The 68386-nt window shown below is 40.9% G+C and overlaps 1 protein-coding gene and 1 long non-coding RNA gene across 2 annotated transcripts; one reads left to right on the top strand and one right to left on the bottom strand.

The window, feature by feature from the left end:
• Positions 1 to 33131: 33131 nt before the first annotated feature.
• Positions 33132 to 33570, bottom strand: LOC127330410 (uncharacterized). The gene is made up of 3 exons (XR_007869271.2): positions 33482 to 33570; positions 33298 to 33363; positions 33132 to 33194 (listed from the first exon to the last, which is right to left on the bottom strand). It is a non-coding gene; the product is annotated as an uncharacterized lncRNA (long non-coding RNA).
• Positions 33571 to 37244: 3674 nt separating this feature from the next.
• LOC127334676 (E3 ubiquitin-protein ligase Os03g0188200) lies at positions 37245 to 43722 on the top strand. Its single transcript, XM_051361200.2, has 4 exons — positions 37245 to 37492; positions 37604 to 37802; positions 37891 to 37994; positions 43031 to 43722. The coding sequence occupies exons 2-4, from the start codon at positions 37623 to 37625 to the stop codon at positions 43509 to 43511; spliced, it is 765 nt and encodes a 254-aa protein (XP_051217160.1). The 5' UTR covers positions 37245 to 37492; positions 37604 to 37622; the 3' UTR covers positions 43512 to 43722.
• Positions 43723 to 68386: the final 24664 nt, after the last annotated feature.

Genomic DNA, 68386 nt, shown 5'->3' on the forward strand with positions numbered 1-68386 from the left:
ATTAACAAGATGCCGAAGTGCCAGTTCCTGTTTTCTGCTGTTTTTGGTTTCAGAAATCCTAGTAACGAAATATTCTCGGAATCGGACGAAATCAACGCCAAAGATCTTAGAATCCCCGGAAGCATCCAGAACACACCAGAGAGGTCAGAGGGGGGCCACAGGCCCACCAAACTACAGGCTGGCGCGGCCAGAGGGGGGGCCGCGCCGCCCTATAGTTTGGCCCCCCTGTCAGCCCTCCTGCGCCGCCTCTTCGCCTATATAAAGCCCCTGGATCAGAAACCCTGATACGTTCGACGAAAACCACAGAAACCTTCCAGAGCCGCCGCCATCGCGAGGCCAAGATCTGGGGGACAGGAATCTCTGTTCCGGCACCCTGCCGGAGCGGGGAAGTGCCCCCGGAAGGCTTCTCCATCGACACCGCTGCCATCTCCACCGCCATCTTCATCACCGCTGCTGCTCCCATGAGGAGGGAGTAGTTCTCCATCGAGGCTCGGGGCTGTACCGGTAGCTATGTGGTTCATCTCTCCCATGTACCTCAATACAATAATCTCATGAGCTGCTTTACATGATTGAGATTCATATGAGTTTGTATCACAATTTATCTATGTGCTACTCTAGCAATGTTATTAAAGTAGTTCTATTCCTCCTGCACGTGTGTAAAGGTGACAGTGTGTGCACCGTGTTAGTACTTGGTTTATGCTATGATCATGATCTCTTGTAGATTGCGAAGTTAACTATTGCTATGATAATATTGATGTGATCTATTCCTCCTACATATGCATGAAGGTGACAGTGTGCATGCTATGTTAGTACTTGGTTTAGTCTATTGATCTATCTTACACTATAAGGTTACTTAAACATGAGCATTATTGTGGAGCTTGTTAACTCCGGCATTGAGGGTTCGTGTAATCCTACGCAATGTCTTCATCATCCAACAAAAGTGTAGAGTATGCATTTATCTATTCTGTTATGTGATCAATGTTGAGAGTGTCCACTAGTGAAAGTCTAATCCCTAGGCCTTGTTCCTAAATACTGTTGCGTTACTACTGCTTGTTTACTGTTTTACTGTGTTACTACTGCTGCAATACTACCACCATCAACTACACGCCAGCAAGCTATTTTCTGGCACCGTTGCTACTGCTCATACTTATTCATACCACCTGTATTTCACTATCTCTTCGCCGAACTAGTGCACCTATTAGGTGTGTTGGGGACACAAGAGACTTCTTGCTTTGTGGTTGCAGGGTTGCATGAGAGGGATATCTTTGACCTCTTCCTCCCTGAGTTCGATAAACCTTGGGTGATCCACTTAAGGGAAAACTTGCTGCTGTTCTACAAACCTCTGCTCTTGGAGGCCCAACACTGTCTACAGGAAAGGAGGGGGAACGTAGACATCAAGCACTTTTCTGGCGCCGTTGCCGGGGAGGAAAGGTAAAAGGCACTCATACTCCGGTTCCAGGTAAAGTACTTTTCTGGCGCCATTGTGTTTGTGCTCGAAGCTATTTCCTTTAGATCCTGCAATTGCATCTTTTTGTTTCTTGTTTACACTAGTAAGACATAATGGACAACATCTGTGAGCTTTTTATTCTATTTCCTGAGTCAAGACATGAATGGTTTAATGCGAAAATTAAAAAACCCATGGAATCTTATTTGCATGCTAGTAGCAATGATATTAGTATGAACGCTTTGAACACCATTGTTGCTAATGATATGGAAAATTCTAAGCTTGGGGAAGCTGGTTTTGATGAGCATGATCTTTTTAGTCCCCCAAGCATTGAGGAGAAAATTTTCTTTGATGATACTTTACCTCCTATTTATGATGATTATAATGATAGTGGTCTTTTGGTTCCACCTGTTATGGAGGATAAATTTGATTATGATTACAATATGCCTCCTATATTTGATGATGAGAAAAATAATGATAGCTACTTTGTTGAATTTGCTCCCACTACAACTAATAAAATTGACTATGCTTATGTGGAGAGTAATAATTTTATGCATGAGACTCATGATAAGAATGCTTTATGTGATAGTTACATTGTTGAGTTTGCTCATGATGCTACTGAAAGTTATTATGAGAGAGGAAAATATGGTTGTAGAAATTTTCATGTTACTAAAATACCTCTCTATGTGCTAAAATTTTTCAAGCTATACTTGTTTTATCTTCCTATGCTTGTTACTTTGCTCTTCATGAACTTGTTTATTTACAAGATTCCTATGCATAGGAAGCATGTTAGACTTAAATGTGTTTTGAATTTGCCTCTGGATGCTCTCTTTCGCTTCAATTACTATTTCTTGCGAGTGCATCATTAAAACTGCTGAGCCCATCTTAATGGCTATAAAGAAAAGAACTTCTTGGGAGATAACCCATGTGTTATTTTGCTACAGTACTTTGTTTTATATTTGTGTCTTGGAAGTTGTTTACTACTGTAGCAACCTCTCCTTATCTTAGTTTTGTGTTTTGTTGTGCCAAGTAAAGTCTTTGATAGTAAAGTAAGTACTAGATTTGGATTACTGCGCAGTTCCAGATTTCTTTGCTGTCACGAATCTGGGTCCACCTCCCTGTAGGTAGCTCAGAAAATTAAGCCAATTTACGTGCGTGATCCTCAGATATGTACGCAACTTTCATTCAATTTGAGCATTTTCATTTGAGCAAGGCTGTTGCCATTTTAAAATTCGTCAATACGAACTGTTCTGTTTTGACAGATTCTGCCTTTTATTTCGCATTGCCTCTTTTGCTATGTTGGATGAATTTCTTTGATCCACTAATGTCCAGTAGCATTATGCAATGTCCAGAAGTGTTAAGAATGATTGTGTCACCTCTGAATATGTTAATTTTTATTGTGCACTAACCCTCTAATGAGTTTGTTTCGAGTTTGGTGTGAAGGAAGTTTTCAAGGGTCAAGAGAGGAGGATGATATACCATGATCAAGGAGAGTGAAAGCTCTAAGCTTGGGGATGCCCCGGTGGTTCACCCCTGCATATATCAAGAAGACTCAAGCGTCTAAGCTTGGGGATGCCCAAGGCATCCCCTTCTTCATCGAAAACATTATCAGGTTCCTCCCCTGAAACTATATTTTTATTCCGTCACATCTTATGTACTTTACTTGGAGCGTCTGTTTGTTTTTGTTTTTATTTGTGTTTGAATAAATTGGATTACATCATGCTTGTGTGGGAGAGAGACACGCTCCGCTGTAGCATATGGACAAGTATGTCCTTGGTTTCTACTCATAGTATTCATGGCGAAGTTTCTCCTTCGTTAAATTGTTATATGGTTGGAATTGGAAAATGATACATGTAGTAATTGCTATAAATGTTTTGGGTAATGTGATACTTGGCAATTGTTGTGCTCATGATTAATCTCTTGCATCATATGCTTTGCACCCATTAATGAAGAAATACATAGAGCATGCTAAAATTTGGTTTGCATATTTGGTTTCTCTAAGGTCTAGATAATTTCTAGTATTGAGTTTGAACAACAAGGAAGACGGTGTAGAGTCTTATAATGTTTTCAATATGTCTTTTATGTGAGTTTTGCTGCACCGGTTCATCCTTGTGTTTGTTTCAAATAAGCCTTGCTAGCCTAAACCTTGTATCGAGAGGGAATACTTCTCATGCATCCAAAATACTTGAGCCAACCACTATGCCATTTGTGTCCACCATACCTACCTACTACATGGTATTTTCCGCCATTCCAAAGTATATTGCTTGAGTGCTACCTTTAAAATTCCATCATTCACCTTTGCAATATATAGCTCATGGGACAAATAGCTTAAAAACTATTGTGGTATTGAATATGTAATTATGCACTTTATCTCTTATTAAGTTGCTTGTTGTGCGATAACCATGTTCACTGGGGACGCCATCAACTATTCATTGTTGAATTTTATGTGAGTTGCTATGCATGTCCGTCTTGTCTGAAGTAAGAGAGATCTACCACCCTATGGTTAAGCATGCATATTGTTAGAGAAGAACATTGGGCCACTAACTAAAGCCATGATCCATGGTGGAAGTTTCAGTTTTGGACATATATCCTCAATCTCATATGAGAAAATTATTAATTGTTGTTACATGCTTATGCATAAAAGAGGAGTCCATTATCTGTTGTCTATGTTGTCCCGGTATGGATGTCTAAGTTGAGAATAATCAATAGCGAGAAATCCAATGCGAGCTTTCTCCTTAGACCTTTGTACAGGCGGCATAGAGGTACCCCTTTGTGACACTTGGTTAAAACATGTGCATTGTGATGATCCGGTAGTCCAAGCTAATTAGGACAAGGTGCGGGCACTATTAGTATACTATGCATGAGGCTTGCAACTTATAAGATATAATTTACATGATGCATATGCTTTATTACTACCGTTGACAAAATTGTTTCATGTTTTCAAAATCAAAGCTCTAGCACAAATATAGCAATCGATGCTTTTCCTCTATGGAGGACCATTCTTCTACTTTTCAATGTTGAGTCAGTTCACCTATTTCTCTCCACCTCAAGAAGCAAACACTTGTGTGAACTGTGCATTGATTCCTACATACTTGCTTATTGCACTTATTATGTTACTCTATGTTGACAATATCCATGAGATATACATGTTACAAGTTGAAAGCAACCGCTGAAACTTAATCTTCTTTTGTGTTGCTTCAATACCTTTACTTTGAATTATTGCTTTATGAGTTAACTCTTATGCAAGACTTATTGATGCTTGTCTTGAAGTGCTATTCATGAAAAGTCTTTGCTTTATGATTCACTTGTTTACTCATGTCATATACATTGTTTTGATCGCTGCATTCACTACATATGCTTTACAAATAGTATGATCAAGGTTATGATGGCATGTCACTCCAGAAATTATCTGTGTTATCGTTTTACCAGCTCGGGACGAGCAGAACTAAGCTTGGGGATGCTGATACGTCTCCGACGTATCGATAATTTCTTATGTTCCATGCCACATTATTGATGTTATCTACATGTTTTATGCACACTTTATGTCATATTCGTGCATTTTCTGGAACTAACCTATTAACAAGATGCCGAAGTGCCAGTTCCTGTTTTCTGCTGTTTTTGGTTTCAGAAATCCTAGTAACGAAATATTCTCGGAATCGGACGAAATCAACGCCAAAGATCTTAGAATCCCCGGAAGCATCCAGAACACACCAGAGAGGTCAGAGGGGGGCCACAGGCCCACCAAACTACAGGCTGGCGCGGCCAGAGGGGGGGCCGCGCCGCCCTATAGTTTGGCCCCCCTGTCAGCCCTCCTGCGCCGCCTCTTCGCCTATATAAAGCCCCTGGATCAGAAACCCTGATACGTTCGACGAAAACCACAGAAACCTTCCAGAGCCGCCGCCATCGCGAGGCCAAGATCTGGGGGACAGGAATCTCTGTTCCGGCACCCTGCCGGAGCGGGGAAGTGCCCCCGGAAGGCTTCTCCATCGACACCGCTGCCATCTCCACCGCCATCTTCATCACCGCTGCTGCTCCCATGAGGAGGGAGTAGTTCTCCATCGAGGCTCGGGGCTGTACCGGTAGCTATGTGGTTCATCTCTCCCATGTACCTCAATACAATAATCTCATGAGCTGCTTTACATGATTGAGATTCATATGAGTTTGTATCACAATTTATCTATGTGCTACTCTAGCAATGTTATTAAAGTAGTTCATCGGAACAATAGGGCCGTTATGCTTATTACTAAACTTGTTGAAGAGATGAAATAGAACCAAGGTCTATCTTTTTGATCAGAGGTTGAATCGATCATCAGAAGAAGAATTAGGCCAAAAATTAGGATACATTCTGGGAAAATGAAACTCCTCCTGCACGTGTGTAAAGGTGACAGTGTGTGCACCGTGTTAGTACTTGGTTTATGCTATGATCATGATCTCTTGTAGATTGCGAAGTTAACTATTGCTATGATAATATTGATGTGATCTATTCCTCCTACATATGCATGAAGGTGACAGTGTGCATGCTATGTTAGTACTTGGTTTAGTCTATTGATCTATCTTACACTATAAGGTTACTTAAACATGAGCATTATTGTGGAGCTTGTTAACTCCGGCATTGAGGGTTCGTGTAATCCTACGCAATGTCTTCATCATCCAACAAAAGTGTAGAGTATGCATTTATCTATTCTGTTATGTGATCAATGTTGAGAGTGTCCACTAGTGAAAGTCTAATCCCTAGGCCTTGTTCCTAAATACTGCTGCGTTACTACTGCTTGTTTACTGTTTTACTGTGTTACTACTGCTGCAATACTACCACCATCAACTACACGCCAGCAAGCTATTTTCTGGCACCGTTGCTACTGCTCATACTTATTCATACCACCTGTATTTCACTATCTCTTCGCCGAACTAGTGCACCTATTAGGTGTGTTGGGGACACAAGAGACTTCTTGCTTTGTGGTTGCAGGGTTGCATGAGAGGGATATCTTTGACCTCTTCCTCCCTGAGTTCGATAAACCTTGGGTGATCCACTTAAGGGAAAACTTGCTGCTGTTCTACAAACCTCTGCTCTTGGAGGCCCAACACTGTCTACAGGAAAGGAGGGGGAACGTAGACATCAGTGAACCACCGGGGCATCCCCAAGCTTAGAGCTTTCACTCTCCTTGATCATGTTGCATCATACTCCTCTCTTGATCCTTGAAAACTCCCTCCACACCAAACTTAGAACAACTCATTAGAGGGTTAGTGCACAATAAAAATTAACATATTCAGAGGTGACACAATCATTCTTAACACTTCTGGACATTGCATAAAGCTACTGGACATTAATGGATCAAAGAAATTCATCCAACATAGCAAAAGAGGCAATGCGAAATAAAAGGCAGAATCTGTCAAAACAGAACAGTTCGTATTGACGAATTTTAAAATGGCACCAGACTTGCTCAAATGAAAATGCTCAAATTGAATGAAAGTTGCGTACATATCTGAGGATCACTCACGTAAATTGGAATAATTTTCTGAGTTACCTACAGGGGAAAACAGCCAGATTCGTGACAGCAAAGAAATCTGTTTCTGCGCAGCAATCCAAATCTAGTATGAACTTTTCTATCAACGGCTTTACTTGGCACAATAAAACACAAAACTAAGATAAGGAGATGTTGCTACAGTAGTAAACAACTTCCAAGACACAAAATAAAAACAAAGTACTGTAGGTAAAAACCATGGGTTGTCTCCCATAAGCGCTTTTCTTTAACGCCTTTCAGCTAGGCGCAGAAAGTGTGTATCAAGTATTATCAAGAGACGAAGTGTCAACATCATAATTTGTTCTCATAATAGAATCAAAAGGTAACTTCATTCTCTTTCTAGGGAAGTGTTCCATACCTTTCTTGAGAGGAAATTGATATTTTATATTACCTTCCTTCATATCAATGATAGCACCAACAGTTCGAAGAAAAGGTCTTCCCAATATAATGGGACAAGATGCATTGCATTCAATATCCAAGACAACAAAATCAACTGGGACAAGGTTATTGTTAACAGTAATGCAAACATTATCAACTTTCCCCAAAGGTTTCTTTGTAGAATGATCAGCAAGATTAACATCCAAATAACAATTTTGCAGCGGTGGCAAGTCAAGCATATTATAAATTTTCTTAGGCATAACAGAAATACTTGCACCAAGATCACATAAAGCATTACAATCAAAATCTTTAACCTTCATCTTAATGATGGGCTCCCAACCATCCTCTAGCTTTTTAGGAATAGAGGCTTCACGCTCTAGTTTCTCTTCTCTAGCTTTTATGAGAGCATTTGTAATATGTTGCGTGAAAGCCAAATTTATAGCACTAGCATTAGGACTTTTAGCAAGTTTTTGCAAGAACTTTATAACTTCAGAGATGTGGCAATCATCAAAATTCAAACCATTATAATCTAAAGCAATGGGATCATCATCCCCAATGTTGGAAAAAATTTCAGCAGTTTTATCACAGGCAGTTTCAGCAGTTTTAGCGATTTGGGCAGTTTCTCGCGCTTTGCATTAGAAGTGGAAACATTGCTAACACCAATTCTTTTATTATTATTAGTAGAAGGTGCAGCAACATGTGTAGCATCAGCATTACTAGTGGTGGTAATAGTCCAAACTTTAGCTACATTCTTCTCTTTAGCTAGTTTTTCATTTTCTTCTCTATCCCACCTAGCACGCAGTTCAGCCATTAATCTTATGTTCTCATTAATTCTAACTTGGATGGCATTTGCTGTAGTAGTAATTTTATTATGATGATTCTCATTAGGCATAACTTTCGATTTCAAAAGATCAACATCAGCAGCAAGACTATCGACTTTAGAAGCAAGTATATCAATTTTCCCAAGCTTTTCTTCAACAGATTTGTTAAAAGCAGTTTGTGTACTAATAAATTCTTTAAGCATGGCTTCAAGTCCAGGGGATGAATTCCTATTATTGTTGTAAGAATTCCCATAAGAATTACCATAGCCGTTGCCATTATTATAAGGATATGGCCTATAGTTGTTACTAGAATTGTTCCGGTAAGCATTGTTGTTGAAATTATTATTTTTAATGAAGTTTACATCAACATGTTCTTCTTGTGCAACCAATGAAGCTAATGGAACATTATTAGGATCAATATTAGTCCTATCATTCACAAGCATAGACATAATAGCATCAATCTTATCACTCAAGGAAGAGGTTTCTTCGACAGAATTTACCTTCTTACCTTGTGGAGCTCTTTCCGTGTGCCATTCAGAGTAGTTGATCATCATATTATCAAGAAGCTTTGTTGCTTCACCAAGAGTGATGGACATAAAGGTACCTCCAGCAGCTGAATCCAATAAATTCCGCGAAGAAAAATTTAGTCCTGCATAGAAGGTTTGGATGATCATCCAAGTAGTCAGTCCATGAGTTGGGCAATTTTTAACCAGAGATTTCATTCTTTCCCAAGCTTGAGCAACATGTTCAGTATCTAATTGTTTAAAATTCATTATGCTACTCCTCAAAGATATAATTTTAGCAGGGGGATAATATCTACCAATAAAAGCATCCTTGCATTTAGTCCATGAATCAATACTATTCTTAGGCAGAGATAGCAACCAATCTTTAGCTCTTCCTCTTAATGAGAAAGGGAACAATTTTAGTTTAATAATATCACCATCTACATCTTTATATTTTTGCATTTCACATAGTTCAACAAAATTATTAAGATGGGCAGCAGCATCATCAGAACTAACACAAGAAAATTGCTCTCGCATAACAAGATTCAGTAAAGCAGGTTTAATTTCAAAGAATTCTGCTGTAGTAGCAGGTGGAGCAATAGGTGTGCATAAGAAATCATTATTATTTGTGGTTGTGAAGTCACACAACTTAGTATTTTCAGCGGTAGCCATTTTAGCAACAGTAAATAAAGCAAACTAGATAAAGTAAATGCAAGTAACTAATTTTTTTGTGTTTTTGATATAGCAAACAAGATAGCAAATAAAGTAAAACTAGCAACTAATTTTTTTGTATTTTGATTTAGTGCAGCAAACAAAATAGTAAATAAAACTAAGCAAGACAAAAACAAAGTAAAGAGATTGAGAAGTGGAGACTCCCCTTGCAGCGTGTCTTGATCTCTCCGGCAACGGCGCCAGAAATTTGCTTGATGCGTGTGGTTGGCACGTCCGTTGGGAACCCCAAGAGGAAGGTGTGATGCGCACAGCGGCAAGTTTCCCTCGGTAAGAAACCAAGGTTTAATTGGACCAGTAGGAGTCAAGAAGCACGTTGAAGGTTGATGGCGGCGGGATGTAGTGCGACGCAACACCAGAGATTTCGGCGCCAACGTGGAACCTGCACAACACAACCAAAGTACTTTGCCCCAACGAAACAGTGAGGTTGTCAATCTCACCGGCTTGCTGTAACAAAGGATTAACCGTATTGTGTGGAAGATGATTGTTTGCAGAACACAGTAGAACAAGTATTGCAGTAGATTGTATTTCAGTAAAGAGAATTGGACCGGGGTCCACAGTTCACTAGAGGTGTCTCTCCCATAAGAAAACAGCATGTTGGGTGAACAAATTACAGTTGGGCAATTGACAAATAAAGAGGGCATGACCATGCACATACATATCATGATGAGTATAGTGAGATTTAATTGGGCATTACGACAAAGTACATAGACCGCCATCCAACTGCATCTATGCCTAAAAAGTCCACCTTCAGGTTATCATCCGAACCCCCTCCAGTATTAAGTTGCAAAGCAACAGACAATTGCATTAAGTATGGTGCGTAATGTAATCAACAACTACATCCTTAGACATAGCATCAATGTTTTATCCCTAGTGGCAACAGCACAACACAACCTTAGAACTTTCTCACTTGTCCTGTGTGTCAATGCAGGCATGAACCCACTATCGAGCATAAATACTCCCTCTTGGAGTTACAAGCATCTACTTGGCCAGAGCATCTACTAGTAACGGAGAGCATGCAAGATCATAAACAACACATAGATATAACTTTGATAATCAACATAACAAGTATTCTCTATTCATCGGATCCCAACAAACGCAACATATAGAATTACAGATAGATGATCTTGATCATGTTAGGCAGCTCACAAGATCCGACAATGATAGCACAATGGGGAGAAGACAACCATCTAGCTACTGCTATGGACCCATAGTCCAGGGGTAGACTACTCACACATCACTCCGGAGGCGACCATGGCGGCGTAGAGTCCTCTGGGAGATGATTCCCCTCTCCGGCAGGGTGCCGGAGGCGATCTCCTGGATCCCTCGAGATGGGATCGGCGGCGGCGGCGTCTCTGGAAGGTTTTCCGTATCGTGGCTCTCGGTACTGGGGGTTTCGTCACGGAGGCTTTAAGTAGGCGGAAGGGCAGGTCAAGAGGTAGCACGAGGGCCCCACACCACAGGGCCGCGCGGCCAAGGGGGGGACCGCGCCGCCCTAGGGTGTGGCCCCCTCGTGGCCCCTCTTCGTCTCTTCTTCGGACTTCTGGAAGCTTCGTGGCAAAATAGGACCCTGGGCGTTGATTTCGTCCAATTCCGAGAATATTTCGTTACTAGGATTTCTGAAACCAAAAACAGCAAAACAAAGAATCGGCACTTCGGCATCTTGTTAATAGGTTAGTTCCAGAAAATGCACGAATATGACATAAAGTGTGCATAAAACATGTAGATAACATCAATAATGTGGCATGGAACATAAGAAATTATCGATACGTCGGAGACGTATCAACTCTCAACATTGATCACATAATAAAACCACTCTACACTCTCTTGTTGGATGATGAACACCACTAATTGTGTAGGGCTACAAGAGCACCTCAATGCCGGAGTTAACAAGCTCCACAACATTCGATATTCATGTTTAAATATCCTTAGAATGCATGATAGACTAACGCAATTATACCAAGTACTAACATAGCATGCACACTGTCACCATCATACTATGAAAGGAGGAATAGATCACATCAATACCATCATAGTAATAGTTAACTTCATAATCTACAAGAGATCACAATCATAAACTACGCCAAGTACTACATGATGCACACACTGTCACCATTACATCATGGAGGAGGAATAGAGTACTTTAATAACATCACTAGAGTAGCACATAGATTAATAGTGATACAAAGCTCATATGAATCTCAATCATGTAAGGCAACTCATGAGATCATTGTATTGAAGTACATAGGAGAGAGATTAACCACATAGCTACCGGTACAACCCTTAGCCTCGATGGAGAACTACTCCCTCCTCATGGGAGACAGCAGCGGTGATGAAAATGGCGGTGGTGTCGATGGAGATGCCTTCCGGGGGCACTTCCCCGTCCCGGCGGCGTGCCGGAACAGAGACTCCTGTCCCCCAGATCTTGGCTTCGCGATGGCGGCGGCTCTGGAAGGTTTCTCGTACCGTGGCTTATTCTTCTCGAAGATTTAGGTCAGGGACCTTTAAATAGGCGAAGAGGCGGAGTCGGAGGGGTTACGGAGCCGCCACACAATAGGGCGGCGCGCCCCCCTCCTGGGCCGCGCCAGCCACATGTGTGGGCCCCCTGTGGCCCTCCTCTGGCCCCTCTCGGGTGTTCTGGAAGCTTCGTGGAATTATAAGATGCTGGGCGTTGATTTCGTCCAATTCTGAGAATATTTCCTTACTAGGATTTCTGAAACCAAAAACAGCAGAAAACAGGAACTGGCACTTCGGCATCTCGTCAATAGGTTAGTTCCGGAAAATGCATAAAAATGATGTAAAGTGTGAACAAAACATGTAGGTATTGTCATAAAACAAGCATGGAACATCAGAAATTATAGATACGTTGGAGACGTATCAGCGGATGAAGCCACTAGTCCATTGGTGAAAGTTGCCCAACAAGATTGAAAGATAAACACCACATACTTCCTCATGAGCTATAAAACATTGACACAAATAAGAGGTAATAACTTTTGAAGTGTTTAAACATAGCACTCAAGCAATTTACTTTGGAATGGCAGAGAAATACCATGTAGTAGGTAGGTATGGTGGACACAAATGGCATAGTATTTGGCTCAAGGATTTGGATGCACGAGAAGTAATCCCTCTCAATACAAGGCTTAGGCTAGCAAGGTTATTTGAAGCAAACACAAGTATGAACCGGTACAGCAAAACTCACATAAAAACATATTGCAAGCATTATAAGACTCTACACTGTCATCCTTGTTGCTCAAACCCTTACTAGAAAATATCTAGACTTTAGAGAGACCAATCATGCAAACCAAATTTTAGCAAGCTCTATGTATTTCTTCACTAATAGGTGCAAAGTATATGATGCAAGAGCTTAAACATGAGCTATAACAATTGCCAAGTATCAAATTATTCAAGACATTCTACCAATTACCACATGTAGCATTTCCCGTTTCCAACCACATAACAATTAACGAAGCAGTTTCAACCTTCGCCATGAACATTATGAGTAAAGCCAAGGACATATTTGTCCATATGCAACAGAGGAGCGTGTCTCTCTCCCACACAATGAATGCTAAGATCCAACTTTATTCAAACAAAACAAAAACAAAAGCAAACAGACGCTCCAATTAAAGCACATAAGATGTGATGGAATAAAAATATAGTTTCACTAGAGGAACCTGATAATGTTGTCGATGAAGAAGGGGATGCCTTGGGCATCCCCAAGCTTAGATGCTTGAGTCTTCTTGAAATATGCAGGTATGAACCACCGGGGCATCCCCAAGCTTAGAGCTTTCACTCTCCTTGATCATATTGTATCATCCTCCTCTCTTGATCCTTGAAAACTTCCTCCACACCAAACTCAAAACAAACTCATTAGAGGGTTAGTGCATAATCAAAATTCACATGTTCAGAGGTTACATAATCATTCTTTAACACTTCTGAAGTTTGCACAAAGCTACTGAAAGTTAATGGAACAAAGAAATCCATCAAACATAGCAAAACAGGCAATGCGAAATAAAAGGCAGAATCTGTCAAAACAGCACAGTCCGTAAAGACGAATTTTTAAGGTGCACCAGACTTGCTCAGATGAAAATGCTCAAATTGAATGAAAGTTGCGTACATATTTGAGGATAACTCACGTAAATTGGCAGATTTTTCTGAGTTACCTACAGAGAATTCAACCCAAATTCGTGACAGCAAGAAATCTGTTTCTGCGCAGTAATCCAAATCTAGTATGAACCTTACTATCAAAGACTTTACTTGGCACAACAATGCAACAAAATAAAGATAAGGAGAGGTTGCTACAGTAGTAACAACTTCCAAGACTCAAATATAAAACAAAAGTGCAGAAGTAAAATCATGGGTTGTCTCCCATAAGCGCTTTTCTTTAACGTCTTTCAGCTAGGCGCAGAAAGTGTGAATCAAGTGTTATCAAGAGATAAAGCATCAACATCATAATTCGTTCTAATGATAGAATCAAAAGGTAACTTCATTCTCTTTCTAGGGAAGTGTTCCATACCTTTCTTGAGAGGAAATTGATATTTAATATTACCTTCCTTCATATCAATAATAGCACCAATAGTTCGAAGAAAAGGTCTTCCCAATATAATGGGACAAGATGCATTGCATTCAATATCCAAGACAACAAAATCAACGGGGACAAGGTTATTGTTAACCGTAATGCGAACATTATCAACCCTCCCCAAAGGTTTCTTTGTAGAATTATCAGCAAGATTAACATCCAAATAACAATTTTTCAATGGTGGCAAGTCAAGCATATTATAGATTTTCTTAGACATAACAGAAATACTTGCACCAAGATAACATAAAGCATTACAATAAAAGTCATTGACCTTCATCTTAATGATGGGCTCCCAACCATCCTCTAACTTCCTAGGAATAGAAGTTTCACGATTTAGTTTCTCTTCTCTAGCTTTTATGAGAGCATTCGTAATATGTTTCGTAAAGGCCAAATTTATAGCACTAGCATTAGGACTTTTAGCAAGTTTTTGTAAGAACTTTATTACTTCAGATATATGACAATCATCAAAATCTAAACCATTATGATCTAAAGCAATGGGATCATTATCCCCAATATTGGAAAAAATTTCAGCAGTTCTATCACAAGCAATTTCAGCAGTTTCAGGCAGTTTTGCAAGCTTTGCATTAGGAGTGGAAACATTGCCAACACAAATTATTTTACCATTGATAGTAGGAGGTGTAGCAACATGTGAATCATTAGCATTACTAGTGGTGGTAATAGTCCAAACTTTAGCTACATTGTTATCTTTAGCATTTTCTTCTTTTTCCCACCTAGCACGCAATTCGGCCATCAATCTTATATTCTCATTAATTCGAACTTGGATGGCATTTGCTGTAGCAAATGACTTAATATCTTTGTTTTCATTAGGCATAACTTTCTATTTCAAAAGATCAACATCAGCAGCAAGACTATCAACTTTAGAAGCAAGAATATCAATTTTGCCAAGCTTTTCTTCAACGGATTTGTTAAAAGCAGTTTGTGTACTAATAAATTCTTTAAGCATGGCTTCAAGACCAGAGGGTGTATTCCTATTATTGTTGTAAGAATTCCCATAAGAATTACCATACCCATTACCATTATTATAAGGATATGGCCTATAGTTGTTACTAGAATTGTTCCGATAAGCATTGTTGTTGAAATTATTATTTTTAATGAAGTTCACATCAACATGTTCTTATTGGGAAACCAATGAAGCTAAAGTAACATTATTAGGATCAACATTTGTCCTACCATTCACAAGCATAGACATAATAGCATCAATCTTATCACTCAAGGAAGAGGTTTCTTCGACAGAATTTACCTTCTTACCTTGTGGAGCTCTTTCCGTGTGCCATTCGGAGTAATTAATCATCATATTATCAAGAAGCTTTGTTGCGGTGCCTAGAGTGATGGACATAAAAGTACCTCCAGCAGCTGAATCCAATAGGTTCCGCGAAGAAAAATTCAGTCCTGCATAAAAGGTTTCGATGATCATCCAAGTAGTCAGTCCATGGGTTGGGCAATTTTTAACCAAAGATTTCATTCTTTCCCATGCTTGGGCAACATGCTCATTATCCAATTGTTTAAAATTCATTATACTACTCCTCAAAGATATAATTTTAGCAGGAGGATAATATCTACCAATGAAAGCATCCTTGCATTTAGTCCATGAATCAATACTATTCTTAGGCAAAGATAGCAACTAATCTTTAGCTCTTCCTCTTAATGAGAAAGGAAACAATTTTAATTTTATAATGTCACCATCTACATCCTTATACTTTTGCATTTTACATAACTCAACAAAATTATTAAGATGGGCAGCAGCATCATCAGAACTAACACCAGAAAATTGCTCTCTCATAACAAGATTCAGTAAAACAGGTTTAATTTCAAAGAATTCAGCTGTAGTAGCAGGTGGAGCAATAGGTGTGCATAAGAAATCATTATTATTTGTGTTTGTGAAGTCACACAACTTAGTATTTTCAGGAGTACCCATTGTAGCAATAGTAAATAAAGCAAACTAAATAAAGTAAATGCAAGTAACTAATTTTTTTGTGTTTTTAATATGGAGAACGCAAACAAGACAATAAATAAAGTAAAGCTAGCAACTATTTTTTTGTGTTTTGATATAATGCAACAAACAAAGTAGTAAATAAAATAAAGCAAGACAAAAACAAAGTAAAGAGATTGGAAGTGGAGACTCCCCTTGCAGCGTGTCTTGATCTCTCCGGCAACGGCGCCAGAAATTTAGCTTGACACGCGTACAGCACGCTTCCGTTGGGAACCCCAAGTGCAAGGTGTGATGCGTACATCAGCAAGTTTCCCTCAGTAAGAAACCAAGGTTTATCGAACCAGTAGGAGCCCAGAAGCACGTTGAAGGTTGATGGCGGCGGAGTGTAGTGCGGCGCAACACCAGGGATTCCGGCGCCAACGTGGAACCTGCACAACACAACCAAATTACTTTGCCCCAACGTGACAGTGAGGTTGTCAATCTCACCGGCTTGCTGTAACAAAGGATTAGATGTATAGTGTGGATGATGATGTTTGCAGAAAACAGTAGAACGAGTATTGCGGTAGATTGTATTCGATGTAAAAGAATGGACCGGGGTCCACAGTTCACTAGTGGTGTCTCTCCCATAAGATAAATAGCATGTTGGGTGAACAAATTACAGTTAGGCAATTGACAAATAAAGATGGCATGACAATGCACATACATGTTATGATGAGTAGTGTGAGATTTAATTGGGCATTACGACAAAGTACATAGACCGCTATCCAGTATGCATCTATGCCTAAAAAGTCCACCTTCAGGTTATCATCCGAACCCCTTCCAGTATTAAGTTGCAAACAACAGACAATTGCATTAAGTATGGTGCGTAATGTAATCAACAAATACATCCTTAGACATAGCATTGATGTTTTATCCCTAGTGGCAACAGCACATCCACAACCTTAGAACTTTCTGTCACTGTCCCAGATTTAATGGAGGCATGAACCCACTATCGAGCATAAATACTCCCTTTTGGAGTTACAAGTAATGACTTGGCCAGAGCCTCTACTAATAACAGAGAGCATGCAAGATCATAAACAACACATAGATAATAGATTGATAATCAACATAACATAGCATTCCATATTCATCGGATCCCAACAAACGCAACATGTAGCATTACAAATAGATGATCTTGATCATGTTAGGCAGCTCACAAGATCCAACAATGATAGCACAATTAGGAGAAGACGACCATCTAGCTACTTCTATGGACCCATAGTCCAGGGGTGAACTACTCACTCATCACTCCAGAGGCGACCATGGCGGTGAAGAGTCCTCCGGGAGATGATTCCCCTCTCCGGCAGGGTGCCGGAGGCGATCTCCTGAATCCCCCGAGATGGGATCGGCGGCGGCGTCTCTGGAAGGTTTTCCGTATCGTGGCTCTCGGTACTGGAGTTATTATCGACGAAGGCTTAAGTAGGCGGAAGAGTAGGTCAGGGGGCGACGCGAGGGATCCACACAGTAGGGCCGCGCGGCCAGGGCCTGGGCCGCGCCGCCCTAGTGTGGCGTCGCCTCGTCGCCCCACTTCGTATCTCCTCCGGAGTTCTGGAAGCTTCGTGGAAAAATAAGATCCTAGGCGTTGATTTCGTCCAATTCCGAGAATATTTCCTTACTAGGATTTCTGAAACCAAAAACAGCAGAAAACAACAACTGGCTCTTCGGCATCTCGTTAATAGGTTAGTGCCGGAAAATGCATAAATATGACATAAAGTATGTACAAAACATGTAGGTATTGTCATAAAACAAGCATGGAACATAAGAAATTATCGATACGTTGGAGACGTATCATTGGACTTTTTAGGCATAGATGCATGCTGGATGGCGGTCTATGTTCTTTGTCGTAATGCCCTAAGTAAATCTCATAGTAGTCATCATGATATGTATGTGCATTGTTATGCCCTCTCTATTTGACAATTGCCCAACTGTAATTTGTTCACCCAACATGTTATTTATCTTATTGGAGAGACACCACTACTGAACTGTGGACCCCGGTCCATTCTTTTACATCTGAAATACAATCTACTGCAATCATTGTTCTTTTTTGTTTTTGATGGCGTGTAACTCACACGTTCGTTGGGAACCCCAAGAAGAAGGTATGATGCACACAGCAGCAAGTTTTCCCTCAGAAAGAAACCAAGGTTTATCGAACCAGTAGGAGCCAAGAATCACATTGAAGGTTGATGGCAGCGGGATGTAGTGCGGCGCAACACCAGGGATTCCGGCGCCAACGTGGAACCTGCACAACACAACCAAAGTACTTTGTCCCAACGAAACAGTGAGGTTGTCAATCTCACCGGCTTGCTGTAACAAAGGATTAACCGTATTGTGTGGAAGATGATTGTTTGCAGAAAACAGTAGAACAAGTATTGCAGTAGATTGTATTTCAGTATAGAGAATTGGACCGGGGTCCACAGTTCACTAGAGGTGTCTCTCCCATAAGACAAACAGCATGTTGGGTGAACAAATTACAGTTGGGCAATTGACAAATAAAGAGGGCATGACAATGCACATACATATCATGATGAGTATAGTGAGGTTTAATTGGGCATTACGACAAAGTACATAGACCGCCATCCAACTGCATTTATGCCTAAAAAGTCCACCTTCAGGTTATCATCCGAACCCCTTCCAGTATTAAGTTGCAAAGCAACAGACAATTGCATTAAGTATGGTGCGTAATGTAATCAACAACTACATCCTTAGACATAGCATCAATGTTTTATCCCTAGTGGCAATAGCACAACACAACCTTAGAACTTTTCGTCACTTGTCCCGGTGTCAATGCAGGCATGAACCCACTATCGAGCATAAATACTCCCTCTTGGAGTTACAAGCATCTACTTGGCCAGAGCATCTACTAGTAACGGAGAGCATGCAAGATCATAACCAACACATAGATATAACTTTGATAATCAACATAACAAGTATTCTCTATTCATCGGATCCCAACAAACGCAACATATAGAATTACAGATAGATGATCTTGATCATGTTAGGCAGCTCACAAGATCCGACAATGATAGCACAATGGGGAGAAGACAACCATCTAGCTACTGCTATGGACCCATAGTCCAGGGGTAGACTACTCACACATCACACCGGAGGCGACCATGGCGGCGTAGAGTCCTCCGGGAGATGATTCCCCTCTCCGGCAGGGTGCCGGAGGCGATCTCCTGGATCCCCCGAGATGGGATCGGCGTTGGCGGCGTCTCTGGAAGGTTTTTCGTGTCGTGGCTCTCGGTACTGGGGGTTTCGTCACGGAGGCTTTAAGTAGGCGGAAGGGTAGGTCAAGAGGCGGCACGGGGGGCCCAGACCATAGGCCGGCGCGGCCAGGGGTGGGGCCGCGCCGCCCTAGGGTTTGGCCACCCCGTGGCCCCTCTTCGTCTCGTCTTCGGACTTCTGGAAGCTTCGTGGAAAAATAGGCCCCTGGGCGTTGATTTCGTCCAATTCCGAGAATATTTCCTTACTAGGATTTCTGAAACCAAAAACAACGTAAAACAAAGAATCGGCACTTGACATCTTGTTAATAGGTTAGTTCCAGAAAATGCACGAATATGACATAAAGTGTGCATAAAACATGTAGATAACATCAATAATGTGGCATGGAACATAAGAAATTATCGATACGTCGGAGACGTATCAGCATCCCCAAGCTTAGTTCTGCTCGTCCCGAAGCGAGGTAAAACGATAACACGGATAATTTCTGGAGTGACATGCCATCATAATCTTGATCATACTATTTGTAAAGCATATGTAGTGAATGCAGCGATCAAAACAATGTATATGACATGAGTAAACAAGTGAATCATAAAGCAAAGACTTTTCATGAATAGCACTTCAAGACAAGCATCAATAAGTCTTGCATAAGAGTTAACTCATAAAGCAATAATTCAAAGTAAAGGTATTGAAGCAACACAAAAGAAGATTAAGTTTCAGCGGTTGCTTTCAACTTGTAACATGTATATCTCATGGATATTGTCAACATAGAGTAATATAATAAGTGCAATAAGCAAGTATGTAGGAATCAATGCACAGTTCACACAAGTGTTTGCTTCTTGAGGTGGAGAGAAATAGGTGAACTGACTCAACATTGAAAGTAAAAGAATGGTCCTCCATAGAGGAAAAGCATCGATTGCTATATTTGTGCTAGAGCTTTGATTTTGAAAACATGAAACAATTTTGTCAACGGTAGTAATAAAGCATATGCATCATGTAAATTATATCTTATAAGTTGCAAGCCTCATGCATAGTGTACTAATAGTGCCCGCACCTTGTCCTAATTAGCTTGGACTACCTGGATTATCACCGCAATACATATGCTTTAACCAAGTATCACAAAGGGGTACCTCTATGCCGCCTGTACAAAGGTCTAAGGAGAAAGCTCGCATTTGGATTTCTCGCTTTTGATTATTCTCAACTTAGACATCCATACCGGGACAACATAGACAACAGATAATGGACTCCTCTTTTAATGCTTAAGCATTCAACAACAATTAATTCTTTTCTCATTAGAGATTTGAGGATGTTTGTCCAAAACTGAAACTTCCACCATGGATCATGGCTTTAGTTAGCGGCCCAATGTTCTTCTCTAACAATATGCATGCTCAAACCATTCAACTCAGTGTAGATCGCCCTTACTTGAGACAAGACGAACATGCATAGCAACTCACATGAAATTCAACAATGAAAAGTTGATGGCGTCCCCAGTAAACATGGTTATCGCACAACAAGCAACTTAATAAGAGATAAAGTGCATAATTACATATTCAATACCACAATAGTTTTTAAGCTATTTGTCCCATGAGCTATATATTGCAAAGGTGAATGATGGAATTTTAAAGGTAGCACTCAAGCAATTTACTTTGGAATGGCGGAAAATACCATGTAGTAGGTAGGTATGGTGGACACAAATGGCATAGTGGTTGGCTCAAGTATTTTGGATGCATGAGAAGTATTCCCTCTCGATACAAGGTTTAGGCTAGCAAGGCTTATTTGAAACAAACACAAGGATGAACCGGTGCAGCAAAACTCACATAAAAGACATATTGAAAACATTATAAGACTCTACACCGTCTTCCTTGTTGTTCAAACTCAATACTAGAAATTATCTAGACCTTAGAGAAACCAAATATGCAAACCAAATTTTAGCATGCTCTATGTATTTCTTCATTAATGGGTGCAAAGCATATGATGCAAGAGCTTAATCATGAGCACAACAATTGCCAAGTATCACATTACCCAAGACATTAATAGCAATTACTACATGTATCATTTTCCAATTCCAACCATATAACAATTTAACGAAGGAGAAACTTCGCCATGAATACTATGAGTAGAAACCAAGGACATACTTGTCCATATGCTACAGCGGAGCGTGTCTCTCTCCCATAAAGTGAATGCTAGGATCCATTTTATTCAAACAAAACAAAAACAAAAACAAACCGACGCTCCAAGAAAAAGCACATAAGATGTGATGGAATAAAAATATAGTTTCAGGGGAGGAACCTGATAATGTTGTCGATGAAGAAGGGGATGCCTTGGGCATCCCCAAGCTTAGACGCTTGAGTCTTCTTGATATATGCAGGGGTGAACCACCGGGGCATCCCCAAGCTTAGAGCTTTCACTCTCCTTGATCATGTTGCATCATACTCCTCTCTTGATCCTTGAAAACTTCCTCCACACCAAACTCGAAACAACTCATTAGAGGGTTAGTGCACAATAAAAATTAACATATTCAGAGGTGACACAATCATTCTTAACACTTCTGGACATTGCATAATGCTACTGGACATTAGTGGATCAAAGAAATTCATCCAACATAGCAAAAGAGGCAATGCGAAATAAAAGGCAGAATCTGTCAAAACAGAACAGTTCGTATTGATGAATTTTAAAATGGCACCAGACTTGCTCAAATGAAACTGCTCAAATTGAATGAAAGTTGTGTACATATCTGAGGATCATGCACGTAAATTGGCTTAATTTTCTGAGCTACCTACAGGGAGGTGGACCCAGATTCGTGACAGCAAAGAAATCTGGAACTGCGCAGTAATCCAAATCTAGTACTTACTTTTCTATCAACGGCTTAACTTGGCACAACAAAACACAAAACTAAGATAAGGAGAGGTTGCTACAGTACTAAACAACTTCCAAGACACAAACTAAAAACAAAGTACTGTAGGTAAAAACATGGGTTGTCTCCCATAAGCGCTTTTCTTTAACGCCTTTCAGCTAGGCGCAGAAAGTGTGTATCAAGTGTTATCAAGAGACGAAGTGTCAACATCATAATTTGTTCTCATAATAGAATCGAAAGGTACCTTCATTCTCTTTCTAGGGAAGTGTTCCATACCTTTCTTGAGAGGAAATTGATATTTTATATTACCTTCCTTCATATCAATAATAGCACCAACAGTTCGAAGAAAAGGTCTTCCCAATATAATGGGACAAGATGCATTGCATTCAATATCCAAGACAACAAAATCAACGGGAATAAGGTTATTGTTAACGGTAATACGAACATTATCAACTTTACCCAAAGGTTCCTTTGTAGAATGATCAGCAAGATTAACATCCAAATAACAATTTTTCAGCGGTGGCAAGTCAAGCATATTATAAATTTTCTTAGGCATAACAGAAATACTTGCACCAAGATCACATAAAGCATTACAATCAAAATCTTTAACCTTCATCTTAATGATGGGCTCCCAACCATCCTCTAGCTTTTTGGGAATAGAGGCTTTGCGCTCTAGTTTCTCTTCTCTAGCTTTTATGAGAGCATTTGTAATATGATGCGTGAAAGCCAAATTTATAGCACTAGCATTAGGACTTTTAGCAAGTTTTTGCAAGAACTTTATAACTTCAGAGATGTGGCAATCATCAAAATTCAAACCATTATAATCTAAAGCAATGGGATCATCATCCCCAATGTTGGAAAAAATTTCAGCAGCTTTATCACAGGCAGTTTCAGCAATTTTAGCAGTTTAGTGCAGTTTTTCGCTTTGCATTAGAAGTGGAAACATTGCTAACACCAATTCTTTTATTATTATTAGTAGGAGGTGCAGCAACATGTGTAGCATTAGCATTACAAGTGGTGGTAATAGTCCAAACTTTAGCTACATTCTTCTCTTTAGCTAGTTTTTCATTTTCTTCTCTATCCCACCTAGCACGCAGTTCAGCCATTAATCTTATATTCTCATTAATTCTAACTTGAATGGCATTTGCTGTAGTAATAATTTTATTATGATGATTCTCATTAGGCAAAACTTTTGATTTCAAAAGATCAACATCAGCAGCAAGACTATCGACTTTAGAAGCAAGTATATCAATTTTCCCAAGCTTTTCTTCAACAGATTTGTTAAAAGCAGTTTGTGTACTAATAAATTCTTTAAGCATGGCTTCAAGTCCAGGGGGTGAATTCCTATTATTGTTGTAAGAATTCCCATAAGAATTAGCATAGCCGTTGCCATTATTATAAGGATATGGCCTATAGTTGTTACTAGAATTGTTCCGGTAAGCATTGTTGTTGAAATTATTATTTTTAATGAAGTTTACATCAACATGTTCTTCTTGTGCAACCAATGAAGCTAATGGAACATTATTAGGATCAATATTAGTCCTATCATTCACAAGCATAGACATAATAGCATCAATCTTATCACCCAAGGAAGAGGTTTCTTCGACAGAATTTACCTTCTTACCTTGTGGAGCTCTTTCCGTGTGCCATTCAGAGTAGTTGATCATCATATTATCAAGAAGCTTTGTTGCTTCACCAAGAGTGATGGACATAAAGGTACCTCCAGCAGCTGAATCCAATAAATTCCGTGAAGAAAAATTTAGTCCTGCATAGAAGGTTTGGATGATCATCCAAGTAGTCAGTCCATGGGTTGGGCAATTTTTAACCAGAGATTTCATTCTTTCCCAAGCTTGAGCAACATGTTCAGTATCTAATTGTTTAAAATTCATTATGCTACTCCTCAAAGATATAATTTTAGCAGGGGGATAATATCTACCAATAAAAGCATCTTTGCATTTAGTCCATGAATCAATACTATTCTTAGGCAGAGATAGCAACCAATCTTTAGCTCTTCCTCTTAATGAGAAAGGGAACAATTTTAGTTTAATAATATCACCATCTACATCTTTATATTTTTGCATTTCACATAGTTCAACAAAATTATTAAGATGGGCAGCAGCATCATCAGAACTAACACCAGAAAATTGCTCTCGCATAACAAGATTCAGTAAAGCAGGTTTAATTTCAAAGAATTCTGCTGTAGTAGCAGGTGGAGCAATAGGTGTGCATAAGAAATCATTATTATTTGTGGTTGTGAAGTCACACAACTTAGTATTTTCAGCGTTGGCCATTTTAGCAATAGTAAATAAAGCAAACTAGATAAAGTAAATGCAAGTAAACTAATTTTTTTGTGTTTTTGATATAGTGAACAAGATAGCAAATAAAGTAAAACTAGCAACTAATTTTTTTGTATTTTGATTTAGTGCAGCAAACAAAGTAGTAAATAAAACTAAGCAAGACAAAAACAAAGTAAAGAGATTGAGAAGTGGAGACTCCCCTTGCAGCGTGTCTTGATCTCCCCGGCAACGGCGCCAGAAAAAGAGCTTGATGGCGTGTAACTCACACGTTCGTTGGGAACCCCAAGAGGAAGGTATGATGCGCACAGCAGCAAGTTTTCCCTCAGAAAGAAACCAAGGTTTATCGAACCAGTAGGAGCCAAGAAGCACGTTGAAGGTTGATGGCGGCGGGATGTAGTGCGGCGCAACACCAGGGATTCCGGTGCCAACGTGGAACCTGCACAACACAACCAAAGTACTTTGTCCCAACGAAACAGTGAGGTTGTCAATCTCACCGGCTTGCTGTAACAAAGGATTAACCGTATTGTGTGGAAGATGATTGTTTGCAGAAAACAGTAGAACAAGTATTGCAGTAGATTGTATTTCAGTATAGAGAATTGGACCGGGGTCCACAGTTCACTAGAGGTGTCTCTCCCATAAGACAAACAGCATGTTGGGTGAACAAATTACAGTTGGGCAATTGACAAATAAAGAGGGCATGACAATGCACATACATATCATGATGAGTATAGTGAGGTTTAATTGGGCATTACAACAAAGTACATAGACCGCCATCCAACTGCATCTATGCCTAAAAAGTCCACCTTCAGGTTATCATCCGAACCCCTTCCAGTATTAAGTTGCAAAGCAACAGACAATTGCATTAAGTATGGTACGTAATGTAATCAACAACTACATCCTTAGACATAGCATCAATGTTTTATCCCTAGTGGCAATAGCACAACACAACCTTAGAACTTTCTGTCACTGTCCCAGGTGTCAATGCAGGCATGAACCCACTATCGAGCATAAATACTCCCTCTTGGAGTTACAAGCATCTACTTGGCCAGAGCATCTACTAGTAACGGAGAGCATGCAAGATCATAAACAACACATAGATATAACTTTGATAATCAACATAACAAGTATTCTCTATTCATCGGATCCCAACAAACGCAACATATAGAATTACAGATAGATGATCTTGATCATGTTAGGCAGCTCACAAGATCCGACAATGATAGCACAATGGGGAGAAGACAACCATCTAGCTACTGCTATGGACCCATAGTCCAGGGGTAGACTACTCACACATCACACCGGAGGCGACCATGGCGGCGTAGAGTCCTCCGGGAGATGATTCCCCTCTCCGACAGGGTGCCGGAGGCGATCTCCTGGATCCCCCGAGATGGGATCGGCGTTGGCGGCATCTCTGGAAGGTTTTCCGTATCGTGGCTCTCGGTACTGGGGGTTTCGTCACGGAGGCTTTAAGTAGGCGGAAGGGTAGGTCAAGAGGCGGCACGGGGGGCCCAGACCATAGGCCGGCGCGGCCAGGGGTGGGGCCGCGCCGCCCTAGGGTTTGGCCACCCCGTGGCCCCTCTTCGTCTCGTCTTCGGACTTCTGGAAGCTTCGTGGAAAAATAGGCCCCTGGGCGTTGATTTCGTCCAATTCCGGGAATATTTCCTTACTAGGATTTCTGAAACCAAAAACAGCAGAAAACAGCAACTGGCACTTCGGCATCTTGTTAATAGGTTAGTTCCAGAAAATGCACGAATATGACATAAAGTGTGCATAAAACATGTAGATAACATCAATAATGTGGCATGGAACATAAGAAATTATCGATACGTCAGAGACGTATCAGTTTTCTGCAAGCAAACATCATTTTCCACACCATACGTTTAATCCTTTGTTTTCAGCAAGCCGGTGAGATTGACAACCTCACTGTTAAGTTGGGGCAAAGTAGTTTGATTGTGTTTTGCAGGTTCCACGTTGGCACCGGAATCCCTGGTGTTGCGCCGCAGTACACTCCTTCACCAACAACCTTCACGTGGTCTTCATCTCCTACTGGTTCGATAACCTTGGTTTCTTACTGAGGGAAAACTCGCTGCTGTACTCATCATACCTTCCTCTTGGGGTTCCCAACGAACGTGTGCTTTACTGTCACAAGCAGGAACCAAATGATTGAACAATACAAGGTGGGTCACATAAAGCAATTCCAAGACTTTTGGGGCTCTAGGACGAAATGGGTGCCTGTCTACTTTAAGACAAACCTTTTCCCCTTCTTACAGACCACTGCAAGGAGTGAAGGCACAAACTCACTTTTCAAAAGAGGTGTCGGAGCAACATATAGTATGCCAAGTTTCTTGAAGGAGTATCAGAGAATTATGGACTCAATCCATTCAACAGAAGATGAGAGCAATCACAATGCAAAACACAAGAAGGTTCTAGACAAAAACTTCATAACAAAATACTTCATAGAGAGACAGGCACATGATCTTTACAGCATATACATATTCAGGAAGTTCCAGTTCCTTCTGAATGATGTCACAAGGTTACAAGTGAAAGAGGAGAAGGACAGTGAACTCTACCTTGTCTTCCAGGCCAAAAATTATCCCATAAAAGAGCTCCGAAAGAGGATTTATGCCGTCCAAGTTGACATGGAAAAAGATGAGTACAACTGCGTCTGCTGTAAATTTGAAAAAGATGGCTTGTTATGCTCACATGTGCTGAAGGTTATGCTTCATCAAAACATCGACAAAATCCCAGAGAAGTACTTCATAGACAGGTGGCGGAAAAATGAAAAGAAAATCCAGCCAAACATCCAGCCAGAAAGAATTGCTGACAATGATACCCTTAAGTACAATGTGCTGTCAAGGAAATTAGTTCAGATAGCCTCTAAAGGATCGAAAAGCAAGAGAAAGTATGAATATCTATTGAAAGAAATAGACATGATAGAAGAGGTGATGGCTAAAATGGATGTTGAAGAAGATGAAATGCATGAAAACAACATGTCAAGAAGAACTATGGTGAATTTGAATACAACATCAACTGATGAAAACACACATTCAACAATCCAACTACAAGACCCTGATGTTGCCAACACAAAGGGAAGACCAAGACATTTGACAATAAGAGAAGCTATCAAGGAAAACAAATTCTACAAGTGCTGCCACTGTGGAAGCACACAACATACTAAGAAAAATTGCACCAACAAGCATCTGCAGTATGACTTGCCAAAAACTAAGAAGACTAGAAGATCTAAGAAAGTTGGACAAGGTGAGTATATGACTTGGCCCAAGATTAAAAGAATATATAAACACGCAACAAAAATGATATACTTGATGTAATAATCGACACTAATAAATTTGTTATTTATGTCCAGGTGAACAAGATCTTGGTGTTACCTCGGAAGTGTTAGCTGCCAAGAAACCTTCGAAAAGGCGCAAGAAAGCTTCACCTAAAGCTCCGAATACCCAAGCTCGACAATCCCTAGAAATTGACAGCAGAGAAAGCAATGTGGCAATACAAGCTACGTCAATTGCGTCGTAGATCATAGAAAAAAGAAGTGAAGTGCATGACTATTGCAAAAACAAAATGGAATGTGTTGGAAAAAGTGTAGCATGACTTGTAACAGAAAATATTTAAAAGTTTATCCAGCCTACATGTATTGCATACTACTCTTACTTTGTTACTATTACTTTTCCTGTGAAAATCATGTGAAACATTCATATTCATGTTCATCGTCAAAAAACATCCTTATCCTGTGAAACATTCTTATTCATGTTCATCGTCAAAAAACAACCCATGAACAAAAATAAAAAATTCCCAAAGATGTGGTCCCTCCTCCTTTTCCCGGGCTTGGAACCGGCTATCCAAAATTACGAATCTCTTAAAGACGAAAAATGGCATACGCGGAGTTACCCACCCCTTATCCAAAAAAAAACAAAAATTGAAAAAGGTTGCATAAGAATCAGGAACAAAATTGAAGACAGGTGGACGAAAATTTTTAGTTCATGAACAAAATTGAAGACAAGTGGACGACAAATTTTAAGAAAGACAATCATGAATGACTAAGGATCAAAATTTGAAGACATGTGGACGACAAATTTTTAAAAATAAAATCAAGAATGACTAAGGATCATAATTTAAATACAGGTGAACGACAAAATTTGAAGAAAGACAAGAAACAATAACACATAGAAAAGAAATAAGAAATCATGAAGACTGACCTACAGAAAAACATGAACTACAATTATGCTTTCAAATAAAAACATGAACTAGAATCAAGAAGACTGAAGTAATGGGAAATCAAGAAAAATGGGAAAATAAGAATGACCAAATTAATGACAAAAAAGACAAAAGAAATAGGAAATAAAAAATGACAAAAAATAAGAATCAGGATAATGATAATACCAAGTCATGAAAATGACAATAGACTGGAAACTATATATATCTAAGCATGCATCAACTACATATAGTATTTACTGCTGTATCCAGATAAAAAGGAGAAAAAAAGTACTCTCGGGACACTATACATCGATGCCTAAGGTGTTGCAAACTTATACACAAAGATGCGCAACAATATAAAGGACAAACAGTAATCAAACAATCTGATATCAACAAGATTCTTCAGTCTCAACTAGCATCATCTTCAAAGATTCAAAGAAACAATGAATGTCAACCATGAAAAAAATATTATTCAATTAAAAAGATGTCATTCAATGAATATATACTATAAACATATTACAAAACATAAAACCTTCGAATAATATTATGTGACCAATGAAAAATCTGTTTCATTCTGGCTCATGAAGTAAAGCCTGTTTGCATACTGAATTTTGATATTAAGGATGTCTTCAGGAGAGAAAAACTTGCGCATATCAAGGTAAGGCTTCCACAGCTCCATGAGTTTCATTGCAAAAATACCACAGTCATGCCTGTGTTATATAATAAAGTACATTAATAACAATAAAAACTTAAACTATTAGTTGCTTTCAAACATTTCGATACGTAACTCTGAAAAGTGCCAAAAGAACTTACACTGTCAGTTGCTTTGGAACATTTGGATACATAGCTCTGAAAGTGCCCAAGTTGTGTTCAGTACCAAATACCTGTTCCCAAAGGTCAATGAAATTGTCTATCTACATAAAATAAAATAAGTATATCAGAATAGAAACAAGCATGCTTTAAAAAAAAGAAATGAAAAACAGGAAATTTATAGAAAATAAAAATACTAACCAACACATCCTTCATTTCAAGATGGAAACTTGAGTTATGTCGTGATAAGAATCCAAGAATGCAAATATCTTATACTCAAAATCAATAGCGAAGACAAACCAATGGTGCGAAACGACAATTGGGAAAAATAGCTGTACAAAAAAATAATAAAAAAATATCATATAAAATTAAATGACACTAAAGATATGTGAAAAACAATATATAAAAAATAGTACCCTATTATCTGAACACCCCAGCTTTCTTCCTCTGCTAGCTTTAGCTGCACTTTCAAAAATTGTCTTTATCAGAGAAAAAATAGGGACCACCTGATGTCTCAATTTAGCTTCCTGTCAAACAAAAATTAAAAATGAAATGACAGTTAAGTTGACAAAAAGGGAGAATCTGAAGTTAAAAAGGAAAACACATACATACCCCTACATGCGGGAAAAAGTAGTGCCTTGCTGATGCTGAAGGATGCTTCTCCTTGAACAACATTCGACAAAAGCCGGCTATTATGAAGTTGTCAACTTCACCTTAAGGCATTAATGACTCCGCCAAAGACTGGTAATTGCAATGAACTTCAGGATACAGAATACCCATTGTCCTAAAATTAAAAAGGAAGAATAAAAGTAAAATTTCTAACTTAAGTGACAAAATACACAACGGCGAAATATATTTAAAAACCACAGAAAGAAAGTGCAATGTTCTCACTTCATGTGTGTGGGGTTGTGTCCTAGCGCAACAATTTATGAATAACGAATAATGTCTTCATCAGACACAGGAAACCTCTTATTATGCAGCAGAGGAGGCTTCTTACCAGTCATGATGACATTGACAAACTTATGCTTCAGGCGCACTTGTCGTGTTCTTCTGGCATCGACATTTCGAGTATCGGCTAAAGAATGACCATTAGGTAAACATCCTTCCGATGCTACCACCCTATTAGCACCTTTTTTATTAGACAACATAGCATTATATGTGTTATCGACTTTCTTTGAAACCTCAGCGCACCTCCTTCGGAATTCATTTGAGCCCACAATCTGGCATTTTGTCGCAAATTATTTAAATAAAAATGATGCACAGTTACAAGATAAAAATAACTTAGACAACAAATGATTAAATCAAATTAATAGAAAAAGAGAAGGGAAAAGAAATACCATGGGGGCATTCGGTGAAGCATCTGCAACAACAATAGGAGTTTCTTCTGAACCATCTAGTGGAATGACTTTTGATCGTTTTAGTTTGTAGTTACCAGTGCGAGGCTGTTTTTTGTAACAAAAAAGGAGATGAAAAAAATCATGAAAATAATCCTCCAGTAAACACAGATAAACCAAAAGTCCTACCAAAATATACAATTCAAAAACTCATACCTCTACAGAGGGTGGCACCGGGAGATTTAAGCGTGCAACGGGAGAAACCTGAGAAAGCATGGACTTCTGATACATTTGCTCTTCATCTACTTTAGATACCAACTCACATACCCTAGCCTTCACTTTCTTTATTGGATTCAAAGCAGGTGCTGTGAGACATGGAAAAGAAATAAATTAAAAACATCGACGGTTATCAAAAAAACAAGACCGCCCTACAAAAAAAGCAACTGGCACTGTCTTCCCACAGTTTAAATCATAAAAATGTACGGAAAAAGTAATGACTATTTCGTGAGTGCATAGTAGTACCCCCACCAAAACTGCAATGAAGACACAGTAGCGCCACACAAACACAAAAAAATAACTAGCAATTAGAAGCATAGATTCAATACACACACAACTACACAACACCATAGACTAGAAATTTGCTTAGGACCACAGATGCCGCTTACCTGTGGCATGGCTGTTCGGCTCAACAACTTTAGTTATCATGCAATCTGGTGTAGCTGTGAAAAATCAAAAACATTGAGAAAAAAAAACATAAAATTAAAATACAAAAAATTAAAAAAGCACCCGATAAAAAGTACATTATTAGGATCAGTGCAAACCTGGATTAGTAATATTCTTAGGATCGAGTTGTATAACTTCATGTACTATATCATTATTGTTTACATTGCTGGCTTCAGGTTCCGAACTCGCTTACTTGCTGTTGGATTACTAATAGAACTTGATTTGCAAAGAAAATCAAGTACATTCTTGACTAGCACCTCCAAGCTGGGTTTGCCGGTTGTAGACTTCATTGGTACAAATTTGTTAGCAATATTCAGTATGCCATCTATTACCTAAATTGATACAAAATAAAAACACAGGTGAACAACCCACCCCAAAAAGCTAGTAACATGGACATGTTTAAAAATCTGAAACAAGCACAAAAATACAACTAGAAACTAAACATACAACGAGCTGAAGATTGCTGACAAAAATTGACTTCACATTCTTCCTGAAGTCAGATGATAGAGGGCCAAGAATAGAAGAATGATTATTCTGTGACTTCAGATATGTTGAGTATATACCCTGAAAATATATAACCAGACAAAGAAATGGATAACACCTTAATCATGTAACCCCCCTAAAAAAGAAATAACAGATATGTTGATGTTTGGATTACTGATATCATGTGTTTGACCATATACAAACCTGATTTCGACGACTAGCAATCCCTTCTTTCAACTGCCTCTTCCCAAAACAGTGTCGCCTTTTCCTATCTAACTCTGAGAAAACCTTAATCATGTTATCCCTCCAAACAGCAACCCTCGGAATAGACTGATCAACATTCTTAACACCGAAATCCAAGCAATCTAGATAATGCACCTGGACAAAAATCACATGATATGAAAAAACATAAAAACAGAGAACTATGAAACAATGAAAATACATTAAAAGAGTAAATAAAAAAGATGGGGGCAGAGACACAAACACTAACCACTAGAACATAAATGCAACAAACAGGGGCTCTGGGCCTCCTCCCTCTTAGATTACCCAAGAAACTGAACTCATTGATACTCGCTAGACAATGTTCATACACAAGCTTGCTGAAGTCATACCCCTTCACTGTCTCAGGTTGTTTAAGGACCGCAAGGTAGTTGCCGCTGGGGTATTCATTGGAGCTAGGGCACAAGAAGCAATGTATTGCTACACACATGAAGCACACAAAAATATCATGTTTGCTTAAGTCATCATCCCCACATAACTTGTTGCTAAAGAAGGTGACATGAGGCATAGCTGAAAGCTAAAAATGAGATAGGATGAAATCATCTCCATTTTTACTGTCACAAGGTACATCCAAACCATCAATGGGCAAACCCAAAATGAGATGAAAACTCTGCTTTGTAATATCGATGGGTGTTGAAGAGACTATTATCTGAGAACATAACGTGTCAACACTATCAACAACCCATCTAGAAAACTCTGACAGAATATCAATCAGATCGAAGAGAAGAAGACATCCAAATCCAAACTCCTCGATGACATCTCTCTGTGAGCGGGTCAACTTCCTTATAACTCCCACAAAGTACTTTAGAGAGTATCTAGTAAAAGAAGCCCTATCAACACCATCTGTTTTACTCCTCTTAATCTACACAAATAAAAAAAAGAAGAGAATCTTATAAGAAATAATAAGAATCTTATAAGAAACAAAAAATCACTATAACAACTATTGCCAAAAGCACAACATACCTTGTCCATTGGTGGAAAATCCTTGCAAAAATCAGAGAAATTCATTTTCAAAGATTTTACAGCCTGGTACATTTTGAAGTCAAAAAAAGGGTGAAAATACATGCTAAAAAGTAAAATAAACAACAGAAAACAGAAATTAACATAAAAAAAACGATACTACAGGCACCTGTTTCCTGAAGAAACTAAACAAAGCATCATCTAAAGCCGTGTCTCTTCTTTCATGTTGCATATGCTACACACAAAAATATAACAAAAAAGAAAAATCAAATTAACAAGTCACCCATTTACAGAGAAATAAAATTTTAAAAAAATAGGGAGATGAAAAAATAAAAAGAACAAAAAAAACTAACATCATTCCCACTGGAAAAACAGCTCCCGTCGCTATTGACAGCATAGTGGTGATAATCAGCGGACTCGGTTGATACATGGTGCGTGCTGCCATACATAAAAAAAGATGTTAGATTCCTGACACGGCATAATGTAAATCATATTAGTCTCATCACACGGCTACTATTATCCAAAAAATGGGAGAAGTGTTGAAAACCAGATGATCTACCTAATTTAACATATGATCATTCTGTTTCTATAAAAAAGCATGTGATTCAAAAACACTAACTGAATGAAACTGACAAAACTTAACTACTGAAATTTGGAAATTTCCCCAAATAGTAGATCATCTGGTGTTCATTCTGTTTCTGTAAAAAAGCATGTGATTCAAAACACTAACTGAATGAAACTGACACAACTTACCATGCACACCCAACATTACCCACCCCCCTTCTACTACATTTAAGTTTCAATGTATGAAACCAGAGGGTGCATCTTGACAACACAAATTAAAACTAAACTTGGACTGCAACAGAACTAAATTAACCAGAAGCAGCCAGTAGGACTCATTTCAAAACCAGCAGCCGAAAACTGCTTCTACAAAACCAACTAAAATCAACCTAAGCCTAGCTCCACACATGAAGACAACAAAAAAGAGCTACCGCAACATCCATCTGACCAAAATATATTCAATTCTGGGATTGAAACAACAAGGGTACAAAAATCGCCACAAACAACCACCACATTACGCCCCACCACCTGCATATCAACTAGGCAGGAAAAAATCGAACAAATCCCCCCCCCCCCCCCCCCACACACACACCACCCCAACACCTGCATATCATATGAACATCCTCTCAAAAACACAAAACAAACGGCTCCATCTCACCCACAGACACCTACATCTGAACACCAAACGACTTGCGCATCTCCGCGCCGCACCCCTCAGACTCGTCCCCCCCCCCCCCACCACCACCAAAATCTCGCTTACATCCATACCACGAAAACGAAATTAAACTACCAAATCGCACGAAACACACGATGGAACACCTATCGGACAACTCCCGTCGTCGTCGTACTCACTACTCCTGTGCCTCAGACTACGGTTCTCTCCCACTAGAGCATGAAACAGCGCGCCGCACGAGGGAGATGCAGGGGAAGGGGGAACTGGCTAGAGACATACTTGCGCCGCCGAGGAACTCTCCTGCCTCCGGCGCTAGCCCTAACCATCGGAGCAGCTCGAATGCGAGGAGCGCGGCGAGGTGCCGCTCCTCTCTACTTCCGCCCGTTGCCTCTCTGCCTTTCCCCTTTCTGACCGCTCAACAATAGACAGGGAGAAAACTCACCGATGAAAATTCAAAACAAAAATCAATCCAGAAAAAAAGAAAAACGGGCACGTGAAGAAGGTAACGTGCAGGAACCCGAACCCGAAACCCTTAAACACCCACATGCCCGAAACAAAACGGTGTCACAGCAGCTTCCCACAGCGTGAATCTCAAAGGCGATCGGACGGACAGAAAAACGAGAGTGGACGAATTGAAAAACAACTAGCTGTGATTTAGAAGAAGTGAAAAATAATCAGAATGATAATAATTTTCCTGCATGCTTTTAGAGAAAAAAATTCATATTTTATTATATTTTACAAACTTGCTGCTGTGTTCATCACACCTTCCTCTTGGGGTTCCCCAACAGTGTGAAGTTGGTGTAACGATAAGCACCATCAGATACCCGTTCACTTCTGAAAATCGGTGCTGATGCCCGACCAACGAGACCGAAAGAACGCACACTCCACTCAATCCCACTTGTGTTGTTGGCATCGAAGTACTCCTTCATCTTCATCCAATAGGTCTCTCTAGTTTGATCAGAGCCGGTTATTGGATCCATTCCAATTGTCAACAATGCCTTGCAAAGCAATTTGTCCTCCACTATGGTGTAGTTTGCCAACCGGCCGGTAGGGCGCGGTTCAATCAACCCCTCTCCTTCCTCATTGAAATCCTCATATTCCTCGTCTTCAATGATGTCGTCATTCGCGAACGAAGATCCAACATTCATGGCCTCCATGAAAGTTGCGTCATCGAATCTACATTGCAATAAACTCATGGCTCTCCGACAATGTATGCATCTAAACTAATAAAATCAATAAAAAGGAATGTTGTTTACCTCTCCGGCACTTCATCGAACACCATGTGCGCGTCGGAAGGGTCGGCGAACGGGGGCGGCAGATGATTGCTTGATGGAGCCGGCGGTGGAGGCTATTGCACGCGCTGAGTAGCGAACGCCTTCCCCTTCTTCGGCGGCGTCTTGTCGGCACCCGTCGCGGGCGACGGGTGCTTGGCTGGCACTTTCCTCTTTGTCGGCGGCCATGCCTTGCCGGCGGCCTTCGCGGCGGCGGCGCTTGCGTGCAGCGTCGGGCGTGACAGGATGAAGAGGGTGCGGCGGCGGTGTTTCCGGCGTCGGCAGCACCATTAGGGTTTGGCACATTTGGCGGCACCACGACGGAGACGGCGGTAGGTGGAATGGAGTAGTGAGGGGTCGGAGGGGTGCCGGAGGATGCGTCGATCGCCGGAATTGTGCCCGGCGGCCACACGGAGGCGAGGATTTGGTGGTGGGGCGGCGATGCGGGGGGGGGGGGGGGAGTTTGTTGTCGGGTTTTCTTCGCGCGCAGGTGGAGTGATGTCGCACGCTGTAGCCGGAACCGAAACTATAGCGCTCAGGATAGTGCAAAACGTCCAGCGCCCAAAAAAATTTACAGCGTCTGTTGGAGGACGGTTTTTTTTTTTTTTTTGCCTCAAGCACTGCATATCGGCGGTTAATATAGCGTGCGGCCGATTTGCGTGCCTATTGGAGATGCTCTGATCGGTTACACCCTAGTTGGCATGTGTTAACGTGGAATGTCAAGGAATGCAGGTCCCTTATAATCCCTTCCGATCCATGCTAAACCCGATCAAACCGAACATGCCCTAACTTTGTCGTTGATTCTCTCATCTGAACCACTGAATTATATTACTAGCAGCAATTTTTTTTTATGTAACCATATATTTCATTAGACAATCTGTTTACAGAGATTACACATATGGTCACCACGCAAGATAAATATTTGCGTCAAATAACTTTGCACAAGAAAGCTCACAAGAAGTAAAACTACAAGTTCACCCTTGGAGAAACATGTGCGTCGCCAAAACATCGTCCAACTTCCTCCACCGTCATCATGGTAGCGCCGGAAAAGAAGACGAACAACCGTCACACCGAGATCTGGGAGAGCACCATCGCATTCAATGATGCTTTTTGAGCCGATGAATTATATTACTAGCAGCAAATTGTGTGAGTGATCTCACAGCAATCTACTTCGACGGCAGGTCGGCCGAAAACCACATAGACCACTCGAGACAACATGGTGTCTGCTGGCCCCTGACTGGACGACGGAGCCGTCTGGTGTGAAAAACCTTGAAGTAAGCCGTGAACGCCAGCGGAAGGGCGTGTTGGCAACGCCGTTCCGTGGAGAAGAGCCGGTCCGCCGTCCACGCCACACCCTGACAATATCCCACACGAATCAACCGCTGGCTCACGCAGCATCTGGTAATAATGCATAAATGCTGCGACGACGGGCCGGCACCACCAACGGTCCACGGCTGAGAGCGACGGCCGGCCTAGCTTAGCTACCTAGGGCCATCATCGATAATTGACTCGACATAATTTCTTACTTAGCGTATTAACAACTCGATTAGATTTGCCACGATACGAAGCAGCGTGCCCTTAATCGACAGGCCAGCATAGATTAGTGATAGATTAAGAAGCAGTTTCCGTGGACGGGACGGGCGCAGGGGGGGCAGGCAGGTTTCGCTATCGCGACGCTTTGCCTCTATCCGCTGCTGCACATCGTCTTCTTCTTCCCTTCCATGCTCTCTTCTTCTTTATTATGCAAGAACAGCGGACAAGGATGGAGGAGCGGTAGATAAGAAGATTCCTGCAGCCCAGCCATACCGGGGAGGCGAGTGGCGCCGGCGGCCATACCGTGAAATCGATCGGCCGACCAGGTAAGTTCCACTCGCAGATTAATTGATTCCCTGTCGCGCTCGCGCGTGGAGGTGAATTCCTCTGATGCCCGAATTAAAAGGCATGAAGTAAACAGAGCAGTGTGATGCTAGGGGACTAGAGGAGGGCGCAATGTCCGCGCCGAGGGGCAGCAGCATGGGCATGAACGTCCTGACCACGGCGATGGCCTTCTCCGTCAGCGCCTTCTTCGTGCTCTTCGTCTTCACCAGGATCCTCTGCGCGCGCATCAACCTCAGGAACGCGGCGGCGCAGCACGCCGCCGCCGCGCAGGCCGGCGACGTCGCCATTCATGTAAGCCATCCTATATAACTGATTCAGCTACTAGCTTCGTTGCGTTCTCGTCCGATACTGAGTGAGGAGCTGTTCAATTGGTTCGCAGGTTGAGCGCAGCGTCCATGGGATGGAGCCGTCCGTGGTGACCGCCTTCCCCACGGTTAAGCTCGGCGACGACTCGCAGCGACCGCCCGCTAAGGAGGAGTCGCAGTTAAGTCAATTCCACTTCTCGTTTCTTTTCTACGAGTTCAGTTTTTGTGTAGCCAGCATCACAACAGCATATTGCTAGTTCTAGGTCACGGATGATGTCAAATCGCCTTGTGCAATGCTCAACCTGGGTACGCGAACCGGGGGTGTCTCGGGAATGGGGGATGGCCGATGGCGTGTGCAAACACAACTCATAAACAGTTTCGCAGCTTGCTTAATTGCATTTTTAACACTGAGGACCACGCACACAGCACATGCCAAGACTCACTTGGCGCAGCCGCAAACTGTTTGCGCCAGTGACAGCATTAGGGGGAATCGAGAAAAGTAAAAAAAGAAAAAAAAATTGTATTTCGTAGTTGTCCATACCCACTTCATCACTTAGCACGTCACAGGAGTAACTATGGCATAACACTGCAGCTTTTGGGGTCACTAGCTACGTGCAGCCTTTTTTTAATAATTCAAAAATGGTATTTTTGAAGCTTTAAAAAAATTGAGCAAACTTCATGATAAAACCTGTCATCTAAAGCAGTGGCTGCACAATTTCCATCCTTCAAATCTTGTCAGATTTTTCTGTTTTTGTTAATCACATAGTATAAGATTTTTTTTAGAAGCACAGTACAAACACGGACGCTCACATACACGCGCATATAGTTACCCCTATAAACGCACACAAGCACACCCTACCTCTATGAGCACCTCTAGAAGACTGAGAAGACGGATTGAATCTTGAAATTGACGAAGTCAATACAGGTGCCTCGCTGTCGACGAGAACGTCGTCTCTCACTGAATGAATATTCCGCCTTTATGAAACACACATATGTCAAACCTGGGTTTGAACTTTTGTGGAGGTTGGTTCTCTAGTATAAGATATTTTGAATTGAGATTCCATATGTTGGCAAAGTACATCATTACCTCTACCTATAGCTACAAGTTTTAGATTCTTTTTCAAAAAAACAAAATGTGTTCTCAAATTTTGAATAAAAAGGCTCCATGTAGCTCAAACTCTAAAGGAAGTTTCCAATGTCATAGCCACCCTCTATGCAAAATCAAAATGTAGTTCGTATAAGATTTTCTGTAGTCGAACCTTTTAAACTTTGACCAAATATATACCAAAATATGAACATTTAGAATACAAAATAAATGCCATAAGATTCATCATAAAGTATATTTTAATATCGTATACTTTAGGTATTGTAGAAATAGATAATTTTTAGTTAAATTTAGTGACATTTAACTTTCGTGGAAATCAATGTGCAAGGAGGGAGTATGATGAGTGCCATATATACTAAATAAAATGTTGAGGTGACACTGTAATTGATTAATGGAGAGATTTGTGGTATAGATAAGTGAACTGCCATCTTTAAATGTTCCGAAAGGTGACGGTATGATACTATTCCACCTACTAAGTGAACTGCCATCTTTGTAGTATCAAGGAAATATCAAGACTATAAGTCGGAAATACCTAGTAACATGGGTCCACATGACCCAAATTTCAAGAAATGTCAAAAATCATATGTATTTCAAAGTTTTACAAAAAACAAATCATGCACATACATATTGGCTTGGTACTTACTCGCCCAGAAAAGAAAAATGCTCGTATGTTTTTTTTGTTATACAAAGAGCAGTACAACAAAAAAAAAGGTAAACTACCTCAAACTAAGCCTTATTTGACAGGATACACAAATTCTTAAAAAATGTAATCCGGTACTAAGAAGCATAGTCGGGCATCTATCAATAAAAGATCTTTTTTCCGTTTTTCCTTGTATCCTTTTTTCCCAATCCATCTTCCTCCCGAGCCAGAGTCATGTGTCTCCGGTTGCCCGCCTGGCCTGCCCACCCGTTGCTCAACCTGCCTGCCCTGCCGCCGGCCGCTCCCATACTCTGGTCGTGTGCCCACCGCGCTTCGCCACGCGTGGCCGGCTCCACTTAGACTAGTCATACTGGGGAGTAACATAGAGTAGTAACATGGTGTATGTTACTATCCTATGTTACTACCTTTATAGTGGGTAGTTACATATTTGTGGTATCATGCATGTTATATTTATTAGATTGTAGACTCATCTTGTCTTGAGAAGTGTGATGTTATGGTAACATAGCTAGTTACCACTCCACTCTCTTTCTTCATTTATTAGCATGCCATGTCACCAAAATGCTTTGGAGTGTGTGATGTTACTACCTATGTTACTCCCACTATGAGCAGTCTTAGTTTCGCTGGATTTAGCGGGGATTCCAACGACTCCCACTAGTAGGAGGAAAATGCTTATAGATGAGACAATAAGATGCTATTCTATGGCGCACCAGTTTATCGTGCGGTACATAATTTATTTATGTGGCGCATCAGACAATATGCGCCACAGAAACAACATACTTTTGTGGCGCACCTCATTTATATGCGCCACAGAAATAAGGTGGGCCTCACATCTAACATTGGTTTCACTATTTTTGTGGCGCATAGAACCACGTGTGCCACATAATTAAGACATTTCGTGGCTGTGGCGCACGTGGCATGGTGCGTCACAGAACATACACATTTCTGTGGCGCATATGAGTTCCATGCACAACAGAAGTTTTTTTTTGCTCTCCACGCATCTCTACCCCCTAGTGGATCGCCTTTTTAGTTCTGTAAAAAAAAGAAATTAATAGAAATTTTAAAAAATAAAATCCTTCGAGATGCCCATGTATTATGTCATCTAGGACCACTGAAAATTAATAAACATGAATTTCGACTTTTTTTGCAAAAATTACATTGCAAAATCATCAAAATGGATTTGTGGTTGGACTGGTTGCATACGACTCAAAAAAGCGCACAATATATTAAAATGACCGGAAGAAAATTCTACATTCGAACTCACCAGGGCTTGCCCGGATAGACAATTTTTAGAATCACCAAATTTAAAAAGAGTAAAAATTTACGGCAAGTTAAGATTTTTTTCTGTAAAATAGAATTTTTTTTAAAAAAATTATGTGGCGCATGGAGCTGCCCATGCGCCACAGAATGTTACTCGAAAATTTGAATTTTCTGGCGCCCATTTCTCCTCCTCTCCTTCACTTCTCTCCTCCACTTCTCCTCCTCTCCTCCACTTCTACACTTTTCCTGCTCCACTTCTCCTCCCTTCTCTCCTCCTGGCAACCTCCTCCGGCGACCTCCTCCTCCAGCGACCTCCTCTGGCGACCACTAGCACCACGACCTCCTCCACCACCACCACCTTCTCCTCCTCCTCCGACGACCACCATCACCACCTTCTCCTCCTCCTCTGGAGACCACCACCACCACCTTCTCCTCCTCCTCCGGCGACCACCACCACCTCCTCCTCCACCACCACCACCACCACCACCACCACCACCACCACCTCCTCCCACTCCACCACCACCTCCTCCGGCCGGTCTCCTCCTCCACCCATCCACCCACCCACCCACCTCCGGCGACCTTCCGGCAAAATTTCAAAAAAGTTCAAAAAAAAGTTCGGCGGCCCCAAATCTAGATCTAGATCTTGCCGCTATTTTTAAAAAAAAATTTAAAAAATCTGTGGCGCACCACCGCCGGTGCGCCACAGAAATAAGACTTTCTATTTCTGTGGCGCACCTTCCCATGCGCCACAAAAATCGCTCACCTTGTCTGGTGCGCCACAAAAATAAGATTTTTTGTGGCGCATGGGCAGGTGCGCCACAAAATTCTTACTTTTGTGGCGAGAATTCTGTGCGCACCGCCTATCCGCCACATAATGTTCTTTTTAGTGCGCCACAGATGAGGCTTTTCCTACTAGTGTCCGGCACATGTCTGGTGACGGTTGGGACTGAAACTTCCCTCGCCAACACCTTGTGGTCGGGATACAGTTCACGTTCGGTTTGCCCTCGCAATTTGCGTATCTTCATGTTGGGAGACTGAGTATACCACACACCGTAATAGATTGTTCATGGTGCCAGGTCTCTTTTTCCGGCTAAAACCGTAAGGGTAACGTTGGGCGTCGGTCGCCTGATATGGAGCAAAAAATCAGTCATCCTCCGCGCCATCTGATCGACCGACTTACAGAATCGACCACCATACAAATTTTGTGTTTTGCCCCTTAGTTTTTTTTTAAACTGAACCTCCTTACATCCCCCAATTAAACCGAAAGGGTATGTTTCTTTGGGCCTGACCTTTTCAATATTTACAACAAAACTGCCACTCTACGACTGATCTGAGTTATAGATAGTATTGCAACAAAATCTCTCACTCCACTTACAAAATATATGTACTATTACAACAAAATATTTACAAAAATGTAAACAAATAGTGTTATAAAAAAGTGGTTAAACAACAATTATTTTGCTATAGGTTGGTTTACAACAAAAGTTGACAACAATTACAATAAAAAATCAAAAGCTATAACAACAACAAAAATGTGTTCCTGACTATGAAAAATTGGTTAAACAATAACACATTTTCTATATATTTAATTACTACAAAAATCACCAACTATTTTACCAAAAAATATAGACGATTACAACAAAATAATTTATGGGAAACGCCCAGATAACATTACAACATCTCTGAAGTGCTTTCTCTATAACTTTTATACGCAATTGTTACAAAACTAACGTATACAACATCTCTACGCGCGGCATGGCGAAGCTAGAGATCGAGTAGGCAAACCAAGACAAGCAGGTGTAACATTTGTGTCAACGTAATAAGTCTCCAATGCTAAAAAATAGTAAAGCTAAATTAAGCTACCTAACTAACTAGCTAAGCAATTACGGATGGATAAAGTACATGCCAGCTTGTAGTATGCCGCTGGCTGTTTTGCTTGCATGGGCTAAAATCACAGCTGCGCATGTGTATGGGCTAATGGGCCGTGCGGAAAAAAGGTACTCGTAGGAGGCCGGGACGAGCGAGCGAGGGACGTTGGCACGCGATTGGTCGCCCGAAAGTAAGGGTTTTCCAAACCCTAAACCGATTGTTATTTTGCAGATTGCACGAATATGCAGGGCTTGCTAGAGATGATCTTAGTCTGGTTATATGTCCAGACGATAACCTAACTAATCGTGCGCCCCAAATGCAGCTGCACGGTGTGCCTGGAGGAGTACCAGGCGAAGGACGTGGTGCGCGTGCTCCCCTACTGCGGTCACGCCTTCCACGTCGCCTGCATCGACGCCTGGCTGAAGCAACAGTCCACCTGCCCCATCTGCCGCGCCTCCATGCGCGCCACCACGAAGCATCGCGCCGCCGCCGCCGCCACCATGCCACCCGTCTACTACGCGGTCGCCATGGCTCAGCTACCGTTCCATGTATCGACGTCCTCGTCAGAACAGAACGCGCTGCAAGCAGAAGCGGCTGTGGCGGTGACGACAGAGGCGTCGACGGAATCGGATCACGTGGACGTGACGCATACTCGGCTGGAGATCGTCATCTCCGACGAACCGGCCTCCTCCGGCGCCGCCTGTCCGAGCGCAACCCACGCTCCCGATGCTAGCGGGTACCCTTGTTGCGAGATGACGAGGCACAGCTTGCAGGGTAATGCGTCGGAGCATTGCGAGTGTTGACACGTAGACCTACGCAAGAGTAGTTGATTGAGATTAGGCTGTGTTCAGGCTGTAGGACGTCAGTATAAAAACAATCTTATCAATTGACAGCGAATCTGTGATGTGTACAGGGCTGAGAGCTCCCTCGATCTTTTCGGGAAAAATATTGATGTGTACAGGGCTTCTGATCTGATGTATTTTTTTCTCTGTGAAGGCATCGTTGTTGGAGAAACTTTGTTGCAGTGTGAGCGTTGCTAGTGGTGGTGGCTGTTCGACTGATGTTGCATATGACTGCTTGCTTTGGCAAGGTCTTGTTTCATCTTTTCATCTTTTTTTTATTCGCTCTTTCGTATATGCGCATTCTCGAAGTGGTGACTACCTCTTGGTATTATGATGTTGCATAGACAGAAGTGCAAATGTCATCCTCTTGTTATTGTTATATTCCCTTTGTCAAAAAAAGGAAAGGAAGAAAGAAGAAGAGAAAAACCCCAATTTAGTCTATGAAGTTGCTTGGGATGTGCATTTTGGTCACGAACTTGCAAATCGTGAATTCTGGATCACGAAGTTGCCCTGCGCGAGTGTTTTGGTCACTCCGTCACGGTGACCGTTAGTTTGCTGACGTGGCCAATTTTTTTTTTCAAATTTCCCCTAAAATTTGTTTTTTCTAACTTTTTATCCTCGGTTTGACCTTTGTAGGGGGCAATTTGCAAAAAAAAAATAGTTGGCCACATTAGCAAACTAACATTGGCAGTGGCAGAATGACCAAAAGACTCGCGCGGGCAACTTCTTGACCCACAATTCATATTTGCAAGTTCGTGACCAAAGCACACATCTGGGGCAACTTTATAGACCAAATTGAAGATTTTCTCAAAGAAGAACTTAGGGCAGCAACAACGTATGCCAAATAGTTGTTCTAAATCATGAATTTGGCTTTTGCCATTTGTTCCCTCCACTGTGGAGGGTATTGCAATAGCCAAAAGTTATGACGTGGGAACAAGTAGTTGTTTCTACAGAAATTTTGATAAAAGAGACCACCTGCCCCAATTCATTGATAAAAAGGACCACCTGTGAAGCAAATTGACAAAAAGGACCACGTCGTGTGTGGCGGCAGCGCCCCCAGCCGACACGTGACGCTTGCCGCCGGGCTGTGTGGCGGCACGTTAGCTGCACCGTCGCCGTCCGGCGCCGTTAGACCGTGGTGGGCCATGCCGCCGGCTCCCATGGCGGCAGGCCGACGTGGCACTTGCCGCCACACACGGTGTAGGCAGTGCCCGGACTGGAGCCGACCGCGCATGCGAGGGAGATTCTGCGGCGACAGACCGGCAGCATCTGGCTGTGCAGCACTGATTTTTATGCTGTGATTGATCTGCTTTTTCCTGCTTTAACTGTTGCAAATTACCTGCTTTCGGTGGTCTAGCTTTTGCTGATTATGGATTCTGTCGAGGTGAGCTGATTCTATATAAGGCTCTTACTGTCTGCTCAGTATCTGCACTCTCACTATCAGCATACTCTTTCTCTTCGTGCACTTTAGTTTTTGCTCACGTAGTTGATGTCTCCTGGCTGCCCAAGAATTCTTAGCTGATTCATTGTTTGCTCAAGTGTTTGCTCAATCTGAGATATCAAGGTAAGGATTTAAACAAGAAAGCATGATCTATTTTATTTATGTAGTTAGAACCTAATTAGTTGTGTACTATAATTAGTTTGATTAATGCATGTTCTGTAGTTGCATGCAGAATTTGCATGCATAGGTAGGTTGAAAATATTAGAACGACCGTAGTCATTATTGAGTAATATATTAGGACATGCAACATGTAATTAGAACGTACATAGCTAATTGAACCTAATTAGTTGTGTACTATAATTAGTTTGATTAATGCATATTAGGAATTTGCGAACTAGAAATTATGTATGCAACATGCGAAAATATATAGACTATGATTTTATGTGCGTAGAAATATATCACGTAGGAATGATCAACTTCTAATTAGATTAAGTGATGGTGCATATTCGGACGAAGTGCTTTGATTGCAATAAGGTGGAACTATTTTAAGATATAATTAGAAGTGGAGCGCACGGGCTAAAGTTGAGGTACTAAAATCCGTCCGTACTTATTATGGAATTCTGTTAAAAATATTAAATATGGTGTTGTATTATGATTATTTAGAAATGTTAATCACATGTTAAATATTGTTGTGTTGTAATCTAATATAATTTTAAAAATATGGTTGTGCGGTAGGTACGATGGAAACTTTGTTAGTGTTTTATGGAGACGTCGTACGCGACGAATTTTCTGGTGTCGATGTGTCGCGCTGCGACTCGATGAAAGTTGTAGTGACAGATATGGTCAATAGAGAATTTTTGGATGTTAGAAGATGCATCCGAGCACAGTTTGGGCGTGAGATGCGGGGGAAGAAGATGACCGTTGAGGCTCTCATCGTCGTAGGAGGAAATGATGGGACACCTACCCGATGGGGTTTGCGGGAGGTAAAGAGTGATAGAAATTGGGGTACGTACATGAGGTTTGCAAGAACACCTGGTGCTGCTATGTACGGAGAGCCCATGGTGTATGTTAAGTTTATATCAGGTGATGATGGTGCAGGAAGCAGTACCGGCGCTGGTGAAGAGGAGATGGCCATCATCACAGGACCGAGCACCGTTCAATCGGAGCTTTTGGCCCTGACTGCAGCAGGCATGATAGGCCAATCAAAGCATGAGGCACTGACTGCAGGCCATAGCACCGGCCCATCGGAGCAGATGGTCGCCCAGTTTGCTGCCGAGCCAGGATACTGGTCCGCGTTCATAGACATTAGCGAGCGTGTGGAGGGACTACCGGAGGCGTTGGACGATGACGCTCGTTCTTCTTCGTCTGAATCCTCCTCGGACGAAGAAGGCGTCGGTCCTTCCCGGAGGGCGGTTGCGGCACCAATGGACCCTGAGTTCTTAAAAACAATGACCATCAGCGATGAATTCCGCTCTGTTCCAGGCCTAGGGGAGGCGAGTCTGCAGGTTGGGCAAACTTTCCCAGACAAGGACTCGGCTGACCAAGCAATCAAGAGGTATGCGTTGGCCATATCTCGGCAACACAGAGTGAAGCAGTCTGATCGAAGGCTGCTGAAAGTCATATGCGTCAAATTGAATGAGGAGGGTTGCAGGAGGAGAGTTATCGCTCAGGTGAGCCCTGGGGTATGTCAGCCATGGCATATCTCAAAAATAGAACCCCATAGCTGCGAGCAATTGGGGGCTCTCGACAAGCACCGCAACGTCACTGCAAAATATGTATCACATATCATGCAAGTGGCGGTGGAAGAAGATATAACCCTTGGTACAAAGAAGCTACAAAAAACCGCAGAAGATCTGATTGGCTTCCCGGTCAGCTTTAGTAAGGCAAGGCGGGCGAAGGAGGAGATTTTCCAGAGATTGTATGGCACCTATTAGGAGGCATATGATCTTGCCCCGAGACTACTCCATCAGATAGCAGCAACTAACCAGGGGACTCAAGTGGTCAGGAGAGTTCGTCAACACCCTCTGGAGGAAAACCAAGAAATCCTTGATCGTTTATTCAGGGCATTCCCCCAGACTATACGTGCATTCCATCACTGCCGCCCGGTGCTGTCAATAGATGGTACCTTTCTCACAGGAAAGTACAAGGGCACACTCTTGGTGGCGATCGCAGATGACGCAAATAATCAGCTCTTGCCTATTGCCTATGCACTTGTCGAGAGTGAAAACAAAGATAGCTGGTTATGGTTCCTCAGCTGCTTGAAGATGGGAGTCGTGATAGATCGGCCCGATGTTTGCATCATATCAGATCGCAACACAGGCCTTTTGAGCGCTCTCAAAATAATCAAGAATTCATCGGACCCTCTTTGGGGGTGGCCCGACCTGGAGACAAGGTGGTGCATGAGGCACCTGGCTGCCAATTTTTACTCAAAGTTCAAGAACAAGGACTGGTTCAAGCTATTTAAGAGGATTGATACGTCCCCGACGTATCCATAATTTCTGTCGTTCCATGCTTGTTTTATGACAATACTTACATGTTTTGCTTGCACTTTATGATGATTTCATGCGTTTTCCGGAACTAACCTATTAACAAGATGCCACAGTGCCAGTTCCTGTTTTCTGCTGTTTTTGGTTCCAGAAAGGCTGTTCGGGCAATATTCTCGGAATTGGACGAAATCAACGCCAAACCTCCTATTTTTCCCGGAAGCATCCAGAACACCGAAGAAGAGTCGGAGAGGGGCTAGGGGGCCACCACACCATAAGGCGGCGCGGGCCAGACCCTGGCCGCGCCGGCCTAGGGTGAGGCGCCCCCAGGTGCCCCCCTGCGCCGCCTCTTCGCCTATAAAATCCCTTTCGACCTAAAAACGCAGTACCAATTGACGAAACTCCAGAAAGACTCCAGGGGCGCCGCCGCCATCGCGAAACTCCAATTCGGGGGACAGAAGTCTCTGTTCCGGCACCCTGCCGGGATGGGGAAGTGCCCCCGGAAGCCATCTCCATCAACGCCATCGCCTCCATCATGCTCCGTGAGTAGTTCCCCCATGGACTACGGGTTCTAGCAGTAGCTAGTTGGTATACTCTCCTCCATGTACTTCAATACAATGATCTCATGAGCTGCCTTACATGATTGAGATCCATCTGATGTAATCGGTGTTGTGTTTGTTGGGATCCGATGGATGATACATTATGATTAGTCTATCTATAAAGTTTGTGAAGTTATTGTTGCTGCAATCTTGTTATGCTTAATGCTTGTCACTAGGGCCCGAGTGGCATGATCTTAGATTTAAGCTCTATACTTATTGCTTAGATTGTATCTACAAGTTGTATGCACATGTCACTGTCCGGAACCAAAGGCCCCGAAGTGACAGAAATCGGGACAACCGGAGGGGATGGCGGTGATGTGAGGGGCACATGTTTTCACGGAGTGTTAATGCTTTGCTCCGGTACTCTATTAAAAGGAGTACCTTAATATCCAGTAGTTTCCCTTGAGGCCCGGCTGCCACCGGCTGGTAGGACAAAAGATGTTGTGCAAGTTTCTCATTGCGAGCACGTACGACTATAATTGGAAAACATGCCTATATAATTAATAATCTTGATGTTCTGTCTTAATGCTTTGATTCCTATCAATTGCCCAACTGTAATTTGTTCACCCAACACTTGTCACTTATTGGAGAGTTACCACTAGTGTAGATCGCTGGGAACCCCGGTCCATCTCTCATCATCATATACTTGTTCTACATGTCATTGGAAGTAGTATCAACTATCTTCTGGTGCCATTGCTCTCATATTGCTATTATCGCTTTCTTTGTATTCTTGTTACTATTGCTCTCATATTACTGCTACTTTCACATCACCTCTGTTGCTAGTGCTTTTCCAGGTGCAGCTGAATTGACAACTCAGTTGTTAAGGCTTATAAGTATTCTTTACCTCCCCTTGTGTCAAATCAATAAATTGGGTTATACTACCCTCGAAGACTATCGCGATCCCCTATACTTGTGGGTCATCAAGACTGTTTTCTGGCGCCGTTGCCGGGGAGGCATAGCTCTACTCATAAGTTCACCTGGGGAGTACACTCTACCTCTCTCTCTGTTTTATTTTATTTTGTTTTGCTTAGTTTACTTTTGCCTAGTTTATTTGTGCTTAGTTTATTTCTGTCTAGTATTAGTTTGCTTAGTTTATTTTTGTCTAGCTTATTTCTGTCTTGTTTCATTTTTCTCATATACCCAAAAATCCATAAAAATTTGGAAAATCGAAAAATTAAAAACTGCTGTTATGGGAGAACCTACAACCTACTTGGAGCTCATAGAATGTTATAATAATTATAGAGAATCAAGAACTGGTAAAATAATGAGTGCTATGATAGAAAAATTGAATACAATGGCTAGAATCTTGCTTAGACGCCATGATATAAACTGTTGCTCTCAACAGGATACTGATGTCTACGGGAGCTTCTATTCTTGTAGACAGTGTTGGGCCTCCAAGAGCAGAGGTTTGTAGAACAGCAGCAAGTTTCCCTTAAGTGGATCACCCAAGGTTTATCGATCTCTGGGAGGAAGAGGTCAAAGATATCCCTCTCAAGCAACCCTGCAACCACAAAGCAAGAAGTCTCTTGTGTCCCCAACACACCTAATACAATAGGTGCACTAGTTCGGCGAAGAGATAGTGAGATACAAGTAATATGGATGAGTGTGAGTGGTAATAGCAATCTGAATGAAATATGGCAGCGAGCAAACATTCAACAAAACAGTAGACAAAAGGAGATTCGATGCTTGGAAGCAAGGCCCAGGGATCCTGCTTTCACTAGTGGACACTCTCAACAATGATCACATAATAGGACTACTCTACACCCTCTTGTTGGATGATGAACATCATTGTGTAGGATTACACGAACCCTCAATGCCGGAGTTAACAAGCTCCACAATATTCAATGTTCATATTTAAATAACCTTAGAGTGCAAGATAGATCAACACAACCAAACCAAGTACTAACATAGCATGCACACCGTAACCTTCACACTATGAAAGGAGGAATAGATCGCATCAATACCATCATAGTAATAGTTAACTTCATAATCTACAAGAGATCACAATCATAGCATAAACCAAGTACTTCATGATGCACACACTGCCAACATTACATCATGGAGGAGGAGTAAACTACTTTAATAACATCACTAGAGTAGCTGATACGTCTCCGACGTATCGATAATTTCTTATGTTCCATGCCACATTATTGATGTTATCTACATTTTTATGCACACTTTATATCATATTCGTGCATTTTCTGGAACTAACCTATTAACAAGATGCCGAAGTGCCAGTTGCTGTTTTCTGCTGTTTTTGGTTTCAGAAATCCTAGTAAGGAAATATTCTCGGAATTGGACGAAATCAACGCCCAGGGGCCTATTTTTTCACGAAGCTTCCAGAAGTCCGAAGACGAGACGAAGAGGGGCCACGGGGTGGCCAAACCCTAGGGCGGCGCGGCCCCACCCCTGGCCGCGCCGGCCTATGGTCTGGGCCCCCCGTGCCGCCTCTTGACCTACCCTTCCGCCTACTTAAAGCCTCCGTGACGAAACCCCCAGTACCGAGAGCCACGATACGGAAAACCTTCCAGAGACGCCGCCAACGCCGATCCCATCTCGGGGGATCCAGGAGATCGCCTCCGGGACCCTGCCGGAGAGGGGAATCATCTCCCGGAGGACTCTACGCCGCCATGGTCGCCTCCGGTGTGATGTGTGAGTAGTCTACCCCTGGACTATGGGTCCATAGCAGTAGCTAGATGGTTGTCTTCTCCCCATTGTGCTATCATTGTCGGATCTTGTGAGCTGCCTAACATGATCAAGATCATCTATCTGTAATTCTATATGTTGCGTTTGTTGGGATCCGATGAATAGAGAATACTTGTTATGTTGATTATCAAAGTTAAATCTATGTGTTGTTTATGATCTTGCATGCTTTCCGTTACTAGTAGATGCTCTGGCCAAGTAGATGCTTGTAACTCCAAGAGGGAGTATTTATGCTCGATAGTGGGTTCATGCCTGCATTGACACCTGGGACAGTGACAGAAAGTTCTAAGGTTGTGTTGTGCTGTTGCCACTAGGGATAAAACATTGATGCTATGTCTAAGGATGTAGTTGTTGATTACATTACGCACCATACTTAATGCAATTGTCTGTTGCTTTGCAACTTAATACTGGAAGGGGTTCGGATGATAACCTGAAGGTGGACTTTTTAGGCATAGATGCAGTTGGATGGCGGTCTATGTACTTTGTCGTAATGCCCAATTAAATCTCACTATACTCATCATGATATGTATGTGCATTGTCATGCCCTCTTTATTTGTCAATTGCCCAACTGTAATTTGTTCACCCAACATGCTGTTTGTCTTATGGGAGAGACACCTCTAGTGAACTGTGGACCCCGGTCCAATTCTCTTTACTGAAATACAATCTACTGCAATACTGTTTTACTATTTTCTGCAAACAATCATCTTCCACACAATACGGTTAATCCTTTGTTACAGCAAGCTGGTGAGATTGACAACCTCACTGTTTCGTTGGGACAAAGTACTTTGGTTGTGTTGTGCAGGTTCCACGTTGGCACCGGAATCCCTGGTGTTGCGCCGCACTACATCCCGTCGCCATCAACCTTCAACGTGCTTCTTGGCTCCTACTGGTTCGATAAACCTTGGTTTCTTTCTGAGGGAAAACTTGCTGCTGTGCGCATCATACCTTCCTCTTGGGGTTCCCAACGAACGTGTGAGTTACACGCCATCAAGCTCTTTTTCTGGCGCCGTTGCCGGGGAACGAAGAAAAGTTACACCACACAGATTTTCAACTCCCACGTCAACAGCTCTTTTTCTGGCGCCGTTGCCGGGGAGATCAAGACACGCTGCAAGGGGAGTCTCCACTTCTCAATCTCTTTACTTTGTTTTTGTCTTGCTTAGTTTTATTTATTACTTTGTTTGCTGCACTAAATCAAAATACAAAAAAATTAGTTGCTAGTTTTACTTTACTTGCTATCTTGTTTGCTATATCAAAAACACAAAAAAATTAGTTTACTTGCATTTACTTTATCTAGTTTGCTTTATTTACTGTTGCTAAAATGGCCAACGCTGAAAATACTAAGTTGTGTGACTTCACAACCACAAATAATAATGATTTCTTATGCACACCTATTGCTCCACCTGCTACTACAGCAGAATTCTTTGAAATTAAACCTGCTTTACTGAATCTTGTTATGCGAGAGCAATTTTACAGTGTTAGTTACGATGATGCTGCTGCCCATCTTAATAATTTTGTTGAACTATGTGAAATGCAAAAATATAAAGATGTAGATGGTGATATTATTAAACTAAAATTGTTCCCTTTCTCATTAAGAGGAAGAGCTAAAGATTGGTTGCTATCTCTGCCTAAGAATAGTATTGATTCATGGACTAAATGCAAAGATGCTTTTATTGGTAGATATTATCCCCCTGCTAAAATTATATCTTTGAGGAGTAGCATAATGAATTTTAAACAATTAGATACTGAACATGTTGCTCAAGCTTGGGAAAGAATGAAATCTCTGGTTAAAAATTGCCCAACCCATGGACTGACTACTTGGATGATCATCCAAACCTTCAATGCAGGACTAAATTTTTCTTCACGGAATTTATTGGATTCAGCTGCTGGAGGTACCTTTATGTCCATCACTCTTGGTGAAGCAACAAAGCTTCTTGATAATATGATGATCAACTACTCTGAATGGCACACGGAAAGAGCTCCACAAGGTAAGAAGGTAAATTCTGTCGAAGAAACCTCTTCCTTGAGTGATAAGATTGATGCTATTATGTCTATGCTTGTGAATGATAGGACTAATATTGATCCTAATAATATTCCATTAGCTTCATTGGTTGCACAAGAAGAACATGTTGATGTAAACTTCATTAAAAATAATAATTTCAACAACAATGCTTACCGGAACAATTCTAGTAACAACTATAGGCCATATCCTTATAATAATGGCAACGGCTATGCTAATTCTTATGGGAATTCTTACAACAATAATAGGAATTCACCCCCTGGACTTGAAGCCATGCTTAAAGAATTTATTAGTACACAAACTGCTTTTAACAAATCTGTTGAAGAAAAGCTTGGGAAAATTGATATACTTGCTTCTAAAGTCGATAGTCTTGCTGCTGATGTTGATCTTTTGAAATCAAAAGTTTTGCCTAATGAGAATCATCATAATAAAATTGTTACTACAGCAAATGCCATTCAAGTTAGAATTAATGAGAATATAAGATTAATGGCTGAACTGCGTGCTAGGTGGGATAGAGAAGAAAATGAAAAACTAGCTAAAGAGAAGAATGTAGCTAAAGTTTGGACTATTACCACCACTTGTAATGCTAATGCTACACATGTTGCTGCACCTCCTACTAATACTAATAAAAGAATTGGTGTTAGCAATGTTTCCACTTTTAATGCAAAGCGCGAGAAACTGCCTGAAACTGCTAAAACTGCTGAAACTGCCTGTGATAAAGCTGCTGAAATTTTTTCCAACATTGGGGATGATGATCCCATTGCTTTAGATTATAATGGTTTGAATTTTTATGATTGCCACATCTCTGAAGTTATAAAGTTCTTGCAAAAACTTGCTAAAAGTCCTAATGCTAGTGCTATAAATTTGGCCTTTACACATCATATTACAAATGCTCTCATAAAAGCTAGAGAAGAGAAACTAGAGCGTGAAGCCTCTATTCCTAAAAAGCTAGAGGATGGTTGGGAGCCCATCATTAAGATGAAGGTTAAAGATTTTGATTGTAATGCTTTATGTGATCTTGGTGCAAGTATTTCTGTTATGCCTAAGAAAATTTATGATATGCTTGACTTGCCACCGCTGAAAAATTGTTATTTGGATGTTAATCTTGCTGATCATTCTACAAAGAAACCTTTGGGTAAAGTTGATAATGTTCGCATTACCATTAACAATAATCTTGTTCCCGTTGATTTTGTTGTCTTGGATATTGAATGCAATGCATCTTGTCCCATTATATTGGGAAGACCTTTTCTTCGAACTGTTGGTGCTATCATTGATATGAAGGAAGGTAATATAAAATATCAATTTCCTCTCAAGAAAGGTATGGAACACTTCCCTAGAAAGAGAATTAAGTACCCTTTTGATTCTATTATGAGAACAAATTATGATGTTGACACTTCGTCTCTTGATAATACTTGATACACACTTTCTGCGCCTAGCTGAAAGGCGTTAAAGAAAAGCGCTTATGGGAGACAACCCATGTTTTTACCTACAGTACTTTGTTTTTATTTTGTGTCTTGGAAGTTGTTTACTACTGTAGCAACCTCTCCTTATCTTAGTTTTGTGTTTTGTTGTGCCAAGTTAAGCCGTTGATAGAAAAGTAAGTACTAGATTTGGATTACTGCGCAGTTCCAGATTTCTTTGCTGTCACGAATCTGGGTCCACCTCCCTGTAGGTAGCTCAGAAAATTAAGCCAATTTACGTGCATGATCCTCAGATATGTACGCAACTTTCATTAAATTTGAGCATTTTCATTTGAGCAAGTCTGGTGCCATTTTAAAATTCGTCAATACGAACTGTTCTGTTTTGACAGATTCTGCCTTTTATTTCGCATTGCCTCTTTTGCTATGTTGGATGAATTTCTTTGATCCACTAATGTCCAGTAGCATTATGCAATGTCCAGAAGTGTTAAGAATGATTGTGTCACCTCTGAATATGTTAATTTTTATTGTGCACTAACCCTCTAATGAGTTGTTTCGAGTTTGGTGTGGAGGAAGTTTTCAAGGATCAAGAGAGGAGTATGATGCAACATGATCAAGGAGAGTGAAAGCTCTAAGCTTGGGGATGCCCCGGTGGTTCACCCCTGCATATATCAAGAAGACTCAAGCGTCTAATCTTGGGGATGCCCAAGGCATCCCCTTCTTCATCGACAACATTATCAGGTTCCTCCCCTGAAACTATATTTTTATTCCATCACATCTTATGTGCTTTTTCTTGGAGCGTCGGTTTGTTTTTGTTTTTTGTTTTGTTTGAATAAAATGGATCCTAGCATTCACTTTATGGGAGAGAGACACGCTCCGCTGTAGCATATGGACAAGTATGTCCTTGGTTTCTACTCATAGTATTCATGGCGAAGTTTCTCCTTCGTTAAATTGTTATATGGTTGGAATTGGAAAATGATACATGTAGTAATTGCTATTAATGTCTTGGGTAATGTGATACTTGGCAATTGTTGTGCTCATGATTAAGCTCTTGCATCATATGCTTTGCACCCATTAATGAAGAAATACATAGAGCATGCTAAAATTTGGTTTGCATATTTGGTTTCTCTAAGGTCTAGATAATTTCTAGTATTGAGTTTGAACAACAAGGAAGACGGTGTAGAGTCTTATAATGTTTTCAATATGTCTTTTATGTGAGTTTTGCTGCACCGGTTCATCCTTGTGTTTGTTTCAAATAAGCCTTGCTAGCCTAAACCTTGTATCGAGAGGGAATACTTCTCATGCATCCAAAATACTTGAGCCAACCACTATGCCATTTGTGTCCACCATACCTACCTACTACATGGTATTTTCCGCCATTCCAAAGTAAATTGCTTGAGTGCTACCTTTAAAATTCCATCATTCACCTTTGCAATATATAGCTCATGGGACAAATAGCTTAAAAACTATTGTGGTATTGAATATGTAATTATGCACTTTATCTCTTATTAAGTTGCTTGTTGTGCGATAACCATGTTTACTGGGGACGCCATCAACTTTTCATTGTTGAATTTCATGTGAGTTGCTATGCATGTCCGTCTTGTCTGAAGTAAGGGCGATCTACACTGAGTTGAATGGTTTGAGCATGCATATTGTTAGAGAAGAACATTGGGCCGCTAACTAAAGCCATGATCCATGGTGGAAGTTTCAGTTTTGGACAAACATCCTCAAATCTCTAATGAGAAAAGAATTAATTGTTGTTGAATGCTTAAGCATTAAAAGAGGAGTCCATTATCTGTTGTCTATGTTGTCCCGGTATGGATGTCTAAGTTGAGAATAATCAAAAGCGAGAAATCCAAATGCGAGCTTTCTCCTTAGACCTTTGTACAGGCGGCATAGAGGTACCCCTTTGTGATACTTGGTTAAAGCATATGCATTGCGGTGATAATCCAGGTAGTCCAAGCTAATTAGGACAAGGTGCGGGCACTATTAGTACACTATGCATGAGGCTTGCAACTTATAAGATATAATTTACATGATGCATATGCTTTATTACTACCGTTGACAAAATTGTTTCATGTTTTCAAAATCAAAGCTCTAGCACAAATATAGCAATCAATGCTTTTCCTCTATGGAGGACCATTCTTTTACTTTCAATGTTGAGTCAGTTCACCTATTTCTCTCCACCTCAAGAAGCAAACACTTGTGTGAACTGTGCATTGATTCCTACATACTTGCTTATTGCACTTATTATATTACTCTATGTTGACAATATCCATGAGATATACATGTTACAAGTTGAAAGCAACCGCTGAAACTTAATCTTCTTTTGTGTTGCTTCAATACCTTTACTTTGAATTATTGCTTTATGAGTTAACTCTTATGCAAGACTTATTGATGCTTGTCTTGAAGTGCTATTCATGAAAAGTCTTTGCTTTATGATTCACTTGTTTACTCATGTCATATACATTGTTTTGATCGCTGCATTCACTACATATGCTTTACAAATAGTATGATCAAGATTATGATGGCATGTCACTCCAGAAATTATCTGTGTTATCGTTTTACCTGCTCGGGACGAGCAGAACTAAGCTTGGGGATGCTGATACGTCTCCGACGTATCGATAATTTCTTATGTTCCATGCCACATTATTGATGTTATCTACATGTTTTATGCACACTTTATGTCATATTCGTGCATTTTACGGAACTAACCTATTAACAAGATGCCGAAGTGCCGATTCTTTGTTTTTCTGCTGTTTTTGGTTTCAGAAATCCTAGTAAGGAAATATTCTCGGAATTGGACGAAATCAACGCCCAGGGGCCTATTTTTCCACGAAGCTTCCAGAAGTCCGAAGACGAGACGAAGAGGGGCCACGGGGTGGCCAAACCCTAGGGCGGCGCGGCCCCACCCCTGGCCGCACCGGCCTATGGTCTGGGCCCCCCGTGCCGCCTCTTGACCTACCCTTCCGCCTACTTAAAGCCTCCGTGACGAAACCCCCAGTACCGAGAGCCACGATACGGAAAACCTTCCAGAGACGCCGCCAACGCCGATCCCATCTCGGGGGATCCAGGAGATCGCCTCCGGCACCCTGCCGGAGAGGGGAATCATCTCCCGGAGGACTCTACGCCGCCATGGTCGCCTCAGGTGTGATGTGTGAGTAGTCTACCCCTGGACTATGGGTCCATAGCAGTAGCTAGATGGTTGTCTTCTCCCCATTGTGCTATCATTGTCGGATCTTGTGAGCTGCCTAACATGATCAAGATCATCTATCTGTAATTCTATATGTTGCGTTTGTTGGGATCCGATGAATAGAGAATACTTGTTATGTTGATTATCAAAGTTAAATCTATGTGTTGTTTATGATCTTGCATGCTTTCCGTTACTAGTAGATGCTCTGGCCAAGTAGATGCTTGTAACTCCAAGAGGGAGTATTTATGCTCGATAGTGGGTTCATGCCTGCATTGACACAGGACTGTGAGAAAGTTCTAAGGTTGTGTTGTGCTATTGCCACTAGGGATAAAACATTGATGCTATGTCTAAGGATGTAGTTGTTGATTACATTACGCACCATACTTAATGCAATTGTCTGTTGCTTTGCAACTTAATACTGGAAGGGGTTCGGATGATAACCTGAAGGTGGACTTTTTAGGCATAGATGTAGTTGGATGGCAGTCTATGTACTTTGTCGTAATGCCCAATTAAATCTCACTATACTCATCATGATATGTATGTGCATTGTCATGCCCTCTTTATTTGTCAATTGCCCAACTGTAATTTGTTCACCCAACATGCTGTTTGTCTTATGGGAGAGACACCTCTAGTGAACTGTGGACCCCGGTCCAATTCTCTTTACTGAAATACAATCTACTGCAATACTGTTTTACTGTTTTCTGCAAACAATCATCTTCCACACAATACGGTTAATCCATTGTTACAGAAAGCTGGTGAGATTGACAACCTCACTGTTTCGTTGGGACAAAGTACTTTGGTTGTGTTGTGCAGGTTCCACGTTGGCGCCGGAATCCCTGGTGTTGCGCCGCACTACATCCCGCCGCCATCAACCTTCAACGTGCTTCTTGGCTCCTACTGGTTCGATAAACCTTGGTTTCTTTCTGAGGGAAAACTTGCTGCTGTGCGCATCATACCTTCCTCTTGGGGTTCCCAACGAACGTGTGAGTTACACGCCATCAGTAGCACATAGATAATATTCAACTTGATCACAAAGAGAGAGAGATGAACCACATAGCTACAGCGGAGCCCTCAGCCCCGGGGGTGAATTACTCCCTCCTCATCATGGAGGCAGCGATGGCGGTGAAGATGGCGGTGGAGACGGCGGTGGAGATGGCTCCGGGGGCAATTCCCCGTCCCGGCAGGGTGCCGGAACAGAGACTTCTGTCCCCCGAATTGGCGTTTCGCGATGTGGCGGCGCCCCTGGAGTCTTTCTGGAGTTTCGTCAAGCGGTGTCGAAGTTTTAGGTCACGACGGCTTAAATAGGCGTAGAGTCGGAGTCGGAAGAGTCCCGAGGCGACGACACCATAGGGTGGGGTGACCACCCTCCAGGCCGCGCCGGCCTATGGTGAGGAGGCCCTGGGCCTCCCCCTGGCTTGCCCTTCTGGCTCCGTGAGTCTTCCAGCGAAATAGAATTTCTGTAATTTTTCTGGATTTTTCCGAGCACTTTGGTTTTTGGGCCTTTTCTGCAATAAACAGACATAATAAACAGAAACTGGCACTGTGGCATCTTGTTAATAGGTTAGTCCAATAAATGCCATAATATGATATAAAGTGCAAGCAAAACATGTAGGTATTGTCATAAAACAAGCATGGAACATCGGAAATTATAGATACGTTGGAGACGTATCAGCATCCCCAAGCTTAGTTCCTACTCGTCCTCGAGTAGGTAAACGATAAAAAGATAATTTCTGGAGTGACATGCTACCAACATAATCTTGATCATACTATTGTAAATCATATGAGATGAATGCAGCGATTCGAAGCAATGTTAATGCAATGAGTAAACAATTAATCATATAGCAAAGACTTTTCATGAATAGTACTTTCAAGACAAGCATCAATGAGTCTTGCATAAGAGTTACTCATAAAGCAATAAATTCTTAGTAAAGACATTGAAGCAACACAATGGAAGATTAAGTTTCAGCGGTTGCTTTCAACTTGTAACATGTATATCTTATGGATAGTTGTCAATGCAAAGCGATATAACAAGTGCAATAAGCAAGTATGTAAGAATCAATGAACAGTTAATACAAGTGTTTGCTTCTAAGATAGAGAGAAATGGGTAAACTGACTCAACATAAAAGTAGAAGAAATGCCCTTCGCAGAGGGAAGCATTGATTGCTATATTTGTGCTAGAGCTTTTATTTTGAAAACAAGAAACAATTTTGTCAACGGTAGTAATAAAGCATATGTATCATGTAAATTATATCTTACAAGTTGCAAGCCTCATGCATAGTATACTAATAGTGCCCGCACCTTGTCCTAATTAGCTTGGACTACCGGAATTATCGCAATGCACATGTTTTAACCAAGTGTCACAAAGGGGTACCTCTATGCCGCCTGTACAAAGGTCTAAGGAGAAAGCTCGCATTGGATTTCTCGCTATTGATTATTCTCAACTTAGACATCCATACCGGGACAACATAGACAACATATAATGGACTCCTCTTTTATGCATAAGCATGTAGCAACAATTAATTTTCTCATATGAGATTGAGGATATATGTCCAAAACTGAAACTTCCACCTTGGATCATGGCTTTAGTTAGCGGCCCAATGTTCTTCTCTAACAATATGCACGCTCTAACCATAAGGTGGTAGATCGCCCTTACTTCAGACAAGACGAACATGCATAGCAACTCACATGATATTCAACAAAGAATAGTTGATGGCGTCCCCAGGAACATGGTTATCGCACAACAAGCAACTTAATAAGAGATAAAGTGCATAAGTACATATTCAATACCACAATAGTTTTTAAGCTATTTGTCCCATGAGCTATATATTGCAAAGGTAGAGGATAGAAATTTAAAGGTAGCACTTCAAGCAATTTACTTTGGATTGGCGGAGAAATACCATGTAGTAGGTAGGTATGGTGGACACAAATGGCATAGTGGTTGGCTCAAGTATTTTGGATGCATGAGAAGTATTCCCTCTCGATACAAGGCTTAGGCTAGCAAGGTTGTTTGAAGCAAACACAAGCATAAACTAGTACATCAAAACTTACATAAAAGACATATTACAAGCATTATAAGACTATACATCGTCTTCCTTGTTGTTCAAACACCTCATTAGAAAATATCTAGACTCTAGAGAAACCACTCATGCAAACCAAATTTTAACAAGCTCTATGTATTTCTTCACTAATAGGTGCAAAGTATATGATGCAAGAGCTTAAACAAGAGCACAACAATTGCCAAGTATCAAGTTATTCAAGACATCATACCAATTACTACATGTAGCATTTTCTGTTTCCAACCATATAACAATTAACGAAGCAGTTTCAACCTTCGCCATGAACATTAAAAGCTAAGAACACATGTGTTCATACGAACCAGCGGAGCGTGTCTCTCTCCCACACAAGCATTTATTCAAACAAGAACAGAAACAAGAAACATACAGACGCTCCAAGTAAAGTACATAAGATGTGACCGAATAAAAATATAGTTTCAAGAGAAGGAACCTGATAATTTGTCGATGAAGAAGGGGATGCCTTGGGCATCCCCAAGCTTAGATGCTTGGGTCTTCTTGAAATATGCAGGGATGAACCACCGGGGCATCCCCAAGCTTAGACTTTTCACTCTTCTTGATCACATTGTATCATCCTCCTCTCTTGACCCTTGAATACTTCCTTCACACCAAACTCAAAACAACTCATTAGAGGGTTAGTGCATAATCAAAAATTCACATGTTCAGAGGTGACACAATCATTCTTAACACTTCTAGACATTGCCCAAAGCTACTGGAAGTCAATGGAACAAAGAAATCCATCCCATATAGCAAAAGAGGCAATGCGAAATAAAAGGCAGAATCTGTCAAAACAGAACAGTCCGTAAAGACGAATTTTATTGAGGCACCAGACTTGCTCAAATGAAAATGCTCAAATTGAATGAAAGTTGCGTACATATCTGAGGATCACTCACGTAAATTGGCATAATTTTCTGAGTTACCTACAGAGAATTTTACCCAGATTCGTGACAGCAAAGAAATCTGTTTCTGCGCAGTAATCCAAATCTAGTATCAACCTTGCTATCAAAGACTTTACTTGGCACAACAAAACACAAAACTAAGATAAGGAGAGGTTGCTACAGTAGTAAACAACTTCCAAGACACAAATATAAAACAAAGTACTGTAGCAAAATAACACATGGGTTATCTCCCAAGAAGTTCTTTCTTTATAGCCATTAAGATGGGCTCAGCAGTTTTAATGATCCACTCGCAGGAAATAGTATTTGAAGCAAAAAGAGAGTATCAAGAGGCAATTCAAAACACATTTAAGTCTAACCCACTTCCTATGCAAAGGAATCTTGTACACAAATGAATTCATGAAGAACAAAGTGACAAGCATAAGAGGATAGAACACGAGTAAATTCAAGATTCTCAACATAAAGAGGGGAAACTTAATATTATTAAGATGCATATAACCATGTTTCCCTCTCTCATAATAACTTTCAGTAGCATCATTGATGAAATCCACAATATACCCATCACTTAAAACATTCTTATCATGGTTCATATGCATAGAAGTATCATTAATTTTGGCATAAGAAGAGTTCTTCTCACTAATAGTAACTGGAGCAAGATCATTATCAAGAATTTGAACATGGTAAACAAGTTGTATATTAAGGGAATTGTTTTTGGTAATCCAATCATGACTATGACAAGTTTCATAAGGATAGTTATAACCTATATCATAGCACTCTTTATAATAATCATCAAAGATCGGAGGCACAGTGTCATCATAAGAAATAGAATAGTTATCTTTCACAGTCGGTTTATCTGTGTCCACACCATCATTGTTATTAGAAGGAGATGTATCAAGAACATAATGACCAGTAGCAAAAGGATTTTCAAACACCTCTTCCCCAAGCTTAGAGCTTTCTATATCATTATGGGAGGAAGCATGGATAGCACTGACACTATGGCAATTATTATCATCTTCAGAATTAGTTTCCCAGAGATTTGTAATATCAAAAGTAGTGTGCCCATTCAAATCATGATCGCTAGTGTATGTAAAGGGCATAGGAAGATCATCGTATTCATATTCATTATCACAATAATCATTAGGAGCAACATACTTACGGTTACCTAGCGTTATCTCATTCACGCGGGGATACGCCGTTACCTCTTTCTTTTTATTCTCCTTCTTCTTCTTCTTCTTCTTCTTCTTCTTCGTTCCCTTCTTCTTCTTCTTCTTCTCTTCCTTCTCCTCGTTCCTTTCTTTAGGAGGAAGAGGCTTGAAGGGTGGCTTGTCCGCATAACCTGATTTACTTTCAGAAACAATAGAAGAAACTTGGGAGGATCCCTCCTTTTCATTAATTAGTTGAAAACACACAGCGGTCCTATCATATTTTGGTATGGTGTCATCTTCTAAAATATTTTGTATGTAAGTATTTGTATGGCTATTATCAATGCAATAAGAAAAACACCCATGCAAGACATCATCAATATCAAGATCACTCATATGTAACAAAGAGATTTTTCTCGACAATTCTTCACACCCCAAAAATAAAGTAAGTTCATCATGCTGATTAGGAGTAATTTCATCATCACAATACAAATTTGCAGCACTCATTGGGTTCAAATTATCATTGGAGGAGCATTGAAAATTAAAATGACCCACTTCATGGCAAACTTCACAAATAAAAGGATAGAGGGCACAAACTTTTTTACCAAGATCATCTAGAGCCCTAAGCCACTTTCTAGTTTTTTCATTAGCATGATGGATACAATATTCATCTTTGATTTGATTAATTCCACAAGGTCTATGTATTCCACAAAAATTAACACGCTTATAGGAAATAGCATTCTTAGGAGTTTGAGCATGCTTATTGCAATAATTAACAACAATTTCATTCTTCATGCAAGCCTCTTTAAAAGGTTCATGATACTTATCAAAATTCTTTTTAGGCAATTCAAAATGAGAAGCAAAGGCTTTATAAAGATTTGCAGCAACTTGAGAGTCAAGACCATAAGTAGCACTCATATTTCAAAATTTATCGGTATCCATAAAAGCTTCAATGCATTCATAATCATAATTTATACCTGACTCTTTACCTTTGTCGTTCTCCCATCCTTCAGCGTTCTCCTCAATCCGATCGAGAAGATCCCACCTAGCTTCAACCTCCTTGCTTGTGAAAGATCCCTCCGAACAGGCATCCAGATAGTCCTTGTGTTGTCCTGAAAGCCTCGCATAAAAATTATTAACAATAACATTACGGGGGAGCTCATGAATGGGACATTTGAGCATTAGTGACTTTAATCTCCCCCACGCTTGAGAAATACTCTCTCCATCACGAGGATAAAAGTTATAAATAGAATTCCTATCAATATGCACTTCATAAGGAGGATAAAATTTAGAGTAAAAGAGAGATGCAATTTCCTCCCAACCAAGAGAATGACTATTCTTCAACAATTTATACCAATGCGCCGCTTTACCAGACAGTGAAAAAGAGAATAGCTTCTTCCTTACTTCATCCATAGAGATACATGCACACTTGAATAACCCGCATAATTCATGCAAAAACAGTAAATGATCTCCAGGATGGACAGTTCCATCCCCTTCATAGCGGTTATCCATAACACGTTCAATAATCTTCGTGGGTATTTTATACGGAATACTTTCAGCAGGTGGATTTAAAATATCAGAAGCATCATTAGAGTTATCGCGTATGGGAGATAAAGCATTATCAGAGCGAAATATTTCTTCCAAAGCCGAGGAGCAAAAAAGATTATTTTTATATAAACTAGCTTCCCCAAGCTTAGACTTATCCATAGCATTAGAAGTGATTGCGTTCATACCAATAACATTGCTACTAGCATGCAAATGAGGTTCCATAGGTTCTTTAATTTTCGCATCACACAATTCATGTCTTAACTCAGGAAATAAAATAAGAAGCTCATTGTTGTCCATTATGCCTAACTAGTGTAAAACAAGAAACAAAAAGATGCAATTGCAGGATCTAAAGGAAATAGCTTCGAGCACAAACACAATGGCGCCGTAAAGATGCATTACTGAACCGGAGTATGAGTGCCTTTTACCTTTCTTCCCCGGCAACGGCGCCAGAAAAGTGCTTGATGTCTACGGGAGCTTCTATTCTTGTAGACAGTGTTGGGCCTCCAAGAGCAGAGGTTTGTAGAACAGCAGCAAGTTTCCCTTAAGTGGATCACCCAAGGTTTATCGATCTCAGGGAGGAAGAGGTCAAAGATATCCCTCTCAAGCAACCCTGCAACCACAAAGCAAGAAGTCTCTTGTGTCCCCAACACACCTAATACAATAGGTGCACTAGTTCGGCGAAGAGATAGTGAGATACAAGTAATATGGATGAGTGTGAGTGGTAATAGCAATCTGAATGAAATATGGCAGCGAGCAAACATTCAACAAAACAGTAGACAAACGGAGATTCGATGCTTGGAAGCAAGGCCCAGGGATCCTGCTTTCACTAGTGGACACTCTCAACAATGATCACATAATAGGACTACTCTGCACCCTCTTGTTGGATGATGAACATCATTGTGTAGGATTACACGAACCCTCAATGCCAGAGTTAACAAGCTCCACAATATTCAATGTTCATATTTAAATAACCTTAGAGTGCAAGATAGATCAACACAACCAAACCAAGTACTAACATAGCATGCACACCGTAACCTTCACACTATGAAAGGAGGAATAGATCGCATCAATACCATCATAGTAATAGTTAACTTCATAATCTACAAGAGATCACAATCATAGCATAAACCAAGTACTTCATGATGCACACACTGCCAACATTACATCATGGAGGAGGAGTAAACTACTTTAATAACATCACTAGAGTAGCACATAGATAATATTCAACTTGATCACAAAGAGAGAGAGATGAACCACATAGCTACAGCGGAGCCCTCAGCCCCGGGGGTGAATTACTCCCTCCTCATCATGGAGGCAGCGATGGCGGTGAAGATGGCGGTGGAGACGGCGGTGGAGATGGCTCCGGGGGCAATTCCCCGTCCCGGCAGGGTGCCGGAACAGAGACTTCTGTCCCCCGAATTGGAGTTTCGCGATGTGGCGGCGCCCCTGGAGTCTTTCTGGAGTTTCGTCAAGCGGTGTCGAAGTTTTAGGTCACGACGGCTTAAATAGGCGAAGAGTCGGAGTCGGAAGAGTCCCGAGGCGACGACACCATAGGGTGGGGTGACCACCCTCCAGGCCGCGCCGGCCTATGGTGAGGAGGCCCTGGGCCTCCCCCTGGCTTGCCCTTCTGGCTCCGTGAGTCTTCCAGCGAAATAGAATTTCTGTAATTTTTCTGGATTTTTCCGAGCACTTTGGTTTTTGGGCCTTTTCTGCAATAAACAGACATAATAAACAGAAACTGGCACTGTGGCATCTTGTTAATAGGTTAGTCCAATAAATGCCATAATATGATATAAAGTGCAAGCAAAACATGTAGGTATTGTCATAAAACAAGCATGGAACATCGGAAATTATAGATACGTTGGAGACGTATCAGATACTAAACATCTTAAATTTCAATGTGGCTTTAGTGAGGAATATTTTATTAAGAGCTATAATCGGAATTGCTATATTCATTATGGGTTCGAAGAGGTAGAACAATTTGTCTTATTTATGGGAGCCTCCGAGATAGAATCCTTCATGGTTGAGAATTATGAAACTTGTGCTATTTGTAAGAACCTTAAAGATTATGTCTCTATTATCCTTAATTCTTGCATAGAATGCTACAGTAGGCATCCTTATATCCTTGATTATAAAAAGAGACACATTAATGCACAAGAATGCACTCACAATTTGCAGGAACCGGTGGAAGAGGAGGAAATTGATGAACCTGAAAGCTCATTGGATGAAAAAGAAGAGGAGAGCGACGAACAAAAGGAGGAAGAATGGATTAGCTACCCATGCCAACCTTCTAATGAGAGTAACTCTTTATCTCTTACACTATTTGATTGTCCTCCATGCTTACCGGAAGAGGTTGAATGTTATGTTCCTGTGGATTCTCTTGAAATAGTCCCTATGAGTAAAACTTATGAAAATAATTATGCTACTGTTATTTATGATAATCCATGCTACTTTGATAAATCTTATGATAATGCTTTGTTTGTGCCTGATATCGAAATGCATGGTACTAAAGAATTTTGCGTAGCAAATGTTTATGATAAAGCTCTAGATGATGGTCCTATGCTACTTGATAATATTAATTGTACTACTAATGAAAATGGGATTGGAGAGTTCTTGACTTATTCTATGAGTCCCATATCTCTTGAGATTGATCAACTACCTTGTTATATTATTAATAAAAGTAAGTTTGAAAGTTTTAATTCCACTATTCTTGAACTTGATAAAAATTATGTGTTTGGAAATCATGAAAAGTATGCTGCATGTGATAGTTATATTGTTGAGTTTGTTCATGAAGCTACTGAAAATTATTATGAGAGAGGAAAACATGGTGGTAGAAATTTTCATGGTACTAATACACCTCTCTATATGCTGAAATTGTTGAAGTTACTCTTGTTTTATCTTCTTATGCTTGTCACTTTGTTCTTCATGAATTTATTTGTGTACAAGATTCCTTTGCATAGGAAGCATGTTAGGCTTAAATATGTTTTGAATTTGCCTCTTGATGCTCTCTTTCGCTTCAAATACTATTTCTTGCGAGTGCATCATTAAAACTGCTGAGCCCATCTTAATGGCTATAAAGAAAGAACTTCTTGGGAGATAACCCATGTGGTATTTTGCTACAGTACTTTGTTTTATATTTGTGTCTTGGAAGTTGTTTAGTACTGTAGCAACCTCTCCTTATCTTAGTTTTGTGTTTTGTTGTGCCAAGTGAAGCCTCTAATCGAAGGTTGATGCTAGATTTGGATTTCTGCGCAGAAACAGATTTCTATCTGTCACGAATCTGGGCTGTTTTCTCTGTAGGTAACTCAGAAAAATATGCCAATTTACGTGCGTGTTCCTCAGATATGTACGCAACTTTCATTAGTTTTGAGTTTTCTGATTTGAGCAACGGAAGTATTTATTTAAAATTCGTCTTTACTGGCTGTTCTGTTTTGGCAGATTCTGTCTCTGTTTTTTGCATTGTCTCTTGTGGACTTTAAGCAAGGCTTTCTAGACGTAGAGGGCTGTAGCTAATGTTTTATTGAGTTCTTGCAATGTGCCACTACAGGACCAAGGTGGATTCAAATTTTTTGAGTACTAACCCCTCTAATGAAGTTTATGAGAAGTTTGGTGTGAAGGAAGTTTTCAAGGGTCAAGAGAGGAGGATGATATATGATCGAGAAGAGCGAAAAGTCTAAGCTTGGGGATGCCCCCGTGGTTCATCCCTGCATATTTTAAGAAGACTCAAGCGTCTAAGCTTGGGGATGCCCAAGGCATCCCCTTCTTCATCAACTTATCAGGTTCCTCCCCTGAAACTATATTTTTATTCGGTCATATCATATGTGCTTTACTTGGAGCGTCTTTGTGTTTATTTTCGTTTTGTTTGTGTTTGAATAAATTCGGATCCTAGCAATCCTTGTTTGGGAGAGAGACACGCTCCGCTTTTTCATATGAACACTTGTTCTTCGTTTTACTTTTAATGTTCAATGATAAAAGTTGGAAGCTACAATACTTATCTTTATTTGGTTGGAAAAGGAAAATGCCTCATATGTCTTGGATAATTTGACACTTGGCAATTGTTTTGAGCTCTCAAGTAGATCATAAGTTTTTGCATGTAGTTTAAACCTATTAGTGGAGAACTACCGTAAAGCTTGTTAAAATTGGTTTGCATAATTGATCTCTCTTAAGGTCTAGATATTTTCTGGTAAAAGTGTTTGAGCAACAAGGAAGACAGTGTAGAGTATTATAATGCTTGCAATATGTTCTTATGTAAGTTTTGCTGTACCGGTTCATACTTGTGTTTGCTTCAAACAACCTTGCTAGCCTAAGCCTTGTACTGAGAGGAA

This window comes from Lolium perenne, chromosome 6 (genome assembly GCF_019359855.2).
Source record: "Lolium perenne isolate Kyuss_39 chromosome 6, Kyuss_2.0, whole genome shotgun sequence".
Taxonomy (NCBI): domain Eukaryota; kingdom Viridiplantae; phylum Streptophyta; class Magnoliopsida; order Poales; family Poaceae; genus Lolium; species Lolium perenne.

Bases quoted from the DNA above. Each gene is read 5' to 3' on its own strand.
- LOC127334676 (XM_051361200.2), top strand. From the start codon at position 37,623: ATGTCCGCGCCGAGGGGCAGCAGCATGGGCATGAACGTCCTGACCACG. The intron at 37,803-37,890 runs GTAAGCCATCCT...ATTGGTTCGCAG, and splicing joins CCGGCGACGTCGCCATTCAT to GTTGAGCGCAGCGTCCATGG. The intron at 37,995-43,030 runs GTTAAGTCAATT...CCCCAAATGCAG, and splicing joins CCCGCTAAGGAGGAGTCGCA to CTGCACGGTGTGCCTGGAGG.